Here is a 72,089-nt window from a genome sequence, read left to right as displayed (position 1 = left end):
TCTGTCCGTGCTCAGACATAGAGGAAAAATGGAATAAATTGGTGAATAACCCCGCTTTGGCAAATGTTTCACTCCAGCCGTCTCTCTCTGGCTGTTCATATTGGTAGCTCCACCAATGTGTTTACAGACAGAAAAAGTCTCAGAAGTACAGTTATATTGATCACAGTATGATAGGGGCTCATGGCTACTCAGCGATTCACAGAAGGCAATTTAGGAAATAAAGCATGCGGTGGTGGGGACCTAACAAGACAATGCAGACAATACAGCTTGAAATCGGCTCTTCACAGTGCACATCGGTCAGGGTAAGATCTTTTAAGTGAGGACAATATATTTGATTGTTAGCGATAATGACCATGGAAAATAATAATGATATTTGTTTTTCTGTATTACCGTTCTGACTTAAAAACAGACTCACAAAACATATTTATTGAATTTGTTAGAGAGAGACAAAAGCCTGTCCCATCCATTCTATAAGATAATGACAGGGAAATTAGGTTATAATTAGGGTCATTTCCCACATGTACTTCACTTATAAAACCAAGAGACACTGGCGGTTATGTTTATTATCTTCTTTCATTTCTATTTTCTCACTGACTCGTTGTGGATTCCCCTAGCAGACCCACAGAATATTAAAATCTTAGCGTCGGAAAGAGGCAGGATTCAATCAATTCTAATGGTTCTTTCATTGAAATCAGGCAGCTTGGCCTTGCTTTGGGTTGTCCACCGTTAGATTTTGGTGTGGGAAAGGAAGTTTGAGAGAAAGAGTTGGAACCATCCTTTAGGCCAGAGGTTTATTAATTGTGCTGTGTGTGGGAGGTTTCACGTAAGAAGTATGTAGGGCAGAGCTAAGGGTCTGCCATCAAAGATTTCATGGGGAAAGAGGGTCCTGCATCACAATATTCAACAGAAGTAAGGGAGTGGGGTTTAGACTATGTGACAGGACCACTCTTTCTTGGGTTGGGAAATGGGGCTTAGATGCTAATTGACAGTACTCAAGATTCAATTTCTGGTTGGCATAGGGATAGGACTAAGTATGCCCCACCAATCACTTTGTTGGTCCCATGACTTCATAGGCCAACACCACATGCAGAGGAGTGTATAGGTAGAGTCAAGCAAAACCACTGAGAGCCATTTCTAGTACTGTTTTCCCATGAGTGCACAGCAGAACAGCCCTGTTTGTAATACGTAGCTACCCAGAATTGAAAGCTGTGAATCAATGCCACAGTCAATCGATGGCCACAACATATATATTAACATGTTTATTTATCATTCACTATATATATATATATATACATATATATATAATGTGTGTGCATTAGAAGCATTCCATATACATGTATGTGCAAGAAATCCCATTGCATTTAATTGGTGCATTAGAAGCATTCCATATATATGTGCAATGAATCCTAGGCCGTTCTTGAACTCACAACCATCCTGCTTCAGCCTCCTGAATTCTAGGGTACTGGCAAACACCACCATACCTGGATCTTATATGTGGAGACTTCAGCTGCCACAGACTGAACCAGAAAGCACCTTACCGGTGTGGTATTCCCTGTATGTATATGTGTGTGTGTGTGTGTGTGTGTGTTCATCAGCTTGATAGGCACGCATAGCATTTTATCAGTGTAGTTCCCATACCAGTTAACACCTTTTCACACACTATCATTTTAAATTTTTAAACTTATTTTCTTTTGTGGATCATTTATGCCAATTTCCCATGTTTGTTTTATTACTTGGTAAATTGTAGATGGTCTTTAAAAAAAACCCAAAGGCATTATCTTTTTTTTTCATAAACATTGCAAACAGTTGTTCAGAGTTTCCTTAAATTTTAAAATACTATGTATAATGGCTTTTGATCTATAGATCCACTTCATGGAGCCAAAATTCATATGCATCATGGTGCCAGTAAATATTTGGTTTTAATAAATGTATTAAAATAATTGTCCTTTATATATACAAAAAGCCCCCTCATCTCGTCTTAAGAAGCATTTGTGCATTTCTTGTTCATTCTGGCTGCTGTGCTTGTTGAAATGTCTAGACTGGAGGGTTCTGCTTACAGTTGTCTGTTAGCATGAGCATCACCTGGAAAGTTCTCCATCTGTCTAAGGTTTGGGCGAGAGTCCATATTTTTAGCATGGCCTCCTTCTCTTGTTCTCTGGGATACTCCAAAGCAGTTAACAAGGTGTTGGGAGATCTCTTATTATTCATATTTTAATTTTGATCGTCTTAGTCTAATTTTTATTTTCTTACTTGCTTTATTTATTCCTTTAGTTTTTTTTGCATAGTTTCTGAGGAACTACTGCCTAATGCAAGATTGCAAAGATTCTCTGCTTTCTTCTAAAAGTTTTATAGTTTCAGACACAATGGTTGGGGTATAATTGATCTTAAGTTAATTGGTATGAAGTAGGGGCTTATTTTACTCATGAGCATGTGAAGAGTCAAGGGCTCAGCACTGTTTAAAGAGTTATTCACTACTTCGATGTGGGATTGTCATGTCCCCGCTCCCATACAAAGTCATTTGCTGTCAAACATACAGTTTATTGAGAATCTTACTATGTTCCTCTCTTCTCTGTTCTTTCCCTCCTCCATTCCTCCTCTCCCCATTCTTTTCCATGCCATACCCTTATCTTCCGTTCTTCTGTCTTATACTGTTGATCTTTGTGTCCACCTTTATATCAGCAACAGACAAACTTGATTAGTGTAGAATCGTAAGCAAGTTCCGAAGCGCAGAAATCTGAATGCTTCGACTTTGTCTTTTAGCAAGGTTCTTTGGACTCATTTAAGTTCATATAAATTTTAGGATCAGTCGATCAATTTATAAAAGAACTACTTCTTATCTTCTTTTCCTAACCATTATGAGCAAAGCGTTGTCATTTTTCCCTGGCCACAGGCCTCTTGACACAATTGTATGAATGAAAATTGTTTATAAAGTAGATGGTGATTATTTTTAGTGTGGCTGGGAGATCTTTCAGCTCCACAGTGCTGTGGGAAACCTTTGAGTGAATCTTGTGGGATTTAGGAGAAGGGGTTGGAGCAGGGCAGTAAGTTCAGATGTCAGTGTGATGTGTCCAGCCTGAACTCTGCTACCTGCTCTTTACTAACCCCGTCCACAGTTACCCGATTTGCCCTTTTCCATATGTACTTTTCTTCTCCATATATTTGTGCAAATGTCTTCTGGACCATACCTTCTTTGATCTCTCTCTCTCTCTCTCTCTCTCTCTCTCTCTCTCTCTCTCTCTCTCTCTCTCTCTCTCTCTCCCTTTCTCTCTCTCACCACAATGATACGAGGGAAAACTATCTCAGAAAAACCTCCTTTCTAAGAATTTAGTGTTACTTTTATTCTGGAAGTCATTTGTAACTGTGGGTTCTACTCAGGTTGTCTTAATCTCTTGTTGCTTTAGAGGCATAATAAGCTGGTCTCTGTGAAAATCTCCATTAAGCCAGACTGTGTCTGTGCCTCATAGATTTTAGTCACTTCATGTATCATAAGAGCAGAGAAAGTGTTGAGGGATAATAAACATTTTATTTCCCCAGAATTGCCTGTCAGTTTACATTATTGATAGTTGGTTGTTTCTGAACCACTGTGGCAGACTTAAATATAAATGGGATTCACCAAACTGAGAAGACAGCGAATCCACAACCAGGGATCTGCTTAAAGTCACTCTTACTGGGGTTTGTTCAATCTCGTGAGCATTTCTGAGCACATGATAGAGTTCTGCAACGAAGAAACTAGCCTCCAGATGCTCTGATGATCCTCTGGCTCCTGTCTGGTTACCATTCCCACACGTGTGAGAGAAGGGGTCATAGCAGTCTCCAACTTTGATGTGAACTTCCAAACACTTACTGATAAGTGAATGAGTGATGAATACATTGATTGTATCTTGTATTTGGCAAAGCATGGCACTATGTATTTCCCTGAATCTAAACGTTCTTAGTATTTAATCCACTGGTGGATATCAATACTTTTTAGTTCTCTTTTCTTTCTGTTATTTGAATTGCATAACATACCATGATAGGACATAGAATATGCAAGCCTGAAAAAATGGTGTTTTAAATCAGTGGTTTTTCAAATTTAGTATGGGTATGAACCACTCAAAGTACTTAGAAAATATGTTTATTAGTGTGTACTAATTGTGAAAAACAAAAGGTTTCATTGTGACATTTTCATATATGCACAGAGTATGCCTCAATAAACCAACTTCCTATTCTCCTACTGACTTGACCACTATTCCCTTTCTGGTCTCTCTTCTCTAATAGTTTCCATACTATCCAGGAACTTTTGTTCTGGATTCCAGATATGGGAGAACATCTAGTATCATTGTTCTGAGTCTAACTCATATTCTTTCCCCCCCCTTAGAGACAGGGTTTTTCTATGTATCCCTGGCTGTCCTGGAATTCACTCTGAAGAGTAGACTGGACTGAACTCACAAAAATTCACCTGCTTCTGACTCCCTAGTACTGGCATTAAAGGTGTGTGACACCACCTCCCAACAATTTATATTTTTAACATGTTGATGTCCAGTCTAATTCCTTTTTTTTGTGCACACAATGTGGGTTCATTCTTCTTCATGAAGGAATAAAATGTCGTTGTGTGGCCATAACACTTTTTCTTTATCCATTCTTTTGTTGATGGATATCTAGGCTGGTTCCACGTCTTGGTTGCTGTTACTAGTGCAGCATAAACACAGGTGTGCAGTTATCTCTACAATATGTTCAGATTCTCTCAGCCACATACTCAGGAGCTGTGTAGCTGAATTATCTGTACTTACTGATTTCCATAACCCTTGTGATTCTTTTATTCCTAGTAACGGTGTCTAAGGTTTCCTTAATTCCCAAATTCTCATCAACATTTATTATTTGTTTTTTTATAATCATTCTGGCAGGTGGGATGGAAACTCAATGTGGTTTTGATTTGCAAAAGATGTTAAACATTGGTATTTAATATCGGCTATTTGCACAATTTAACTGAAACTGTGCTGCCCATTTGTTATTTAGATTATTTGTTGTTTTAATGTTTAATATTTTGAGTTTCTTATTTGTTCTGAATATTAATGCTCTGCCAGGTAACTGGCTGGCAAAGAATTTTTCCCACTGTATTACTACTTTGCTAAACAGGATGTCTATTTTTATATAATTTTATTTGCGAATTTATTTTACTGTTTCCTGAGCTGCAGAACCCATTCAGAAAGCTGCCCGTGGCTACATCATGGAGGTTTCCTGTATGCTTCCTTCTAGTGCTTTTAAACATTCAGATCTGACATTAAGGACCAATTAACTTTTGAATTGATTGTTGTGCATAGTGAGAGATAAGCATCTAATTATACACACAAACACACACAGATAACACAACCTTCTGTATATCCAGAACCACCTGAAAAAGAAGTTGCTTTTTTCCAGTGTATGTTTTTGGCACACACAATTACTAAAAAATAATATGGCTGTAGTTGCTTGGGTTTATTTCAGGTCTTCTGTTTTAGTCTACTGTATTTGTCTGCATGTCCGTTTTTGTAAAACTTGTTTGTTACAGTGTCTCTGCAGTATAATTTAAAGTTACTTATAGCAATTCCTAGAATACTGTACTTTGTTCTTAGAATTCCTTTGTCTTGGGTATTTTATACTTCCATAAGAATGTTAGATTTTTATCTTTGTATGGTCCTGTGAACAATGTTATTGGAATTTTGGTGTGTATTACACTGAATATGTAGATCTCATTTGGTAGTATGCGTATCTTAAATATTGAGGTGTACAGTGGCCCTGTTAGGTCCAGTAAGTACTGGTTTACTCTAGGCACTCGCCACCTTTGCCTCTTAAAATCATTCTGTCCCTTCTTTGCAATGATTCCTGAGCTTTGTGGGGAAGGAAGTGATACGTGAATTCCAGTTTGAATAAAAAAAAAAAAAAAGAAAATGAGTTAAGCACCAGCCTCATTTTTCTTTTCTAAACCCTGAATGTAGGTGCAATATGACCAGCCTGATGCTGTGTCTTCCTCACCATGATGGAATGGATCCTTGAACCAAGATGAACCCTTCCTTCCTGATGTTGCTTTTGACAATGTTCTGTCATACGATTAGAAAATCAGCTAACATAGTCATCATTAAATTGAAAAACCAGTGACAAACTTTAGGGCATTAGCCATTCTTCTGAGTTTACATTGTACTCAAAGAAACAGTGCACTGTAAACCAACAAAGTAGAATGTTACAGAGTTCGGATTTCAAAGCTAAGTGCAAAGCTGTTGTTTCAAATACATGGACTAAATTTCATAATATGCCTAGAATATATCCTTGGAGAAAAAAAGAACTCAAAATCTATAGTTGGATAAAAATTATTTTCTTCCATTTTTTTCCTAGCTACAGATAGATGGAGGCTGAACATTTCTATCAGTCTTGGTCACCTTCAGCAGCTACCTAAGAGACTAAGGAGTCCGAAAGCATGAAAATAAAGACTTGATCTTTATAACAGTGTCCTTGACCAGTCTTGGACTTTCTATCTGAGATTCAGCAGGTATTCATCTTTGCTATTAACTTTTTAAATCAGGCTTCCTCATCTGCCCAGAAGAGATAATCACATATCTTCTTGTACTCACTATCATGCACAGCCTTTGTTCCTTAAAAACGTAGAGGCTTTGGAAAAGAAGGGCACAAGGCAGCAAGTAGGTGGAAGCAGCAGATATACCACCTTTAAGCTGATGGATCATATCAGAAGGCAAAACACTAAGGGAGGGACAGTGGGCTATTAGATTGCTGCTGAATGAAACGTTTCAAAGCTCACACCCTCTTGGTTTCCATTTAGTAGAGGTGCTTTGTAACTAGTGTGTCTCCAGACATTGATGCTACAGATTTAAAACTTGTATCTGAATTAAGCACAATGTAAACTCCTAGGGGAAATTGGGATGAGAAGAGTTGCAACAATTGCTGCCTCAGAGAAAGTCAGAGTAAGGAGAACCTTTAGAAATATTTGAGCTTTGTCAGGAGTTCCACTGGATGACTACCAGGACACAGGCAAGTATCAAACGATGTTGCCCATTTGTCAGAGTGGGCATGGTATTCTGCATGATAAGTTAGACAAGATAATGTCTAGTGGAGCCTGACCAACTTATAAGATGCCAACAACAAAAATAAAGATGACTTGGGAATGAATAGATGCAAAATCCTTCTCATGTCTTCCTAAGCAGAGTTGAGAAGTGAGAGAGACTTGTAGCACAGTCATTGAGATGTATTTGAAACATTTTTCAAAGATCAACATGGCCTGGTGGAGGTACTGAAGAAGACTGGATTTGTTGCCCATTCTCAATTTTCCCTTCATTTTGATGAGGTTCTCTGTGAACTGAAGTCACAGGAATGGCCAAGTTTTCAGGGGGCAGGGTTCAAGTTAGAGAAGGACTTTGCTCACCTTCAGACGGTGTTGTTGAATTAAGAAGCAAACTTTCAGTAAAGGCTGAAAAGAAACTTTGAGTAGCCTCTTGTGAATGCTGTTTCCTTTGTTCCTAAGGACAAGATATTCTTTCCTGACTCGCCAAGATCATGGTAGTTGAGTATATACAGATAGAGCTTTCTGAGGAGCACTGGGCTACATGAATCTGGACTTCACAGAAATTTGGGCTAGAGTGTCTCCTGGGGATGGAGTGGAGTTTATAAAAGAGGACCTTGACCCGGGCTGAGAAGAATTACAGAATTAGAAAAGGATGTTTTTGGTACTGTACTGAGAAGAAGAACCTCAAGGGATCTTGAAAAGAGGATTTTGAACACAATCATGGGGTCATGAGATGTTATGACTGCTCAGATATGAGTGTGGGGTTAGCTCAGCTAATTTAATTCTGGAGAAAAGACCATTGCTTGCAGATTGGAGACTGAGGAAGAAGCCACTACTGAATTTCCTGTCTCAAGGTAGTCTTGTAGAAATCCTTCTTCCTCTGAAGACTTGAGTTTTATTTAAAGACCCGCAGATGATTGGATGAGACCAACTCACCTTGTAGACTGTGATCCGCTCTATTCAATGTCTATGGATTGTGAAAACTATTCTAATCATTGGAATACCTTCATACCAATATTCAGGTATATTTGATTGAATATTTATATGGCATTATAAATTAAACCCTTATTTAAGGTTTGTAAGTTAAAGTTGTAAGGGGTCCCAGTCTAAGCGCAGCATTACTGATACCTTGTTAGAAGCCCCATTCAGAACTTGAAAACCAGGAAGGTTGTAACACCTGCTGGAACAGAAGAGAAGACCAAGGCTCCCTGTCAAAACCAGAACAAAGGCTAAGTCAGTGGTTTCTGAGAATTTTTACCCTGTACTTTAAATGTACAGAAATGTACTAACCTTGCCTTTTGGCTTTTGTAGTTCTGCTTGTTGTTAAATGAAGTGGGACAACCAGGATGTGTTTTTCTGTGCATAAGAAACAAAGAGCTTGGGCTTTATGATTTGGACAAATTCTCTGTGCAACCACTGACTAGAAATAGAGATTTTCTCTTTGGGTTTAAGAGCATCCATGCAGTTTTCACTGATATACTTAGCTCACAACATTTTTACAGTCTCCGGTGAGATTCCCAGAGACAGATGCCAGGGTACCAAGGGCATCTTAGAGTTACAGAATGGAAGATGAACAGCTCCTAAGGGTTTTGTACCTTAAGACATTCTAGGACCCCAGGAATCTCTCCCACTTCTGCTTCTGCCAACCCAGAGGCCCCTTCTATTTCCTAATGGAAATTATAGAAAATTGCTTGGATTTTTCCCCTCCAGAGGTGAGTCTGTTTATGGCACCTTCTAAATAGGACAGTTAAAAAAGACTTGATGTGGCCCTAATTCCAGTGTCCAGGATCTGTATGAGAAGTCACCCGATCCCCTGGTTTAAGTCTGTTTGATGGTTACCCTTGGTTGTTTTTACTTTTTGTCTCTCTGGGTATCTCTCCTTCTCTCTTTTTCTGCCAGTTCTTTTGGCCTTCTGGAATGTGGTAAGCACAGGAGACTTTGGCCACCCCAACCAAGTTCCATATATTGGCCAATGACTTTCTCTTGTGCAAGATCTACTCTGGTGGCTTAAGACCTGAGCCCTCTCTCTAGGACCCCTCTTCATCAGGCCCTCATAGGAGGATTGAAGGCAGCTGCTAAACTGCTGGGAGCCGATTGAGTGGGTGCCATTACAAGATGGCGCTTGGCCCCGGCCTAGGGCCAATCCCGTGGCCAGGAGCATCGGCAGGCGCGCATCGGCCAATCCAGGCACGACTCGTTCCCTTACCCCCTATATAAGCAGCTGCCCTTTGGCGCTCGGGGCCCCTCGCTTCTGCTCTCCCTTCAACCAAGAGGCTCCAATAAAGCGTGATTTGGGAAGAATCCTCGTCTGGTGGTCGTCTTTTCCTGCTGGTCGGGGAGTTCGCCGCACTAAACTACCTCCTAATCTATCTAAGATGAGTGAGGTAATGTAAGAGCCCGAAGAACTGCCTGCTGTGTTCCTGTAGTACCTCTCTGAGACTTACTGGGTGTTTGCCCTCATAGACCCAGACACACAAGAAAACCAGTGACACCCAATATTCCTTTAATTATGCAGTCTGCTCCAGATATGAGAAACTTCAGCAGTTAGAAGGGTGTGAGGGTATGAATAAGTCCCAATTATTGGGGATTGCTGAAAACGCTGATAACAACCATGGCTCCATGAAAGGAAAGCAGAATAGAAGATTGACCAGGGCTGTGGTGGAAGTGCCTGGAGACACTGTTAAAAGGGATCCTAGAGGAATGGCCAGAACTACCAGGAAAAAGAAGAGGACAAGAAAGCACCAACATGCTTATTACAAACAAAAAGGACGTTAGAAAACTGGATGCACAAATCAGAAGAGGGAAGAAGTGTGCTCCATCCTTCATCTGGGCGACAGCTTATGAGGCCAGGGATCCATTCCACCGAGCCCTCAGGAGCCTACAGTTGTGTTAAGGGTAGGGGGAAAGTCTGTTAAATTGCTGGTAGACACAGGCACAGTTCATTTGGTCCTGACAACCGTTCAGATCAGCGATGTCTCAATGTATGGCTGTTCAAAGGGCAACTGGACACACTGCACTCTTCCCTGGATGACCTCCCAGACAGTGGACTGGGTACAGCATTCTGGGACCCACTCCTTATTAGTAATGCCAGACGACCACACTGTTCCTAATTAGAAGAGACATATTACAAAAACAATGGGCTACCATGTGCATTATGGAGGTCCCTGCTCATCTTTCTTCGAATTCTACTCATCCATCTCCCTGTGCTCTTTTGACCTGCCTTTTGTAGAAGGGATACCTCTACCAAGTCTAGTACCTGAAAATGGTGCTTAACATTTCTTGATTGGAATATTAGACCACTCCTTATATATGCCAAAGCAAGTCAACAGATATTTCCCTAAAGTCTTAAATGCCTAAATGTCACTCTTCCCCAAATAAAAGCACACATAAACCTTTTCTTAGGTGTGGTTGTTATGCTTTGAGGAGGCAGGACGGACTGATTCTAAGTGTTGAAGACAGTTAACGAGATTAGCTTGTCAGTAACTACCCTGGAATTCAAAGTCAGATATCCTGGCCTCAAATCTTGCTGTATCACATTAATTCTTTAAGTTTTAGTTAAAAAGATGTTAAGTATAAAGTTGATTAATGTCCTCTCAAGATCTGTGAAGAATTTTGATAGGATTTTAATGGGGATTGCATTAAATCTATAAATTGCCCTTGGTAGAATTTTTACTATGTTGATCCTCCCAATTCAAGAGCAAGGGAGATCCTTCCATTTTCTGGTATCCTTCTCAATTTCTTTCTTCAAAGACTTAAAGTTCTTGTCAAATAGATCCTTCACTTCCTTGGTTAGAGTTACCCCAAGATATTTTATGCTATTTGTGGCTATCGTGAAGGGTGATGCTTCTCTGATTTCCCTCTCTGCTTCCTTATCCTTTGTGTATAGGAGGGCAACTGATTTTTTGGAATTGATCTTGTATCCTGCCATGCTACTAAAGGTGTTTATCAGCTGTAGGAGTTCTTTGCTGGAGTTTTTGGGGTCGCTTATGTACACTATCATATCCATATCATCTGTAAATAATGAAAGTTTAACTTCTTCCTTTCCAATTCGAATCCCTTTGATCCCCTTATGCTGTCTAATTGCTATTGCTAGAACTTCAAGCACTATATTGAAGAGGTATGAAGAGAGTGGACAGCCTTGTCGTGTTCCTGATTTTAGTGGGATGGCTTTGAGTTTCTCTCCATTTAATTTGATGTTAGCTGTCAGTTTGCTATAAATAGCTTTTATTATATTTAGTTATGACCCTTGTATCCCTAATCTCTCTAAGACCTTTATCATAAAGGGATGTTGAATTTTGTCAAATGCTTTTTCAGCATCTAATGAAATGATCATATGGTGGCATGGGGCTAAGGGAAATAGGGTGAGAAACGTGAGAAAGGGAGGATGGGGGAGCTTGGGGGAATGGGATGGTTGGGATAAAGGAAGGGTGGATACGGGAGCAGAGAAATATATATTCTAATTAAGGGAGCCATCTTAGGGTTGGCAAGAGACTTGACTCTAGAGGGGCTCGCAGGTGTCCAGGGAGATGTCCTCATCTAGTACCTTGGGCAACTGAGGAGAGGGAACCTGAAATGACCCTATCCTATAGCCATACTGATGAATATCTTGCATATCACCTTAGAACTTGCATCTGGCGATGGATCGAGATAGAGATAGAGACCCAAATTGGAACAACGGACTGAGCTCTTAAGGTCCAAATGGGGAGCAGAAGGAGGGAGAACATGAGCAAGGAAGTCAGGGCCACGAGGGGTGCACCCACCCACTGTGACAGTGGAACTGATCAATTGGGAGCTCACCAAGGCCAGCTGGACTGGGACTGAATAAGCATGGGATGAAACTGGACTCTCTGAACATGGCGGACAATGAAGGCTGATGAGAAGCCAAGGACAATGGCACTAGGTTTCAATCCTAATACATGAACTGGCTTTATGGGAGCTTAGCCTGTTTGGATGCTCACCTTCCTGGACCTAGATAGAAGTGGGAGGACCTTGGACTTCCCGCAGGGCAGGGAATTTGGACTGTTCTTCAGTCTCAAGAGGGAGGGGGAATGGGGTGGGGGGAGGGGGAGAGGCATGGAGAGAGGGGGGAGTGAAGGCGTAAGTCATAAACAATCCCACACCAGTTTGGAATTATGATTAATAGGGTGGTATTTATCTAAAGGGGAAAAAACTTACAGATCACCGTCCCAGACAACAGCCCTCTTCACAATCAGGAAGAAGTCTAGTCACCGGAACCGGAGCAGGAAGTAAAAAGAGTGAGAAGGGAAGTAGCCACTTTTTTAAAGGGAGAGAGACCACGTCCCAATGGGCTGGTATCTCAGCGGCTATTGGCTGGAGGAGCGGAAGGACCTCCCACAACAGGGGAGGGGAGTGGGAGGAGGGAGCGATGTGTGGGAGGAGGGGGAGGGAAATGGGAAACGGTGAGTAGGCGGAATCTTAATTAAAAAATAATAAAATAAAGAGAAAAAAAATTAAAAAAAAAAGAAAGAAAAAAAAAGATGTTAAGTATACCAAACTCACTGATCAAGGGTTTGGGATGTACCGGACTAAAGCAAAGGACAGTTGATTAGCTCCACTCTGATTAAACATACAGACGCCTTTCCTACATTCCAGGGATTGAAAATTCTTAGCTGTGTGGTCTGGGCAGTAATAGTTCTGGGTATTACAATGTGTAGTCTACTTTTAGGAAGAAGAGTTTTATAAAGCTCATAGCTAGGAAAACTAAATATTTTTAAAGGACAGATAACTATTGATACAGGCCGTTTTGTTCTTCCCATGGTGGTTAGTGGTGTTTTAGGAGGGCTGTTGGCATTCCCATCTCTGGACTTGTGGAATTTGCCTCTCAAGTCCATACTTCAGCCCAGTAGTAACTCCTCATCCTTGAAGGAAGCACAGTACAGTAGGGTCTAGCAGCTTCAAAATCAGAACTGGCTAGCCCAAAGAGACAGGCATCATGGTTGTTGTAAGAACATCAAACCACAGATACTTTTCATTTTACAAATTACCTTAAACTTCAGAATCTAAATGATGTGCAAACAGAGGCACCATTTTCTGGATTATTTCTTTAATAGGCTGGAGTCTAATAGGACCTAAATTGCTTTGTGACTGACTCATTAATTGTGCTTAATAGTCAAAATCTAAGTTGCTAACTAATAGACACAAATGAAAATGTGCGATCAACTCTTGCCATTGGATGTTGATGATTCTAGCTAGGGCGCTTCTTCAAGGCACAGGGTATGGTAAAACTGTGTAATAGGTATGAATTGTCTTATACTTGGGCTGTTTTACTTGAGACTGACAGCTGCTGGCAAAAAGAGTTTTGTGTATTTGGTAAATACGGGAATACCAGCTGCATTCCCTTTTCTGGTCCTGTAGGAATTTACTGCCCAACTCAGTGCTACAGTTCTGTAGTAACTCATCTCATCCTGCCAGACTTATCCTAGTAGGTCCAGCTTCTTCGGAATCAGAACTGCTTAGCCCAAAGAGATGTGGAAACTGGTTCTGGTTCCAATGTGAACCCTGGGCCCAAATCTCCCACCATAAGGGCAACATAGAGTAACGAGCAAACATGCCACCAAGTATAGTCATGAAACCAGGCCAGGGTTTCCAATCATCCCAGACTTCTTGGATATAGGGGTGTTAGAGGGCTGGGGTGAAGCCCCCAACTTAATATTACACTTAGTAATAGTTTTTTAATGATCCATTCACAATTGGAGAGTTTGGCTCCCTCTTGTGTTAGGAACTTACAGAGCTGTATAGATGGCTAGATCCTTCAAGATGTGACCAGTGAGTGAGCCTGAAGGTGAGAGCACCAGCTTTCATTTTAAGTCCCCTTTTGTAAAGTAATTACAACTGCTCAAGTCTGGTTCTCTCGGTATTTCCCCCCTTTGTTTTAGATTTAGTTTCTGTACTTAAGGCCTTGCAATCTAAAATCCATTTCTAGGAGAAAAGTTTTTTTTTCCTTGAAAAGAAATAATAACTAAGCTCACAGTGTGACCAAGATTTCTTTTTTTAACTTCTAAAGCTCGGTTTCTTTGCATTAGTATATAGCTTTTTAGAAAGATAGAGTCTTGTATTTCAAATTACTTCCTCTCCTGTATCCATGAGATATGTTTCTTGGAAAACATTCAGTCATCTGCTAAAAGCTGTAGCTTTATTTTTTTTTCCCCTTTGAAGGATTGACAGAAATATTTAAGTAATGTACTGGTTTATCAGCTCCAAAGTTTAATTATGGCAAAACACCATTGGAATTAGGGTAAAAATACTAGGTGGGGTTTGTCCTTTCCATTTTATAGGGAAGAAATTTGCCTTTCCTGGGGGAGCTGCTTGCTAAAGCTTTTTTGAGGAAATGACAAGGAACTTTCTCTTCTGTTTTTAGACTTTCATCTCTCCAGGTCATTTTCATGATCTCATTTCATCTGCATAATAAACTTTAGAACTCATCAGAGCAAAGCCCATAAGATAGATGCCCAGAAGTGGAGCCTGATGCCTAGGTGGTGCTGTCAATGAGGACCCATTTCTTGCCATTGCAAACCCAGCCAAAAGTTGGTGATCCCTGAAAAGACCTCAGCAAGGATGAGACGTTGGAATTTACTTGAATTGTTAAGTCCAGGGACGTTGATGTTACATTGAGACTACTTATCAGTGTTTTTGTTATTCTTTATAGGAACATTTGGAGGATCTTTAAATGAGTGTTTTATAGTTGGAAACTGTGTATCTGTAACTATTTTCTGACCAGGGGCACTTTTTTTTTTAAAGCTAAGTGGGTGTGTCTAAGACCAACCTGTGGCCCTGCCTGTTTGCTTTGCTCAGTCCAACATGACAGAGGTATGTTCACCACCTCTGTCAGCAGTGCTCACTGCCCCAGTTCCATGGATGCAGTGGGTCTTTGTCACCATCAAGCAACTCGTAGCACTCTGCTCATAAACCCCATTTAAGTACAGAACCTCCCAAAAGAGCTAGAGTTACTGCTGCAAGCACAAAGGGGGAAGCAGCCTCTTAAAGAAGCCATGCAGGTTTTGCTGCTAATGCGGAGTCTGGAAACCTCTTAAAGGAGCTGAGCCTTTGCTCAATGCCAACAGAACAAATCTGAAAAAAAAATGCAGCTACCAAGAAGCTCCAATTGACTCCCGTTTTTTGGGGTCTAAAAGCCCATTTTTTTAAAGCTTTTTTTTTTTTAGGTCTTATGTGGATCTATGCCCCAGATGATAGGCACCATTTATAGTTGGAGACTGCTCATTCATTTCCCAGCTTCTTATACCAGAATAAACACACAGATACTATATTAATTATAACACTGTTTGGCCAATGGTGCAAGCGTATTTATAGCTAGCTCTTACATCTTAAATTGATTCTATTATTTTATATTTTACCAAGAGGCTCATGGTTTGTTACCTCCTGCTTCTTGGGTGGTTACATGGCATCTTTTTCCTTCAGCAGCCATGTGGTGTCTTTTTGACTCTGCCTACTCTCTCTTTATCTCTGTTCGCATTACCCTGCTAAGTCATTGGCCCAAACAGCTTTATTTATCAACCAATAAAAGCAACACATATACAGAAGGACATCCCACATCAGTGTTTTTTCCTGATGTTGTGTTGCTGTACTTAAAAACATTCTTTATTGACATACAATGCATAAACTGATGTTCATACATTGTATTTTGATCATAGTCATCCCAGATCATTAGACTTAGCACTTTCATTTTCTTTTATCACTGGCCATCAGTGGAGTGTGGTCAGTTTACCTGGGGTCACACCATTACAAAAAACAAAGTTCTCTTATCTAGGCTTAGAGATCATTTTGGAAAAGGAGGCAGAAAGATTGTAAGAGGCAGAAGTGAGGGATGACTACAGTCAAGCAGTTTTTCTGGACATAACAGGGAAGTTATATATAAGAACATACAATGATTCTATCAGCTTGCAAAAGGCATGCAGAAGACCAAGCCAGAGAAAAATCTCAGAATGTAGGGGCAGATGGACAGTCCTGTCCCTAACTAAGGAGTTATTGGTGAAGATTTATTTTTGTTTTTAACCATGTGAGGGTGAATGTCTCTGTGTTAATGTATGTGATTCATATTTGGGTAGCTATGGAGGCCAGAAGAGGATGTCAATTAAGTTGAAATTAGAAGTGGTTGTGAGTTTTCTGATACTGGAAGCAAATTTGGTTCTTACTTCTTCCCCACTGAGTCATCCCTTACTTGGTTTTCCTTCTGGATTTCTCTTTATATAATACATAATATTATGTATTATATAATCTTCATTTATATCTTGTATTGGTTTCTTTATTTCATTCAGCTGTTTGCGTTAATGAGGATTTAAAAATTCTTTGAACATATTTACAATCATTCCTTTAGTTCCACATCTGGAATGAACCATATTCATATACTCCCAACTTGCATTTTCTCGAATTTCATTTGAACCGTCACACTTTCCAAGTTGTAACATCCCCCATATTCTCGTTGTCTCCCTTGTCCTGTTCCAGTTTTAATTCAAGGTGCATTGAGTTGCTCTGTCCTCATAGGGTGACTTAAAGAGTGTTTTATTCCCCCCTGGTGTATTCCTGTGTTCTGGAAGGAAGAGCTGAGTGACATTCAAAGATTAATATGTGTGTAACTTGGAGTTTGCCCTTAAAATCTCTTAGACCTTGTGCTATCTTAGAGGAAGAATCTTGTCTTTATTTTTCTAAAGACATCATTCATGTTGTTTAAAAGCAACAAATTTATCGTAATTTTTGTTAATCTTTGACAATTGAAAATCTAGTCATTTTTCTAATTGAATATTCTTCTCTTTTGTTCACCTATCAAATTTCGATTTGTTTGTATTAGAGCTATATTTGAAGGAAAATATAATCATGTCTTCTTTATTCCTCTTTAAACCTTTACTACATGAATTACTTTTCTTTTGAGAAACAATAATTTGATTTCTCTTTATAAGTGTGTGTATTAATATCAGTGTCTTTGATTCATTTCTATTCTTCCATCCCTTCATTTTTGTCCCATACCAACCTGTTTTCCTTACTGTAGTTCTATAATACAGCTTAATGTCTGAGATGGTGATGCCTCTGGAAGTTCCTTTGTTGGACATGATTGTTTTGATTATCCTGCACTTTTTGTTTTTTTCATATGAAGTTGAATATTGTTCATTTGGGGTCTTTCTTTTTTCTTTGCCCTATATTTTCTTTGTCCTTGTCTTTTTTGTTGTTGATGGTAATTTGGAAATTATGTACTCTATTCCAAATATATTTAGAGTTATCTGAATTTAACATATATTTAAACACTCAATATTTATTTACAGTTTGACACATTCAGTAACTATATCTTTCTATTGATGAGGCAAGAACTTTATCTTCTCATTCTGCTATCTCACCTGAAAGATCTACCGTGAGATGCTTTGCTACTTTTTGAAAATTAAGAATTCAATTTCATTCACCATAGCACAAAATGACTGAAATATGTAGCAATATGTTTTTCAAAAGAAGTAGAGGGCATGTGTATACAAAGCTCAATATATGGCTAAGAAAAACTAAAGATACATAAATTCCCAAATTGAACATTGGATTCAATTCCTACTTTATCAAGATTGTAGACGTTGATACCACCACTACAACCACATTCTCCTCCTCCCTCTTTCTCTTCTCTCCCACCTTTCTTTCTTTTTTCCTTCCCCATTTTTCTCCTCCTTATTTTCTTCCCCTTTCCCTCATCCGTTTTTTTCCTTTTCTCCTCCTGCTCTTTTTCCCCTTCCCGTTTCTTCTTTCTTCCCTTCTTCGTTCCCATTTTCCTTCTCCTCCCATCTTTCCTCCTTTCTCCTCATCCCTCTCCTTTTTTGTTCTTCCTTCTCATCCCTTTCTTCCTCTCTCCTTCCCCCCCTCCTTTCTCTTTAATCTCTTCTCTTTCTTCTTGTCCTTCTTCTTATTATTCTGTGGGAAGATTGACAAGCATGTGTAAAGATTTGTATGGAAATGTAAAAGATATAGAATATAAATATAATTTTGTAAAGTCATAATAAAGATGAAGTTACTCATTGAAACAGTGTGTTAGTGAAATTCAGATATATAGATCAATATAACTGAAATATGAGATCAGAAATAGAAATGTTCCATTTTATTTTTTGGTGAAGAAGGTATCAATGTAGTTCCTGAAAGATCAAAGAGACTTTGCACCAAGATTTGTTGAGAGAGTTGGACATTCTTATATAGAAAGATTGACTTTTTTTTTTCAAAAACCATTGCCCAATACCATACACTAGAAAAAAATATCTGTTGGAATAAGGGAAAGGTGTCATAGAGAGGTTTTTATAAGTTGTTCATCTGGGTTAGGGAATAACTGCCCTGTTTCTGGAAATTCAGATTAGAGAAATGCCCTGATTTCAAAGGCTTCATTTGGTCAGGATGTTTATTCCCATTTCTACCCAGTGTAGGAGGCTGTATCTTCAGAATGTACTTCATGCAAAAGTTTCCCTCATTCATCCTTATCTGCATACTCTGTGGTAGTGGAATGTAACTGATCCTCATAATCTCATAGGGAATGTTACTGTTAAGATGTGTGTCTTTGTTGGAGTGGGTACGGCCTTGTTGGAGGAAGTGTGTCACTGTGGGAGTGGGCTTTAAGGTTTCCTATGCTCAGGATACTGCCAGTGTCTCAGTCAACTTCCTGTTGCTGCAGGGTATAGGACTCTCAGTGGCTACTGCAGTACCACACCTGTATGCATGCTACCATACTCCCTGCCATGATGATAAAGGACTGAACCTCTGAAACTGTAACCCCAATTAAATGTTTTACTTTATAAGAGCTGTTGTGGTTGTGGTTTCTTTCCATAGCAATAAAAACCCTAACTAAATAGCCTGACCTTCTGTCTTTCTACCCTAGAAGTCTTAGTTCATGAGATGAATGGGTTTAAGTTTGAGACAAAACACACAGCAGGGCCAATTTCTCTCTTCTATTAACTCTACACTAATCTGTGACAGAGACAATGTCACAAGTATAGCAATTTTACATCTTATTGTCTCCCTTATTTTTTTTAAAATCAAACCCTATTCTTTGACTCACAGGGCCAAGAATTTGTGCTATGTATATGCATGTATATGCAGAAATAACTTCCAGTTTTTTAGAACATGGACTGTAATATTTAACTTTAAATTTGATCTGGAAATGACATCAAGGACTAGATGAAACTAAATGCCTCTTAATAACAGAATCTTATGTTTGTGACCAGCAGCTATGTTGACTAAAGTAGAAAATCAGCATTCCTATCATGAAAATTAGGATACTAGATTGGACCTAATCAGAGCCCACAATACTTTCAGATCCACTGTCTACCTCAAGCCTTCAGTTCCTTGTCTACCATCTGATGGGGAGACAGATATGAGAATGCCTTCTATATATTTTCTGGTTGAATTTCAGCAAAACCCCTTCCTTAAGAAAAACACTAGCATCTTAGCATTGCCTTAGAATCTAATACCACTGTATTGGCTTCTAAAAACCATTTCTTTTGTTTTTGAGATTATAATACAGCTATATTAAAATCAACACCATCATTTGGCTTGTCTGCATATTAAGCAGTGAACCTTTCTTGATGTGATGGTTCTTCTCTTTCCAAATTGTGGAATTCAAGTCACCTCTGGAATTTATTTTTTCCTTCCCAACACTGCACACTTACTTGGACAAACAAATTTTCACTTTCCATATGTTCCTCTTTCAGTTTATTATTATAACATTTATTTTATTATAAATTAATTCTTATTAATTTATTAATACACAGACTAATGGCTTCCATTGTGAAATTTCACATATGCATGCAACATGCATGTTAATTCATGAGTCATGCTGCAAGCTCTCCAGGACTTCTCATTCTCTCTGCAAACTTTTAGATGATAGATTTGAGAATCAAGGAGAGGAAAAACAATATGATTGGTTGAAATGGGCAATGTTCTAATGAGATGATCAGTTGACAGTTTCAGACAAAGTCTCACCTTTTTCATCAAGGTTGGCTTTGCTTTGTTTACAGAGGAGCCCATGGCACTGATGCCGCCTTAGTCTAAAGGTCACACAATAAAAAGTTATTTGTCAAAGCTTACATTATTTCATAATTGGTTTGTGGGAGAGGGAAGAGGAGAGGAATGGGGAGAAGGAGAGAAAGAATATGGATAATTTATGATGGCTTTGGCAGACATCACAGTTTTACCTTTTTTGAATTTTTTAAGAAATAACTTTTGGACCCTTCTTCCTTCTGTCCCCTTTCCTCTTTGGGCACATAACACCATCCAGCTCAGTCTGTCTGGCGCTGGGGGCAAACCCTCAGGGCAAGTAGGCAGGCGAGACCTCCTTTGTCTCACTGGCCCGCCTGCACCAACCAAGGTAGGCGCTTTGTTTACGAACTACCCAACCTGCACGGAGATCTGATCTTGGCACCAGGAGAGACAGCAGGGCGGTGAGTTTGTGACCAGTGGCGGCGGAAGCAGCCCTGGACAGGGAACTCTGAAGTTCCTCATCCCCTCCCTATACTCCCCGGGCTCCCTGCAGGGGCTCTACCCCCCCATACTGCCTCTCTCTTCTTGTCCCACCCAGCTTGCATCCAGAACCCTTCTTCCTTCTGTCCCCTTTCCTCTTTGGGCACATAACACCATCCAGCTCAGTCTGTCTGGCGCTGGGGGCAAACCCTCAGGGCAAGTAGGCAGGCGAGACCTCCTTTGTCTCACTGGCCCGCCTGCACCAACCAAGGTAGGCGCTTTGTTTACGAACTACCCAACCTGCACGGAGATCTGATCTCGGCACCAGGAGAGACAGCAGGGCGGTGAGTTTGTGACCAGTGGCGGCGGAAGCAGCCCTGGACAGGGAACTCTGAAGTCCCTCATCCCCCTCCCTATACTCCCCGGGCTCCCTGCAGGGGCTCTACCCCCCCATACTGCCTCTCTCTTCTTGTCCCACCCAGCTTGCATCCAGAACCCTTCTTCCTTCTGTCCCCTTTCCTCTTTGGGCACATAACACCATCCAGCTCAGTCTGTCTGGCGCTGGGGGCAAATCCTCAGGGCAAGTAGGCAGGTGAGACCTCCTTTGTCTCACTGGCCTGCCTGCAACAAGCAAGGAGAGACATCACTATAACACCAGGAGACTAGCACTGCAGAGAGCCATCACTGGGAAGGTACATCAGTAGGCAAGGAGACCTGATCCGGTAAAAGAAGATCCAGAGGGGAGCATTCAGAGAAAGAGATGGGCAGGCGCCAATGCAAGAATTCACCTAACAATCTGAAAAACTATATGAAACCACCAGAACCCAGCGACCTCCCAACAGGTGGACATGAACACCTTAATCATGAAGAAGTAGATAAAATTGACTTTATGAAAGTGATTGACGCCCTTAAACAACATGTAAAAAATGCCCTTATAGAAATGGATGAGAAGTATAACAGAAAGTTTGAAGAATTGAGTAAATCAGTGAATGATACCCTAGGAAACCAAGGAAAAACAATCAAACAGATAATGGAAACAGTTCAAGACTTAAAAACTGAAATGGAGGCAAAGAAGAAAACACAAACAGAAGGTCAGCTGGACAGGGAAAATCTAGGTAAACGAATAGAGACTACAGAAGCAAGCATAACCAACAGAATACAAGAGATAGAAGAAAGAATCTCAGATTCTGAAGATACCATAGAGAAAATAAACACGCTGATCAAAGAAAACAGCAAGGCCAACAAATTCTCATCACAAAACATTCAGGAAATATGGGACACAATAAAAAGACCAAACCTAAGAATAATAGGAATAGAAGAAGGAGAAGAAGCGCAGCTCAACGGTCCAGAAAATATATTTAATAAAATTATAGAAGAAAACTTTCCCAACCTAAAGAAAGATATACCTATGAAGATTCAAGAAGCATACAGAACACCGAATAGGCTGGATCAAAAAAAAACATCCTCTCGCCATATAATAATCAAAACACAAAGCATACAGAATAAAGAAAGAATACTAAGAGCAGCAAAGGAAAAAGGCCAAGTTACTTATAAAGGTAAACCTATCAGACTTACACCTGACTTCTCTATGGAAACCATGAAAGCCAGAAGGTCCTGGATAGATGTACTGCAGAAACTAAGAGACCATGGATGCAAGCCCAGACTACTATACCCAGCCAAGCTTTCGTTCACTATTAATTTTCCAGGATAAAAACAAATTTAAACAATACGTAGCCACAAATCCAGCCTTACAGAAAGTAATAGAAGGAAATTCACTAACCAAGGAGTCCAACAATGACCACAATATCTCAGACAACTAGAGACCCTTCACCAGCGCAACACAAAGAAGGGGAACACACAAAATTTCCAACTTAAAAAATGACCGGAGTTAACAACCACTGGTCATTAATATCACTTAATGTCAATGGACTCAACTCTCCTATAAAAAGGCACAGACTAAGAGATTGGATACGAAAACAGGATCCAACATTCTGCTGTTTACAAGAAACACACCTCAACCACAAAGACAGGCACCTACTCAGAATAAAGGGTTGGGATAAGGCTTATCAAGTAAATGGACCTAAGAAACAAGCAGGGGTGGCCATACTAATTTCTAACAAAGTTGACTTCAAACTTAAATCAATCAGGAGAGATGGAGAGGGACATTTTCTACTCATAACAGGAACAATTCATCAGGATGAAGTCTCAATCCTGAATATCTATGCCCCTAATATAAAAGCACCCACGTACGTAAAAGAAACATTGTTAAAACTCAAGGCAGCCATCAAACCGCACACATTAATAGTAGGAGACTTTAATACTCCTCTCTCACCAATGGACAGGTCAAGTAGACAGAAACCTAACAGAGAAATAAGAGAATTAATGGAGGTAATGAATCAAATGGACTTAACAGACATCTATAGAATATTCCACCCAAATAGGAAAGAATATACCTTCTTCTCTGCAGCTCATGGAACCTTCTCAAAAATCGACCACATACTCGGTAACAAAGCAAACATCCACAGTTACAAAAAAATATTAATAACCACCTGTATCTTATCAGATCACCATGGATTAAAGCTAGAATTCTGCAACAATGCTACCCCCAGAAAGCCTACAAACTCATGGAAACTGAATAGTCAACTACTGAACCATTCCTGGATTAAGGAAGAAATAAAGAAAGAAATTAAACTCTTCCTTGAAGACAATGAAAATAAAGAAACAACATACTCAAACCTATGGGACACTATGAAAGCAGTTCTGAGAGGAAAGTTCATAGCACTAACTGCCCACTTAAAGAAAACAGAGAAAGCACACATTGGAGACTTAACAGCCCACCTGAAAGCTCTAGAAAAAAAAGAAGCAGACTCACCTAGAAGGGGTAGAAGACTGGAAATAATCAAACTGAGGGCTGAAATCAACAAAATAGAGACACAGAAAACAATTGAAAGAATCAATGAATCAAAAAGCTGGTTCCTGGAGAAAATCAACAAGATTGATAAACCCCTATCCAAACTAATCAAACGGCAGAGAGAGAATTTGCAAATTAATAAGATCAGAAATGAAAAGGGAGACATAACCACAGACACAGAGGAAATTCAGAGAATCATTAGATCTTACTACAAAGGCCTGTATGCCACAAAACTGGAAAATGTAAAAGAAATGGACGCTTTTTTAGATAAATACCATTTACCAAAGTTAAACCAGGACCAGGTGAACAACCTAAATAGACCGGTTAGTCGTGAAGAATTAGAAGCTGTTATCAAAAACCTCCCTTCCAAAAAAAGTCCAGGACCAGATGGTTTCAATGCAGAATTCTACCAGAACTTCCAAGAAGACCTAATACCTATTCTCCTTAATGTATTTCACAATATAGAAACAGAAGAGTCATTGCCAAATTCCTTTTATGAAGCTACAGTAACTCTGATACCAAAACCACACAAAGACACAACCAAGAAAGAGAATTACAGGCCAATCTCACTCATGAACATCGACGCAAAAATCCTCAACAAAATTCTGGCAAACCGAATCCAAGAACACATTAGAAAAATTATCCATTATGATCAAGTAGGCTTCATACCAGAGATGCAGGGCTGGTTTAACATACGCAAATCTATCAATGTAATCCATCATATAAATAAACTGAAAGAAAAAAACCATATGATCGTTTCATTAGATGCTGAAAAAGCATTTGACAAAATTCAACATCCCTTTATGATAAAAGTCTTGGAGAGATTAGGGATACAAGGGTCATACCTAAATATAATTAAAGCTATATACAGCAAGCCGACAGCTAATATCAAATTAAATGGAGAGAAACTTAAAGCCATCCCACTAAAATCAGGAACACGCCAAGGCTGTCCACTCTCTCCATACCTCTTCAATATAGTTCTCGAAGTTTTAGCAATAGCAATAAGACAACATAAGGGGATAAAGGGGATTCAAATTGGAAAGGAAGAAGTTAAACTTGCATTATTTGCAGATGATATGATAGTGTACATGAGCGACCCCAAAAACTCCTCCAAAGAACTCCTACAGCTGATAAACGCCTTTAGTAATGTGGCAGGATACAAGATCAACTCCAAAAAATCAGTCGCCCTCTTATACACAAAGGATCTGGAAGCAGAGAGAGAAATAAGAGAATCATCACCTTTCACGATAGCCACAAACAGCATAAAATATCTTGGGGTAACTCTAACCAAGGAAGTGAAAGATCTATTTGACAAAAACTTTAAGGCATTGAAGAAAGAAATTGAAGAGGATACCAGAAAATGGAAGGATCTCCCTTGCTCTTGGATTGGGAGAATCAACATAGTAAAAATGGCAATTCTACCAAGGGCAATTTATAGATTCAATGCAATCCCCATTAAAATCCCATCAAAATTCTTCACAGATCTTGAAAGGACAATAATCAACTTTATATGGAGAAACAAAAAACCCAGGATAGCCAAAACAATCTTATACAATAAAGGAACTTCTGGAGGCATTACCATCCCTGACTTCAAACTCTATTACAGAGCTACAGTAATGAAAACAGCGTGGTACTGGCATAAAAACAGAGAAGTCGACCAATGGAATCGTATAGAAGACCCGGATTTTAACCCACAAACCTATGAACAACTGATTTTTGATAAAGGAGCTAAAAGTATACAATGGAAGAAAGAAAGCATCTTCAACAAATGGTGCTGGCACAATTGGATGTCAACCTGTAGAAGAATGAAAATAGACCCATATCTATCACCATGCACAAAACTCAAGTCCAAATGGATCAAAGACCTCAATATCAATCTGAACACACTGAACCTGATAGAAGAGAAAATGGGAAGTACCCTACAACATATGGGCACTGGAGATCGCTTCCTCTGTATAACCCCAGCAGCACAGACATTAAGGACAACATTGAATAAATGGGACCTCCTGAAACTGAGAAGCTTCTGTAAAGCAAAGGACACTGTCATTAAGACAAAAAGGCAGCCTACTGACTGGGAGAAGATCTTCACCAACCCCGCAACAGACAAAGGTCTGATCTCCAAAATATATAAAGAACTCAAGAAACTAGACTTTAAAAGGATAATTAACCCAATTAAAAAATGGGGCACTGAACTGAACAGAGAATTCTCAACAGAAGAAGTTAAAATGGCCAACAGATACTTAAGGTCATGCTCAACCTCCTTAGCGATCAGAGAAATGCAAATCAAAACAACTTTGAGATATCATCTTACACCTGTCAGAATGGCTAAAATCAAAAACACCAAGGATAGCCTTTGCTGGAGAGGTTGTGGAGAAAGGGGTACCCTCATCCATTGCTGGTGGGACTGCAAACTTGTGCAACCACTTTGGAAATCAGTGTGGCGGTTTCCCAGAAAAATTGGGATCAACCTACCCCTGGACCCAGCAATACCACTCTTGGGAATATACCCAAGAGATGCCCTATCATATGACAAAAGCATTTGTCCAACTATGTTCATAGCAGCATTATTTGTAATAGCCAGAACCTGGAAGCAACCTAGATGCCCTTCAATGGAAGAATGGATGAAGAAAGTGTGGAATATATACACATTAGAGTACTACTCTGCGGTAAAAAACAATGACTTCTCGAATTTTGCATGCAAATGGATGGAAATAGAAAATACGATCCTTAGTGAGGTAACCCAGACCCAAAAAGAAGAACATGGGATGTACTCACTCATAATTGGTTTCTAGCCATGGATAGGGGCCACTGAGTCTATAATTTGTGATCCTAAAGAAGCTAAACAAGAGGGTAAACCCAAGGGAAAACATATAGATATCCTCCCAGCTATGGGAAATAGTCATGACTGATGGGCAAAAAATTGGAACCTTGGGGGTGGGGTGGGATGGGGATGAGGGGTGATGGGGAGAGAAAAGTGTGAAGGAGAGGATGAGGGGAACTGGGGGAATCGGGGTGAATGGGGATAAAGAAAGGTTGGATAGGGGAGCAGGGAAACTCATACCTTAGGTAAGGGAGCCACCTAAGGGGTGACAAGAGACTTGAACTTGGAATGGCTACCAGATGCCCAGGGCAATGTCCCCAGTTAGTTCATTGGGGCACCTGAGGATAGGGAACCTGAAATGAACCTATCCTATAATCTTACTGATGAATATCTTGCATATCGCCATAGAACCTTCATCTAGCGATGGATGGAGATAGAGCCAGAGACCCACACTGGAGCACCGGACTGAGCTCCCAAGGTTATAATGAGGAGCAGAAGGAGAGAGAACATGAACAAGGAAGTCAGGACCATGAGGGGTGCACCCAACCACTGAGACAGTGGGGCCGATCTATTGGGAGCTCACCAAGGTCAGCTGGACTGCTACTGAAAAAAACATGGGATAAAACCGGACTCTCGGAATGTGGCGGACAATGAGAGCTGACGAGAGGCCAAGGAGAATGGCACAGGAACTTTCATCTGGCGATGGATCGAGAGAGAGACAGAGACCCAATTTGGATCAACCGTCTGAGCTCTTAAGGTCCAAATGAAGAGCAGAAGGAGGGAGAACATGAGCAAGGAAATCAGGACCACGAGGCGTGCACCCACCCACAGTGACAGTGGAACTGATCTATTGGGAGCTCTCCAAGGCCAGCTGGACTGGGACTGAATAAGCATGGGTTGAAACTGGACTCTCTGAACATGGCGGACAATGAAGGCTGATGAGAAGCCAAGGACAATGGCACTAGGTTTCGATCCTAATACATGAACTGGCTTTGTGGGAGCTTAGCCTGTTTTGATGCTCACCTTCCTGGGCCTGGATGGAAGTGGGAGGACCTTGGTCTTCCTGTAGGGCAGGGAATTTGGACTGCTCTTCAGTAGCGAGAGGGAGGGGGAATGGACTGGGGGGAGGAGAAGAGGAGTGGGGTTAGGGGAGGGGAGAGGGGGGAGGGGGCAATGTGTGGGAGGAGGGGAGGGAAATGGGAAACGGGGAGCAGTTGGAAATTTTAATTAAAAAAGAATAAAAATTTTTTTAAAAAAAAATAAAAAAAAAAACAAAAATAAAAAAAAATAACTTTTGTTTATTCATGAGAATTTTGTGCATGTACATAAGGAAATATGATCATATCTACTCCATTCCCCATCCATGCTCTCTGTTACCTTCTGACATCCCCCTCCTATGTCATGCTTGTACCTTTTTTTGATAACCCACTAAGTCCAATTAGTGCTGCTCACATGTGCACAGGTGTGGGTATCCAGTAGAGAATGGAGACCTATCAGTGACCATACCCTCAATAAGGAGAGATTCTCCATCACTGAGCAGCTACTTAGTAAGAGAGGAGTCCCAGAGATCACTTCCACCATCTATCGTGGTGAGGACTGAGTCTGACCTAGGGCAAATCCTACAGGATTATGGGGAGTCCTTCAACTCCCAGAAGTCAGCAAGGCAAGTCTGAAACACATGGTGACCTGTTTAATGTTTCTTTTCTTTTATCATTTCCTGTGTTACTTTAAGACAATTTAGAGAGGCCAATATCTCATCACAGGCCTTCAGTAAGCATGGGGAAAATTTGTCCTTATATTTAGATCTAAAAGAAACTCAAGTCTGAGAGGCACTTGTACTTCACATTGTTACACAGAACAATAACGTGCTAATCACCTCTAATAATTGACTCTAATGTACACACTTCACTTGGTAGCAAATTCAAAGGTGGCATTTATCTTTTTAACCTTTTTAAATACACAGGGATAAGAAAACACAGAATTTGCATGAGGGCCCAGAGAAGGTAGAGACATTATCTTTAAAAAATATTGCAAATTTTTGAATTTTGATTTTGAATGATTGCTGTTGATGGTACATCGGTGTCTCTTCCAAATTCATACTTAGAAATTTTAACTTGGAAGGTGCTGATGATAAAAGGTGGGGCCTCTTGGAGTTGATAAGTGTTGTTATAAAAGAGATCCCACGTAGCTGCCTTCTCATGTTTACCACATTGGGACATAATGGGAGTATGCCATCTCTGAGGCAAATGATGTATCTGCTGGTAATGCCATGTCATCTTGCATTTTCAGCCCCCAGGACTTTGAGGGACAAAATCCTGTGGATTACACTAGACCTGGATTATAGCATTGTGTTACAGCATCCAGCTAAAGAAGGAGAGTGATAGGTTTTATCCTTCACTGAGATGTATAGAATTATCCTTGGAGTTGGCTAAATAGTAGGTGTAGTTGAAACTCTGAGTCTTTGTTGTTAAAACAGCCAGGGTTTCCCAGAATCCCATAAGTGGTAGGCACCTTCCCTGTAGACAAAAATCTCTGTCTTGGACTGCCTCCCATTCCCAGCACTGTCTGTCTAGCTGTAAATCCTGCCTCATGAACTTGTTTGTGATTTTGGATTGTCCTTGGACTTGGCATGGACTTCCTTTCATGATCTCTGTCTCAGACCATGTTCTCTTTCCTTTTAGATTATAATGTATACCTAAGGAAGCATTTGTGCCCATCTCTTCCTTATTTGCCTTATAAGAGGGCATTAATTCAGACAATACTCACACAGAGGATACCTGAATATATCCTAAAGGACACTACAGAGAATTTGAAGCACACTGGGATGGAACATATTGAGGAGTGGACAAAAGCAGGGCTGGGTGGAACAGAGGAAGTATTTTACTGTTAGCAAAGCCATCAGCACGTAGATGGCTGTCTCTATTTTCTACTGTCAGAATGAAAGCTTCTGGCATAAATATTACACATTACAAATGTATCATTAACCCCTAAACAAGCTTCCTTCTGAGAAACCCTATAAATGTAGAAAAGTCTGCAATGACCCTGAAGGACTGTAGAGGGAGCCACCATGAGCCAGAAATTCTAATAAAGTTTTGCTGTTAACATCCAGAGCCACTAAACTGAGTGACAATGGCGCCATTGTGACTGCCCTTTTGCAACAGCAAAGCATTGCCGCAGGAAATCACACCAGGCTGGACTGCAGAGTCTTATTCTTTCGCTGATTCAGTCCATTTGGGGATGAGACTACCTTTATGATATGGGGAATAATCTATCCAAATCTTTTTTGACCTTTCAGAATCAGCTATTTGGTAAAATCTTGGTAAACCACATAAGTAGTACCAATGCCCAGAATTTTAAGAACTCTTCTGTGGATGAAAGGCAGGAAGTAGACAAATGTTTCCTGATATGGTCCAGGAGTGTATCTCAGAGGAAGTCAGGAAAAACAAAAAGTAGAGTAGGGCAGTTCTACCCTTCTCAGACTGTGTAAGCTGAATCTGAGTAGGAAATGGTGATTCATGAGAAGCCAGTTACAGTACTTTGTATGAAATAAAGTTCTGTGATAAATTATTTTATTTTTGCACTTGAGATGAATAACAATAAATTAAAAGTCACTGTAGGTGCATTTCCTTCATAATAGATTATATCCCCAGGGAGATGGAAAATCAACCTGTTATCTCAATTGGAGACCAAGTATTGCTCGAAAAAAATTCCACATCAAAAGTAATATAATAGTACAGCTATTTTAAAAAATGGGTGCAAAATTATATCTTAAGCGATTTCATATCCATCCTGAAAGTATGAATCAAAAGCCTTTAAGTGTGCTTGCTTTTGTCTCAACATTTTCATTTCTGAAATTCAGCTAAGGAATAATTCAAAGGGTGAGCACACTATTTCCTTTCTAGACTAATTATCTCTCATTTCAAAAGCTGAGCAGGATTCACATTTGACTCACAATTTGGACCTTGACAGGGCAACCACACGCACCTGTACAAGACAACTGCATTGCTGTTGGTCTGTGGTGATCCCACTGTAGAAGAGGTGTTGGAAAATATTTTCCATGTGGGACAAAGTAGCAAGTAGGCTTGGGGGGCTTGAGGTCTCAACAGCAATGCTTGAACTTTACTCCTGTGCTAGGGGACATCTGTACTCCTAGGTAAGAGTAGGTATTTATTATAACCAGACCTCGAATACAAATTTTATAAAATTTTCTTGCACCATAAAATAGTATTCTTAGCCGGGCGGTGGTGGTGCACTTGGGAGGCAGAGGCAGGTGGATCTCTGTGAGTTCGAGACCAGCTTGGTCTACAAGAGCTAGTTCCAGGACAGGCTCCAAAACCACAGAGAAACCCTGTCTCAAAAAACCAAAAAAAAAAAAAAAAAAAAAAAAAAAGTATTCTTTTAAAACCCCCCCACCCCAGGGATTTAAAACTTAAAAATTCTCAGCTCAGAAGTTACATGGAAACATTCAGTAAGTCCCTGCTATAGAGTAAAGCGTTACAATAGAAAATCCAAAGATTCTGTATGACTAAGAATGGGAATAAGTTATGAAACAATGTATTCCCCAAAATTGTAGATGCTGCTCAAGGGTGCAGGTTGGATATAAAAGCAAGTTAGCACAGAGCTACGGACAGCAGCACAACCTGGAAACCTGCAATTTAGTGAAAACTGGGATTAGCAAAGGTACTTGCATGTGTTTCCTCTTTCCTTTTAAGATCCTCTGCCATAACATGATGCCCAGCCTAGCCTACTACAGGGATGTGAGACATAAGAGAGCCAGGCTGCTGAAGCTAAGGCTCTCCTAGATCAACTGTGTACTGGTTAGTGAGTGACCTTTGCTAAGATCATCAGTAAGAAGCGGGGGTTGTTTTGTAACATGAAATTTTTTGGGTGGCTTATTGTACAGCAGTGTTGAGTCATACAGTTTTGAGTGATGTTATCTACATTAGTAGGTGATTCAATGGATCTAAGAGATGCAGGGAGACCAAGGTTAGAGGGCATGGGTTAAGTACAAGAGAAACTCCAGCTCAGGGTAGAGGGTTATACTTACTCCACACTTAGGGTAAAGAGAGGGCCCAGTCTTTGTATCTGATTCCCAAGGCTACCTGCCATTGTGTTTATCACCTTTTCAATGACCAGAAAGCAAAATGTTCTCATAAATAGGTTTTATAAGGGGTAGCCTGTACTTTCTCCTAACTCCCTTTGCTGAAGCCTTTCTGTTCATGGGAGCAGCCTAGGAGTTGTGGTTGTCATCTCCAGTACTCATTTCTGGGTGGTAATTTAGAATTTGAGTCCCAAGTCTCCAATGATTTTAGATAATTTTTCTGCAGAAGAATTAGGTATTCTTATTAAATAACAATTCCTGGACTTCTTACAAATACCTCCAAATACCAAAATGGAGATTCTTAGACAATCTCTCTCCCTAGGCTATAATGAGTGGTAGGCAATAATGGTGCCTTTTGTTATTTGGATTCCAAAGAAGGGTCTCAGGTCAGACAAAGCTGCAAAGTATATATACTTTGCATATATAATGCAACAACTTGAGATTGCTTTGGTAAGTATGAAACTTTTTCCTTTTTTTGTGAATTCCTTTCCCTGTAGAGTCCACATGCAATTAAAGATCTCTTAGTCTTCTGAGCAGAAGCAACATTAAGCCCTTCACTTTTGCAAAGCACCCTATGAAGCCCCTTCATATAGAGTGCCCCACCTGCTTCCATGATAACCCAAGGCATGCACTAGTATTCACATATTAAACAAGAAAAGAGCCTAGAAGCAACAGAGAGTGACTTATTTTGGGTTCAAGCTCATTGAGTAGAAGAAATTGTACATGATACCCATGTCTTTGATTTAAAGGCCATGCTCCTCTTTAGGACAGCACAGCTTTCTCTCTGAGCACTGCTTCTTGGGTTAGCTATTTATGATTGATTTGGCCAATTTTCTCTCTCTGAAGCTGAGAAACTGGTTCCTTCAGAGCACTGCCTGCTGTTTCCAGGAAACTAGCTGCAGAGTGAAGTGGAAGATTGCTGCCTGTTAGGCAGTCATTGGGACCATTTGTAAAACCCCTCAGCTATGCATTGTATTCAGTACAGTAGCATGGTGCAGACCAATCACTACAGAGTCCTAAATTGGTGTTTTGTTGAATGTGCCCTCACTAAATTACAGAATGGTGCTAGGTCCTTCTCTCTTCTGTTACCTTTTATGTTCTATGCTTCTTTTTAGGTAGCTATCACTCTTTGAATTCCCAAGGACTTTGTCCCCTTTTCTTGTCTCACTCTTAGATTTGAATGCTGGCATATACCAGATGTCAAACTTGGTGAGTTATCTCATTGTAACATCATCATTCTGATTCTTGCTTGCACTCTTTCACATACTGCATTCAGTGATCAATTGCCTAGAATTTTGTTTTCTTTCTCATTTCCATTCTCCCTTCTCACTGGATACCACTGTAGTAGGAGGCTGCTTGTTTATTCCTGGTTACTCGGCCCAGAAATAACCACACAGAAACTGTATTAATTAAATCAATGACTTAGCTTCTTATTGGCTAACTCTTACATCTTAATTTAACCCATTTCTATTAATCTGTGTGTCACCATGTGGTTGTGGCTTACCAGCAAGGTTCCGGCTCTACTGTCCCCAGTGGAGGCTGCATGGTGTCTTGCGACTCTGCCTTCTTTCTCTCAGCATTCAGTTTATTTTCCCCATCTAGCTCTACTCTGCCCTATCACAGGCCAAGTCAGATTCTTTCATTAACCAATAAAAGCAACACATATACAGAAGGACTTTCCACACCACACTACACCTTGGGCTAAGTTTTGAACTTGGACATAGGTCACTTCCATATCTATCTTCAGAAAAATCACCAAAGCGATCAGTTTATTAGTCAGCCTTTCTGTTCCAGGCTGGCATAAATAACTTCTGGAGTGTTATTTTTAATCACCCCCTCAGGGATTTTTGTCTGTAATCTTTGACTCTAGTGATTATGAGCCTTTAGTGAGGCAACAACATGGTGATTGGAACATGGCAGGTGCTACTAATTTGATGGATGACATGGCAAGGAGAGGAGAGGGGGAGGGGACGGGAGAGAGAGCACTTGTGTAGGTAGGACCATCACCCATATTTGGCAGGTTCCTCTTGGGGGGACTTCACTGATGCTTTAGTGCCACCCTCACAGTTTAATTTCTTGTTTTCCAGGAGTTGCCCGTAGGGTTTCTGACCCTGCCACTCATTTCTTGGCCTCCCAGGACTTCCTTTGAGATCTTGGTAAAAATCTACATGAACCTGCAGCTGTTGCATTTTGTATGCTCACAAAACCAGCACAGTGTGGATGACAGGAAGTTTTACCACTTTGAGTAGCAGCCAAGTCTCCTCGAACCATTAGCTATAATATCCTCTGTGTGACTGGATGGCTGATACAGGGAAACTCTTAGGCTGCCATGGGTGGGCAGAGAGCCCTGGAGTTGTCTTCTTAAAGTGAAATCTTTCAAATGGGCTTAAACTGTTATGCCCTAGAGTCCGTGATGGGGCTGAATCTAGCCAGCTCTTAAAACACACCCAAGTCATCTATCTTTCCTATCGTCCTGATACAAAACACTCATCCTCTTTTAAATGACTCCGATCTCTTCAACAGCCAAACTTTTCTGGACTCCAACTTTGTACACTCTCTTCTTCTGGGCAAATTGCAAGTTTTCCAAACCTTGCTACTTGGTTTTTTTTTTCTCACAAATTTTACTAAATTTTATAAAAAGCAGCCAGCACTATCCATCTGACAGCCTAAATGTTGGATGAACATAAGTTTCCTCCACCAGTTTAATTAGTCCATCAACTTTAAAGCTAGCTTCCCACAAAGTCTTCAACAGGAACAAAACATAGAAAACATTTTAAACAGAATATAGTATTAATGGCCTCTAGCCCAGTTCCTCCACATAGTTCTCTTCTCAACTGGATTTATGAGTGTAGTCTTTACTGTCTGTGTTCCCAGTGGCATTCTGACTTTCAAAACACTCTTCAGAATCCATTAAGCTGAACTTATCTATCCAACAACTTCAAACTTTGTTAGTGTCCTCCTGCAAACCAGTTGCAGGCTTATGAATGCAAGATCATGGCATTCATCTACTAAAGTTCTGGACATCATAAATTCTTTCCTAGTTCTGTTTTGTTCATCTAGGAGTTTTGTAAATTTCATTAAAGGAATTTGTTTGTTTGGTTAATGCTATCATGGTTGAGTCTGTTTTTTAAAATCTTCCTTTGTGTTCACAAACCTTATTTTGTGCTTTTTGTAAAATGTTCTTATTTCTTTGTCATTTTTAAAAGATAGCATTGCTGGATATAGCAATTTTGGTTGACAAGTATTTACTTTAAGGATCTGCTATTTCTTCCTCAATGCTTTTCTAGCTGAGGTTAACTGATGAGGAATTAATTACATATTATTCTAATATACATAGAATATTTATATTATATTCTAATAATATATAATATATATATATGTGTGTGTGTCTTTGAAATTGAGTTTTTCCCCTTGTAATTTTAATATTGTCTTTGTTTTGTAATTTTGAAATGTTAGATATGACATGTTATAGAGTTTTCTCTAATAATGCTTATTATTATTTTTAATCTCTATAATTTCCTGCAAATGTGTCCATTTTTTTGGACCTTTATGGTTCCCAGGAGAGCGGTGAATGAGCCCCATATGCTAGTTTGATTACGTAGACATGCTGTAATAAAAAGGTCAGATACTCCTATTTGGAGGCTTGTCTGTCTTTTTATTTTATTTTATTTCATTTTTATCTTTTATTAAAAATTAGCCTTCTTGACATAGACTATGCTTTGATCATATACTTACCCTTCACCCACTCTCATACTCATTTGAGATTCTAAATGAATGTCTATTTCTTTTTCCAGATTTGGGGTTTTCTGCTAAAGCTCCATTGGATAGGTCCCTTATCTTCTAGCTGTATGTTAGCTCCTTCATATAGTCTATGAATTCTTAGGTTTGGCTCCTGATTCTATCCCAGAGTTCCTGGACATTTTGATTTATATTTTTCTCTCATAGAATTCTGCTATACTATTTCTTCTACATTGTTCTATATCCCGGTTTTCTCTCTTTTCCTTGGTTAAGTCTATTGGTGATTCTTTTTACTTTATTTTTATTTTTATTCACTGAGTTATTGACTTCCAAATTTTCTATTTTCATTTTTAAAGTCTCAATATCCTTGCCGAATTTTTTTTCTGTGATTGATTTTCTCATCCATGTTTTCTTCTACCCTTTCCTTTGTCTTGTCTTTCTCTCTAGCTCTTAGGTGGAATTTTTTTTTCTTTGTGGTATTCCTTTTTAAGTCACTGATGTCTTTTTAATAATAAGCTTTGAAACATATATCCAACAATTTATCAGTTCCAGGATCTTATATCCTGGATCTAGTTGATGAGTTACAATATTTTATAGGAATCTTGTTGTTCTGATTTTTTGGATTTATGTATGTGTCTCCATTTGGTTTCTCTGCCATTAAAAAAATTATTTTATTGTGTATACAGTATTCTGCCTGCAAACCAATAGAGGACACCAGGTCTCATTACAAATGGTTGTGAGCCACCGTGTGATTGTGGGAATTGAACTCAGGACCTCTGGAATAGCAGTCAGTGGTCTTAACCACTTAGTCATCTCTCCAGCACCTCTCTGCCTATTTTAAATTTAGGTATTCCCTTATTTGAAAGCCTCTTCAAGGGTTCTATCTCCAGTGACACTCAGAGAGGAGTAAACAAGCTTCTCCAACAACAACATCAATGCGTACAATATGTAGAAACATACTAACAATAACTTTAAGCCTCATGATTGCTACCATGAGTGAGCATAAAATGGCAAGGTGCAAAACCAATGCAAATGTATTCGGAACTTAAAGACCATTTAGGGTGTATATGAAAATGTGAATGAGATAAAGGAAGGAGGTATGGAAAAGGAAAATGGAAGAGAAAGCAAGAAAAAAGGAAGAAAAGTAGTTGAGAATAATTTTATGGAGGGGAAGAGAAAATGCAAGGGACTAGAAAAATAAAAAGTTCAAAAGCAAAATTACATAAATATAAGAAAGGGAATGGTGAAAATGAGTTACAAATAGGATAAGGTCAAAATTCTATTAGAGATATTATACAGAGACAAAAAGGGAATTGCTGGGTTTCCTCACTGACTTCTTCAATGACTTAATTAGTTACTTTTCTCTTAGCATATAAAATTCCCTGACTAAAACAACATAAGGGAGAAAGGGTTTATTACGGCTCAGAGTTCCAGATGGGATACAGTCCATCACAGTGGGGAAGTCACAACAGTTAGGCAGTGTGAAGCCAGCCCAACAGTCAGTAAGCAGAACACACAACAGTAAGTGGGGCCAGGCACAAACCATCAAAATCTGTCTACAGTGACATGCTTCCTCCACCAGGCCCTGCCTCCTAAAGGCTCTGTAACATTCTCAAGTAGCTCTACCCGCTGGTCACAAAGGGTTTAAGCACGTGGACTTTATTCAAACTGCAACAAATGACCCACTTGTTCATTTAAGAGTTTTGTTCATTCTCTAAACATTTCTATAGTGCTACTGACTTCTAATTTTTATTTAATTGTGATCTGAGAGGAAACAAGGAAATATTCTTCTTCTTATTTTTTTTTAAATACTCTTTTTTTTTTTTTTTTTTTTTTTGGTTTGGCCTAAAAGGTCAATTTAACTAAATTCCAAGGGCTGCTGAGAACAGGATATTTTTCACTTGTTGGAAGGACCATTCTGTGGCTCTGGTCCACATCTCTTTGGTCTATAGTAAGGTTTAACCTTGAACATTTCTTTGCTGAGTTTGATATGACTGGCATAGTGAATTTGTGCTTTTAATTGTATCTGGATCTGTCTTCTCATGCCCAGTGGTGTCTGTTTTATGAAATTGGGTCCAGTAATGTATTTATGACTTTATATCTTCCTGATGAATTGTCCTCTTTAGTAAGGTGCTGTGATTTTCCTTACTCCTTTTTACTAATTTTGGCTTGTAGTCTGCATCAACAAATGTAAGTATAGGTGTCCTCTCTTCTTTGGGGCTTCTGCTTGTTTGCTGTGTTGATCCCACCGTTTGTTTCTAAACATGTGTTTCTTTGACAGATGTAATGAATACTTAGATCTCTCTTTCTCTCTTAAATGTAGTAAGTCTCCTGGATTATTGCTTATTCTTTTCTTTCTCCTCATTTGTATTTGAGGTTTTCTAGTTTATTGATCTAGAAATGATCAATTCTATCATTAGTGTTAATTGTCAACATGACGGACTCTAGAATCTGGGTTAGGCACCTCTGGCTATGCCCTTGGGTATATTTTGATAACATTAATTGGAAGGGGAAGATCCATGCACTCTAGGCAGAGACTTTCCCTGGCCGGGGTCATGGACTCTGTTGAGTAGCAACATGCATTCATTTCTCTTTGTTGCTAACTATTGATGTGATGTAACCAGCTGCTTCGTGCTCCTGTAGCCTGTCATTTTGGATCACAGCCTTGCCCTTCAAGTTAGATTCAACTCTTCTTCACCTAAATCCTTTTATCAGAGTGTTGTTAGCACAGTACCAGGAAAATAAACTCGTGAGACATCTTCCTAGTCTTCCTTGTTCATCTGTTCCTTTTATGAAATTTATTCTTTACTATGCTTATCTGATTGAGCCTATCATTCTTCCTTCCTCTCTGTGTTTAGGATTCCTTTAAGTGTTTTCTGAAATTGTGGCTTAGTACTCATAACTCGCTTTTGTTTGCACTTAACTTGAAATTTGTTTATTTCTCCATCTGTTTTACAAGCTAACTTTGCTAGATGTAGCTATCTTGGCTGGCACTTACTTAATTTCAGCAATGAAATATATCATATCATGGTTTCCTGGCTTTAGGGTTTATATTGTGCTTCATGTTCCTTTGTGTTTGAGTGAGTGTTTTTTTTTTTTTTTTTCCTAGAAGACTTCAATACTGCTTCTTTTATTGTTTTGAGATTTTTTTCACTATAACATATCATGGCGTGGTTTTTCTCTGGTCCTGTCTATTTGGGACTTTAAATGCCTCTTGTATTTGGATATCCATCTATTTCCCTAGATTTAAGAAAATAATCTGCTATGATTTCATAAATGGATTTCTTACACCTTTAGTTTTAATTTTAACTTTTTCTTTGACACCACTGACCCTTAGCTTGGTCTCTTGCAAGATTTTTGAATGTTTTAGTTTTATATTTTGTTTCTTTCTTGGTATCTGAATATACAGTTTTTCCACAACCATGTTTTCCATCCCTAGCATTCTTTCTTCTCCTTGATCTAGTCTAGAGAGAGAGTGGTACAGTGAGTTTTTTTAGTTATAGTATTAATATAATATTACATTTTCAATGTCATTATCAAATTTTTGGGAGTCACAATTTTCTTGTTGAATTTCTCATCTCTGTTGCTGACATTCACCTTGACATTCATAGTGTTTCCTTCTACATTCTGAATTGATGTCCTTACTTCATTCATCTGTTTCTTTCTTCTTTCAAGCCATTGGCTATTTTTAAAAGTATATTTTTTAATTCCTTGTCTAATATTTTAACCTTTCAATATCTTTAAATTCTGTAATTTTATTCAGACTTATTTTATTTATTTACTTATTTATTTGTTTCTTTCTTTATTCTCTTTGATGTATAACATCCTGATGGCAGTTTTTCCTCCCTCCTTTTCTCTCAGCCCCCCTCCTCCATCTCTGCTATCCTCAAGATGCCCTTCTCCTTCATTTCCCTTCAAAAAAGAGTGGGCCTCTCAGGGATATCAATAAAACAAGGCATAGCCAGTTACAGTAAGTCTAGGCACGTAATTAAGATTGGATAAGGCAATCCAGTAGGAGAAAAGGGGTTCCAAAAGCAGGCAATAGAGTCACAGACAGCTCCAGTTTTCACTGTGGGAGTCCCACAAGAACACCAGACATCATAACCATAATGTATTGCAAAGGGCTAGATCAGAGTCATGCAGGCTTCCTGATTTTTGGTTAAGTCTTTGTGAAGTCCTATGAGCCCTGCTTAGTTGAGCATGTAGGCCATGATCTCCTGGTGTTCTGATTCCTTGAATCCCTCCAATCCTTCCTCCCCTTCTTCCTTGGGATTTCCTGAGCTGGACTTAATGTTTGGCTTGCAGGTCTCTGCATCTGCTCCTATCAGTTTCTTTTCTGAAGCCTTTCTGAGGATGATTATCCTAGGCTCTGGTCTTTGAGTATAGCAGAATATCATTAGGAATCATTTCATTGACTTTTTTTTTCCTGTTGTGTTTGGTTCTATTCTAGGTCTCTGGCCTATCCAGGCTCTGGTTCTGGTCCTGCAGGTAATGTAAGGCATGTTCCTGTGTTGCTTCCTGGTAGGCTGGGAAACTTTGAAGTGAGGAATTTACTTCTGATCTTCATTTTCCCTGGTAGTCACGGATCCTAAAAGCTTAGTATTAACATGAAACAGAAATTGTTTTTTTTTGGTTTTTCAAGACAGGGTTTCTCTGTGGTTTTGGAGCCTGTCCTGGAACTATCTCTGTAGACCAGGCTGGTCTCGAACTCACAGAGATCCGCCTGCCTCTGCCTCCCAAGTGCTGGGATTAAAGGCGTGCGCCACCACCGCCCGGCGAAACAGAAATTGTTAAGTTATACAGGAAAACTTGAAAATATTCATCTCTCTTTTGCTGTGAGGGGTCCAATTTTCTCTTAAACTTCCTGACCAGAGTCACCGACTCCCTCTATCAAATGTACTATTCTCAAACATGCCCACTAGTCCTTTGTATTATTATCTTGATTTTACATCTTTGGTTTGGCTTTGTTTTTGAATATCAGGCAATATTTACTTATTTAGATAATTTTACTATGTATTCAAGGCTGGCCAGAGTGAAAATCTTCCTGCCCCAGCTTCCCCTTCTGGGATTAGGTTTGCCAACATGGCCGGCAAGTCAGATAATTTTGAACCCACCAAGAGAGGATGGAGGGGCTGAGCAGATGGCTCAATGGATAAGGTGTTTTCCCAGCAATATTAGGACCTGACTTTGCATTCTCAGAATCCATGTAAAAAAATAAACATGTGGCTGTGAGCCCAATGCCCATACCCTGAGTGGGAGGCAGAGATGATAATTCCCAGATGCTTATGGGTTAGCATCAGTGAAGAGCATTGAGACCCCACTTGACTTGTCCCAAACAAGGTAGAAAGATCTGAATGACTGACACTTGGGTTATCCTCTGATCTACATACACACACTTAGGCATGTGCAAGCCTACCAACAAAGACACACACACACACACACACATACAACATGCACAGACACATGCACAGACACACACAGACACAGACAGACAGACAGACAGACACACACATACACAAACACACCCGGGGGTGGTGGTGTTGATTTAAGAAAGAAGACAGAAGGCTGAGCAGTTTGGATATTTAAAGCACAGGACCACAGGCTTTTGTATTACAATCAGGACGAATTGGGGAGAAGGCATTCCATGATGCTCACATCTCCCTAGATGAGCTGGAAACCTGTGGTTTTACTATATCTCACGGTTAATTGTGATGAGTTGATTTAGTTCTAGTTAGCATTAAGTGTGACCTCTGTGGGTCACCTTGGGACCCAGAAAAGTGCATGGCTGCTGAGAACAAGAAGTCTTGCTTTATTTTTTTCTTCAGTTTTTTGAGACAGTGTTTCTCTCTTTGAAGCCTGTCCTAAAACTCGTTCTGTAGATCAGTCTGGCCTTGAACTCACAGAGATCCACCTGCCCCTTCTTCCCAAGTACTGGGATTAAATATATGCATCACCACAGCTCGGCTAGAAGTCTTGCTTTTATTTTTTTTTATTGAATTTTGTTGAGTGCTACATTTTTCTCTGCTTCTCTTCCTGCCTCTCCCCTCCCCTTCAACCTTCTCCCAAGGTTCCCATGCTCCCAATTTACTCAGGAGTTCTTGTTTTTCTCTACTACCCATGTAGATTAGATCTATGTATGTCTCTCTTAGGGTCCCCATTTTTGTCTAGGTTCTCTGGGATTGTGATTTGTGGGCTTGTTTTCTTTGCTTAATGTTTAAAAACCACTTATGAGTGAGTACATATGATAATTGTATTTGTGGGTCTGGGTTAACTCACTCAGAATGATGTTTTCTAGCTCCATCCATTTACCTGCAAAATTTGAGATGCCGTTATTTTTTTCTGCTGTGTAGTACTCTTTTGTGTAAATGTACCACATTTTCCTTATCCATTCTTTGGTCAAAGGGCATTTAGGTTGTTTTCAGGTTCTGGCTATGACAAACAATGCTGCTATGAACATAATTGAGCCCATATCTTTGTGGCACGATTGAGCATCCTTTGGATACATACCCCACATCAGACAGAGGGTTGATCTCCAAAATATACAAAGAACTCAAGAAATTGGTCATCAAATGAACAAATAATCCAATAAAAATGGAGTACAGACCTAAACAGAGAACTCTCAACAGAGGAATCTAAAATGGCTGAAAGACACTTAAGGAAATGTTCCACATCCTTAGTCATCAGAGAAATGCAAATCAAAACAACTCTGAGATTCCATCTTACACCTGTAAGAATGGCCAAGATCAAAAACACTGATGACAACTTATGCTGAAGAGGTTGCGGGGTAAAGGGAACACTCTTGTATTGCTGGTGGGAGTGCAAGCTGGTACAGTCCCTTTGGATGTCAGTATGGCCTTTTCTCAGAAAATTAGGAAACAACCTTCCTGAAGTCTTGTTTTTGTAAGAGTGCATAAGGAGGCCTGCCAAAGCAGAGGGTGTGGTGACTCCACGCTCAGAGAATGCAGGCTGCTTCAGTTCTGCATAATTCACTGGGTTCTTCATTTTAAAATATTTTTTTTCCTTGAGAATCCAGCTATTAAGTCCCCACTGGTTTAGATAGATATGAAACATTGAACATCCATTTGCTTTTGAGCCTTCAATGAATAGCCAAAAGGATGTTACTTTAGAAAATATATATTTTATTCTGTCCATTGCATCTAAATGAATCAGTGGCAAAGCTGTGTTTATACACATCCATATGCAAATATTGACTTATGCCTTGCATTGAAGTAAGCTTCATAGGTTTTGGAAGAAAAACATAACTCAGATAAACATTTATAAGCAATTCAAATATTAAAGAACTTGAACATTTCTAAAAGCATTCCTATATGAGGTCTTTTTCTTTCTAGGATGTCATTATGGTTCTATAGTTATTTGCAAAATATAGTTACTGAGCTCCCTAGCTTTTATATATGAAAGTATGTGTTTATTTCTGACAGCAATAAAGCCAATCTATTAGGTATTCATACCATCCCTGATAATAGTCCTTTGGGAGAGATACACAGCTCACAATTCCCTTTTTAGGTGATGCCTTAGTGAAATGGGACAGTAAATTTCAAAAACTGTCACAGGTGCAGCTAACTATTTCTGATAATCATAGCTGCAGAGTATTTTAAATGCTGATTCTGATGTTAAGAGGCAATAACTTTGCAGCAAAATATGTCCTTTTAGCTCTTTTGCATCTAGCATTTTCCCTCTAATATGACTTTTATTAAAATGCTATAGAACCTGATTAGTGTACATGCTACCATGGTATTCTGTCTCCTTTTTCTTTTTTACATCCAGTTATATTAAAATGTCATTTCAACTTGCTCTAAGTCCTAAAAACATACCCCACACTGGCAAATTAAAGATGAAAGCTGGAGATGTAAGAAATGTGGCGAAGACCCGTTACTATCCTCCATTACCTTCTGTCTCCCACTAGGCAAGCCCTCTATAATATGTCTTATAAAACAACATAGAGCACATTTATGAATGGTTAATCTCATAAGTCAAAAATGCAGACATTACTTCATTTGAAAGTCTAAAATCATCTCTTCTTTTGAATAAGGAAAACATGGTACTAAAAGAAATGACATTTGAGGAAGATTGTATTATCTTTTTATAAGAAAAACAAGCAGCAAGTAGGTGACCATGGCGTCTACAAATTAGAAAACAGGTTTCAGTTTAACTGACAATACTTATAATGAAGTTATTTTTGAAAGGCATTGGCTAAATTCTGTGAGACAGATGGAACTTTTGAGAAAATTGTGGACTTCAGGTTGTGTTATGACATGCTTGTGCATATCTGCAGGGCACAGAATAAAGTGTTTCTGATGTGTGGGAAGCATGCGTAAGAACTGTGGAGCCAGGAAGAGCAGGACTTGGTGACAATTAGGTCATTCATTCTGGACCCCAGAGAAAGGTTTGCAAAAGGAAATAGCACAGAATAAACTAGGGAATGGGAGTGTAGAATCTCTATTTTTTTTCTATGAAAAATTTTTTCAGTTTGGTACAATAAGAATTTATTAAGTGACTTGCCTGCAGCTAATACCATGTCAGAGAATGGGTTACACAGCAATGAGGGTAGATAGGGTGGTGCATGAGGGCTGAAGCAGAACAGAATAATCCAATGGTTAAAGGAGTCATTGCAATCACAAAGGATGACATCTTGTTTTGATATCCTCTGTTTTGTTCTTTGGATCCACATGTTGCCAGCTCCTCCTTGTTCTCTGCTGTACCTTTTGAGAAATTTATGAAGAGTTTCCTTTGCCTGGGAGGAAAAAGGGTAAGAATGAGAGATTTCTTACACTGTCCTTCTTACCACAGGCTCCCTTTACTAAAGTTCTTGTTGGGGAGCCTCTTTAAATTAGAGAGGCTAGCTGCTCCTTTCTCTTGCTGTCTCAAAGTGGGAGTAGAAATAAATTACCACAAACCCCACATTCTAACAGTTCCATTACTTCACTCTTTGTCTTGTCTGTTGCTGGATGGTTCCTTGATTGGTACAGCTTTGATAACATATTAGTTTTCTGTGACTGTGTCTTAGTTTGTCAACTTGACATAGCCCAGAATTACCTGAGAAGGGAGGCTCAACTGAGGCATTGCCCAGTGGGCATCTCTGTAGGAGACTGGCTTAAATATTGACTGATGTAGGAGGGCCTGGCCCACTGTGGGCAGCACCATTACCTATATAGGTATGGTGTGGGAGGTCCTTCTGTCTATGTGTTGCATTTATTGGTTAATGAATAAAGAACTACTTTGAGCCTGTGGCAGGGAAGAAGAGGACTAGGTGGGGGAAAGCTAGGCTGTATGCTGGGAGAAAGAAGGGAAGAGTCAGAGAGAAGCCACATAGCTCCACCTGAGACAGACGCTGAAACTTTAGCCAGTACGCCCAGCCACGTGGCAATAGACGGATTAATAGAAATAGGTTAAATTAATATGTAAAAGTTAGTCAATTAGAAGCTAGAGCTAATGGGCCAAGCAGTGATTTAATTAATACAGTTTCTGTGTGATTATTTTGGGGCCAAGCAGCCAGGAACTAACAACTGGCTCTTTCCTCCTACATAGGTAGTCTTGGGCTATGTAAGAAAGCTAGTTAAGTATGAGTCTATGAGCAGGATAACACTTGACATTCCTCCGTGGTTTCTTCTTGATTCCCCTTAATGATTGTCTGCGATTTGGAAGTGTAAGCTAAATAAGAGTGTTTTTTTTTTTTTTTCAGCCATAAGAAGGATGTTACAAAACCAAAACAGGATGTTAGAAAAATTTGATGTGAAATCAATGGCTGAAACTATGTATTTATTCTATTTCTGAATACGGTAAGTATGGCAGGAGCATGTGGGTGTAAGTGTGGGTGCCCCAGGAACTACATCCCTTTGGGGAATAGCAGGGGAGAATCTGCTGACTTTCCAGTCTCTTGGTTGTTACAGTCTTTGACTTGTTCCCAGATTCTTTCTTCATGGAAAACTATTTCTCTATGAGTGTCATCCCCTTCTATTTTTATGTGACATAGCCTTATGCCTTTTTCACTGAGATATATGACTAAATATAAGGATCACGTCAGAATCCATAGTTATATATATGTCTACTCTTGCACTTTATACAGAGAAATTTATAGGTTCTATAAGACCAGACTCCAGTATTTTTGAAATATATAACTTTTTATTAATTCTTGGAGAATTTCATGTATGCCTACAATTCTGATCCCATTACCATCCACTCACCCAACTCCTCCCAGATCTACCTCATATCCAAAATTAGATAATTGTAGTTACCCTCCTCATGATTTAGCTAAACTTAATTTCAATACATTATTTAGACTCCTTGAAATAGAATGCTTAGTAAAACTTTTGTTACGTGTTTCTTGCTTAATATTGTTTATTGCTTGTAATTTTGTATTTGGTATCTGTTCCTATTGTATATAGTTGTATTGGGTTTGGTTCGTTCTTGTTTAGACAAAATGGGGAGATGATGGGAAAGCTCAGCAAATCGCATCTGGCTTGGGTATGGCCACCTGGAGCCAAGTAGATAAACAGGGGTAGATAGGTGCCGCACTCTCTGTGCACAGTGCTTGCCTGAACCTTTTGGACTTCGGACCTTCTCCGGTAGCGTGAGTTTCCCGTTTTTTCAATTATTAAATTATATCTGTTGTTTTGAGCTGGTCTGGTTATTTTAGCATACCGATCAAATACACCTTCACTTACCCACCCTCCTTGCAACTTCATACATTTCTTTTTATAACTCATAGAGTCCAATTTGTGCTGTCCATATAATCATGGGTATGGACCATCCATAGGACCATCGTTGATGTGCTGGGGGCCACACCCTTACAGAAATTTATTTCTTCCCTAGCGTTCATAAACTGTCACTGGCTCTTCAGCCAGGGATGAGGCTTGTGACACTTTGCTATCATACTGAAATGTTGTCTGGTTTGATCTTGTACAGGTCTCATGTAGGCAATCACAAATGCTGTGAGTTTATCTATGCATGGGTTCCTTCAGGTTTTCAAGACACTGTTTTGTCCTGGCTTCCCTTCAACCTTTGGCTCTTATAATCTTTCTTCTCTTTCTTCTGTGGATGGTCTCTGAACATTAGAGTGTGTGCTATACAGATGTCCTATTTGCGGCTGAGCACCCACTGACACCTATTCTCTGTGTTTGGTGAGCTGTGAGTTTCTGCATTGGCTTTCAGGGCTTCAGATAGATGAGTTCAATATGGAGACAGGCTACTTAGAGCATGGAAAGCCTGGAGGCTGGAAATCATTTCTTAATAAAATTCAAATCTTTCTAGAGCTGACTATTCAGTAGACATCTGAGAGTTCTGGACTCCTAGTAGGGTGTGTTCCATGTTATAAATCACCAATGAATCCAAGCTTGCAGCATATATCATGTTGAGATAATGCTTAGCTAAGGTAGAGGGAATACAAGCCTGCTAGATGGTCTAGCACACAGATAGTATGCAGTTTAGTTGCTTTGACTTCTTTCCTGAAATGATTATTTCTTATTTACTATTTAGGAAATATGATATCTACTTCTTATCATGACCATCTTGTCAGACCCATTACTGATTCAAGAAAGAAATGTTACGTCTGAAATTTAATTCTAGGGGTCAAAGGCAAGGACAAAAACATTCTAGATCCAGGAAACTACTTACAATAAAATTTTAATGGCTTTCACTAGAAAAACACTGCCCAGAAGCCTGAGATTTTTGAGATGTGCCAAGAATAATGCAGAAAACAAATGCATCACAAGTATTTTCTGTAATTACAGAAATACGATTTCAGTGGCTGGCATTTCTTGTGTGCTGTGTTAATGGATAAATGCAAGAGAATCCCTGCTGTAGGCTGATTCGGTGAAATGTGAACAGATCTCTTGCTATTGTTACCTTTCCACTGTGAAAACATACTCAGAAATAGAATACACAGATTAACAAAGTTTTGTTTAATATGAAGAGAATTTAACTCTCAAGATGTCTCAATTCTCTTCCTACCCCAAACATATCATATTCTTGATGTTTATCTTAAGGGGGTTTCCCCATCCCAATATTCCATCACCTGTCGTTCATTTGGGAAATTTCTTGATTTGACAAGATGAGTGCCTATCAGACAGCAGCTAGCATTTAACTTCTGCCCTCTCATCAAAGAAATTGTCTGTGCATTTGTTCTATGTGTGTGATATGAAATTATATTTACTTTTTGAAATTAGAACTCTATGAAATGTTCATGGAGAATGAGCAAGAAGAAAGCCCCCAAGTGTGCCTGTGGACAGAGTTCAGAAGCAGAATTCATCTGAGATATCACGCTTGTCACAGCGTCAGAGAAGAGAAAGGTGCAAGCATTAGAGAGGGGTCAGAATTTTTTCTTAAATGTTTGATTTTCTACAGTTTCTTTAGGACATACAATGTGCTGTGGTTCTATTCACCCACATCACTCTCTATTATTACCTTTCCTTTACCTCTGAACCCTTTTTCTCCCCAATGCCGCTGGCAGATTTACTATTAAAGCAAATGACACTCCCTCCTTCAGCAACCATTAGCAGCTAACACCTCGCTAGCAAGGGATGGAACCTGGTGAGCTCCTTCTCCATTCATGGCAGAATGCTAAAGGGTCCAGTCTTGTTCTGGTATGTTCAGGTTGCAACGCCCAACATTATATCTGATGAGATTAGATGCATTCAGGGTGGAGTGGCTCTAGACTACATTACACCTGAATGGCAAAATTTCATGGTACTTCTCTCCATTGACTCTGTGACTGATAAATCCTTTCTATACCCTGTTCTAGAATGTTTCCTGGCCCTCAGATGGGTGGTAGAGGAGATGTAGATGTCCAATGCTCACCAGTCACTTATTCTCAGCCCTTTGACCAGACAAGAAACTCTACATTCATTGTTGCCCTCTGACAAAAAAAAAAAAAAAAAAAAAAAAAAATTGTCTGCCCAATGATGTCTATGGGCATAACAAAAATAGGAAGTTTTACAATATGCCCACATAGGGCAGGAAGAGAAGTCCCTGCTTGGGCCTTAGGCTTTAACACTGGACGTGATCCTACAACTTGACTCCAAAATAAATCCACTGTATACTCATGGAAAGAACTCATTTATATCAAAGAACTTTAAAAAGGAGAATCAGAATACATTCAATTCAGATAGAAAACAATTAACAAACAAAGTCAGTTCATTCTGTGAACAGATGTAGAGAGGGGCTGAAGGGATTGACTGTGGCTCGTTCCTGGGAAATTGCAGTAGTTTATATCCATGGAAGGTAAGTTAAGGTGAAACTCCATTTTTAGGAGAGGCTTCACCACCATCTCACCCAACGAGCACATTAAGGCTTATTTAAGAGGATTCTCTCAGTCTCTTCACAGAGCTGCTTGGCCTAAGTGTGGGATACAGCTGTGGATTCTCCTCACCTGGGGAGTGGCACAGCAGCACCTACGCTTGATTTGGTTTCTTTTCCAAGTGCTGCCTCTGTCATTTTTTACTGCTTTCCCCTGTTCTCTCACCATCTCTGGGAAATCTTGAAGTCCATCCTCCTTCTTTCAAACAGTCTGTTCTCTCTTATGCTGACTCTTCTTATCTGACCCACTGCACAGAAGCAACTTGTGACTGGTGTCTCCTGACGTGAGCCCTGGTCAGTTTTCACTTGGCTCAGTTTTATTACAGAAGTGGTGGGTGCTGAGCCAAAATGATCTCAGGGCCATTACCTCGAGGCCTAGAGGACAGGAAAAAGCCTGGCTCACATTCAGGGCCTATACTGAAGACCTGTAGGACAGAGAAAAACTTGGCTTGAGTTTGAGTAAGGATGAGACAGCAAAAACTAGGTGGACGCCCCTCCAGCCAGAGGGAGAGTTTGGCTGCTTCTCATTGGCTGGAGGTACTCCCACATCACAGGATGTCACATAACATATATAAGCTGCCACTCCCAGAAATAAACAGAGTTCCTGCTTTGACTTGACTCCCTATTGTGTCTGATTGTCCTGCATCGTGGGGCTGTGGAAAGGACAGATAGCATACTCACTGTTCCCTGAGGAATAAGGAGGCTCAGGAAGCCTAGCAGTAGGCAGATGAGACTCTTCAATGAGTTCATTCTGGGACATCTGTTAGTCTATATTTTATTAGAATTTCCAAAGATTAAGTAAAAGTTCTACTGTCTTGTCCATTTAGACTTCTAAAGAGGCATGAATACACAAAAGTGTTGGGTCATGGGGCATGATGGCATGGGCCTGTGGTCCCAGATACTCAGGGGCTGAGGCAGGAGATTCCATTGAACCTGAGAGTTGTATGCCTGCAAAATCATTCTCTCATTGTGTATACAACACTTGTCAAGGGCCAACACATCCTCTTGGTTGGCTTGGAGAATGTTGACTGCTGACTGCTATATATGCTTCTTTCCTTCTGTAATCTCAATCTTACCTTGTTCATGATTTTTCCAAGGAGACAGCTTCAACTCTCACGAAAGCAGAAAAAATCTTGTGTGAACTCCAGATAACAAATTTGTGGCCTTGAAATTCTTACAATGCCAGTCATCTGGCTATGGCTGAGAAATTGATTAAAGAGGAAATGTGTATCTATCCAACAGGACCCGGAGCCAGCAAAAGGTGCTGCTTTTCTCCCTAAGTATCTCGGCTGACCCCATTAGGGAGTCTGACTTTTCACAGGTGTTAATGATGAGCTATGGTGCCATTGAAACAGCCTCGTCTTGGAAATGAATGGATCACAAATGGCTTGAAAATGAAGGCGCTACGATTAACTGAATTAGTGTCTCATATTTTAACCTTTCGTCATTAACTTACCTCAGCTTGCCACATTATCTTGGATGTCAGCTCCAATAATCTGGGGAAGCAGACAGGATTTCTACCCACAAGCCTCAGTGCTCCTGTTTCTGAGCTGCCTGTCCTTGAGACTCATACAGAGGAGTCTCGGGATGAAACACACATTATTTCTTGCTAAGATAGGTAATGTCTAACCTGACAAACTCTATTGGTTCCTTTGTCGTCTTTGGCTTAAGGTACAACTTGATTGCATGCATTTCTCATAGGTTTTATTAGATGATTAGCCTTTCAGGGGAGAGAAGGGGTGGCTTCTTTCCAGTTATAAGAAAGGTCTACATCCAGACGACTTCCCCTTGAAGACAGATCTGTGTGATATTAGGAAGCAATGCCTTCTTTACCTATTGTATGCTCTGTGTGGAAAACGGCTAAACCTGTCCGTTTACAAGCTGCAGCTTCCAAAAGCAGCACCGCAGCTTGACTAGTTTTTGTTTAATGTATTTCTTTAGTTCGTTTATTCAACAGTTATCTATTGGCCATCCCCAGTATTTCAGGGCAGATGTCACACAAAGACAGAAGCAAGCGTGATTATAAATTGGGTTGTGTTTTTGAAAGAGAAGGAAAGCTTGTGACTTTGTGATTAAGAAGTGGGACAGGATTCAGGGAGGAGCAGATTCTGGCTTGGACGTGACTGATGAGCTTATGTTAGGTGAACAAAGAGTAGCAGGGAGTTAGGTTGCCTTGTAAACAGGATGGTGTTGACAAAGGATTTGGAGCTAGACCCTTCTTAGAAAGGGCTACAGTTTGAGAGATGCAGAGATTAAAGTAGATGGTTGTAAATGGAGCTGGCATTTAGTTATGAAAATGGAGCCATCTGTAACTCATTTGGGCCATGCCAACACACTGAAATATTTTGGGAAAACTCTACTACCTCAGGCCCCAGTTGTGGGAGCCTACCTTAGGAGGCCCTGTCAGTGACTGTGTTCCACCACGTCAGTCCTCTCTGCTTCGTTGAGCATATATGTCCTCCCATCTTCGGGACACTTTTATTGCTATTACCTTCATGGCAAATTCCTTTCTTCCCTCTTGGCTGTTGGAGACTCACTAGGAGGAAGGGCAGCACAGGGCTTGCCATATTTGACTAGAAGCCACTAAATGTGTTTTGAATTTGTTTTGTTTTCCTCATTCCCATCTCCACCACCATTGATGTAGGCAAAAGACATTTTTCACTGCTGAATTAATCTTCTTATACCGATTTCTTTCCTTTTCCATTCATTATCTTTTGGAAGATAAAGAAATTTATTTGTAAAAACACATTTGATCATACTACATCTCTACTTAAAACTCCAGCATTACTCAATACCATTTAACTCTTTGATTACTTTACTTACTACCAAGTAATATTTAGATCCTGGGAGGAGTCACATTCTTAGGCCTTTTCACTACTTTGATTCTTAAGATATGGTATGATCCTCATTTTGTGGCCCAGAAAGAACTTTGACCAAATGACGCGCCAGATGAAATTTGAAAGGTTTTTGTGTGTGTGTTTTTAAAAAGTATTTATTTTGTGACTTTAGATGTAGGTGTTTCTGTCTGTGTGAGTGAAGGCCAAATACGTGAGAATGCTCGCAGAGCTCAGAAGAAGGTGTTGGAACTCTTGCAGCTAGAATTATAGGTGATTGTGAGCTGCCTGACGGGGTAGCTAGGAGCTGAGCTCAATCTTCAGGAAGAGCAGCATGTCCTCTAAACCTCCGAGTCTTCTCTTCACCCCAGATTAGTCGGAGTTTAGGCAATAGAAGAATCAATCCTTATGATTGCACAAGGAGTTAATGTCTTGACAACATAGTAACACTTCCCTAAGAAGTGTCTGGAGTTGTCAGTCAAGAAGATAAATACCAAATCTTCAGCAGACTGAATATTCACCAATTTTAAAGGCTTGGAAGAAAAAAAAATCCACCCTCAGCTGGTTGAGAAAAAAAAAAAAAGGCCTTGTTTTAACTGGCCTTCACCTGGTACACAGGCTATTTACTGACTAATTAGTTCCTGTCAAGAAATAACTCCTTGTGGCTTGGAACGCTTAATTGATAGCCATGGATCAGTTTACTTATCGCTTGTGTCTCCATGTTCCATGTGTGAGTTTCAGTAATGACAGGCGTCTGATAACTATGGGAAATGATTTAGAATTCCCCGTGTTAGCAATTTAACACTGTCACTAATGAATATGACTGTAGAAAGAAGAGCCCAAAGCAGGCGTCTGTGCCAAATGAAAGGTTCTAGGGTTTTCCTTTGTAAGCCCCCTTCTCCCATGGCATGTCTAACTGGCAGGTATTCCTTAGTGACACATACTCTGGCGCACATTTAAAGCACTTTAGAGTACATTTTACAACTAGCTCTCTGCAGATTCCCTCCAGATCCACGAGATCATAATCCCTGGAGGTGAGTTCCAAACCCCAGGATATTGAAAGTTTCCACGGGATTCATATATACAGCTAATATTGAAAAATGAGGGGTGCTTGGAAGCCTCCTCATGAATAAGTAATAAACTTTGATAGGCTCAGATCAATTCGTCCAAGAATAGGCCTTAACTCAATAAGCCCTGCAGTGATGTATGGCATGATGAGAAATGAATGTGAAATTGTGTTAGACAGTGACTGACAACTTGTTACTAAGTCTGAGTGTGGTCTTAATTAAAACTTGTTGAAGCCACCTACGTATCTGGGTGTTCTTATCATTAATAGCCACAGGTCAATTCTTTTATAACTTTTTTCTCTTCATATAGCTTATTCCTCTTGATGGTCATTATGAGATGATGACTCTTATCTATGACTTAATGACCATCACACATACACGTTTGTACGCATTTATATGATATATATCTGCTATGGTGTGGTTTCAGTGTGAAATGTCCCCAATAGGCTTTAAACATTGAATATTTGGTCCCTGAATGTTGGCACTGTTTGGGGAGATTGTGGACTTTAGGAGGTGGAACCTAGTCCCATCATGACAGGATGCAAGTCTTGAGGTTTAGAGTCTGACCCCACTTCCTGTCACAAGCTCTCCTTCCTGAGTATGGATGCAGTGTGACCTGCTGGCTTCTTGATCCTGACACTATGCCTTCTCTGCCATGATTTACTTCACAACCCATCCAGGAACTGTAAGCCAGAATGAAGCAGAGGGGGATAGATCTCTGTGAGTTTGAGGCCAGCCTGGTCTACAGAGCTAGTTCCAGGACAGGCTTCAAAGTAATACAAAGAAACCCTATCTCGAACCCCCCCCCCCAAAAAAAAGCCCAACAAAAACAGAATGAAGCACTTCTTCCCTTTCTCAGTTTTTTTTTTTTAATTTTTTAAAAAAATGTTTGTCCACATGTATGTCTATGTACTGTGTGCACGCAATGCCTGAGGAGGCCAGGAGAGGGTGGTACATCCCCTGGGACTGGAGTTACAGGCATTTGTTAGCTGCCTTTGGATGCTGGGAAGCAAACCCTGATTCTCTGGAAGAGTGGGTGGTGCTCTTAATCACTGAGTCATTCCTTCAGCATGAGGGCAGTTTGCTTTGCAACAGGGAAAGAAACTAGGACCAAAAAAGTGGTGCTAGGAGCAGGGATGCTGCTGTGGTAAACCTGCCGATGTGATTCATTTCAGAGTTTGGAACTTTGGCTAGAAAAGCCTCCAATATTGTAAAAGCAGAAATTTACAGGTCATTCTCGTGAGAGTTAGAAAGACAAGAAGGCTGAGAAACCGTAGACACTAGAGAGGCCCAGGAGGTTTCATAGGGAAATGTAGAGTCTATTAGGAACTGTCACAATGGATACAAGCAGCTGAGGGTGGATTTTTTTCTCTAAGCCTTAAAAATTGCTGACTATTCAGTCTGCTGAAGATTCAACATTTGGAAAAAGACTTCCTTCCTTAGAGAGTTTGTAGTCAACCGATATACAGTTTATACATGTAAGAAGTATTTCATTATTCTACTGAGAGCCTTATTTGCTTCCACAGTGTTAAATCTAATGGACAACTGGATAGGGGCCAGCTTAAAACTACCAGTGCAGTGAAACAGGTTGTATTACAGAGAGTCAGGATTCACCCCCTTCAAGCTGATACTACCCTCCTGACACAAGCACCATCATCTTTCACTTGTGTTTCCACAACTGTTTCCAGACTTGCTGTTCGATCTCCACCATTTGCCTACTTCAGTATACCCTAAACACAATGACCAGGGCAATCTCTTGTTTGAACTGAATCCCATCTGTTTTCTCAGGACCCCACATCTTCTTGTAGCCTCATCCCCAAGACTAACACCGCAGTATCAGAGGAGGTGGTGGGTCCTTTGTATACCTCATTGCCTTTTCTTCCATGCTGGTTGTTTCCTCCAGTCAAGCCCTGGGCATCTCATCTCCTGTTATTAGAGCACTAGACTTCCATGAGGATTCATCTGTGTAGCAGTCGTCTGTGACTGCCTGGCCATGACCATCCAGGTGATAACTTCCTATCACTGGCATTTGATTCAATTACAGTTGAGTGGCCAAATGCACATAAGCATCATTATAATCCATGGAATATTGGTGACCTCAATTTCTTATTTAACAATCTTGTCCTAATTATGATCTCACTCACTTTTATAAAAATCTCTTTTATCTTCAAATTGGATCTTCTTACAAATTTAAGCTCTCATACAGCTTTCTCAACTATATTTCTTGGTCAATTCCTTTGCTATTAGTAATATTTAATTGTCATATGTTCATTGGTAGTGACTTCACAAGGACATTTAAATACAAATATAAAGTACTTTAGATCATTTTCTGCTGTGTACCTTATTCTTTTCCTTCTCCCTCCCACCAGTACCATTTTTCCCTGAATTAGTCACTTTTGCATCTCTTTTTGTGCATACAATTATATACACCAATTATATATTTCTTGTATATGAATATATAAATCAATATAAAACCTAGGAACCACAGATGAGAGAGAAAATTTATGGTATCTTTTTTTAATACTTGCTATGATTATCTGAAGTTGCATTTTTCTGCAAAGGACATAATTTCCTTCTTTAAGGACAAGAAGATTCTACTGTGTATATATCCCACGGTTTGTTTATTTGGGTGTTGGGTAGTAAGGTTCTTTTTGTAACTTAGATATTTTGGATAGTGAGTGCTGCAACAAATGGTGATATGCAAGTATCTCTGACATATAATAACACACAGTTTTTTTAGGTAAATACCCAGAAGTGTTACAACTGGAACATTTGGTGGGTCAAATTTTAGTTTTCATTTTTCCCATTGCAGTTTATTACTATGAAATTAGTACTTTTCAGAGTGGCCATACTGTTTTGTTAACTCATGTATTCTTTTTATATTTCTTTGTTGTGTATATGGAGTCATTTTACTGTTTTATTTTAAATAATAGATTTTATTTTATATTTTATGGGTGTGCATATGTGTATTCTGAGGCTGCTCATTTGTTCCTGTGTACCCAGACCTGAAAAAAAAATCACACAGAAACGATATTATTTGCAATACTGTTTGGTAAATAGTTTAAGCATATTTCTAGCTAGTTCTTACATCTTAAATTAACTCATTTCTATTATTTTATATTTTATCGCGAAGTTTGTGGTTTACTGGCAAGGTCCCGGTGCATCTGTCTCATGCAGCATCTCACTGACTCCATTTACTTTCTCTCTCTACATCTATCTGCTTGGAATTTCTGCCTTGCCCTATTCTGCGCTACAGTAGGCCCAAAGCAGCTTCTGTAATAACCAATGATATTCATAGCATACAGGGGGGATTCCCACATCGCATATGTAGCAAAGTATTTATATGTGCATTGTGGACATGCAGATGCCTGCAGAGACCAGAAGAGGGCATCAGATCTTCTGGAACTGGAGATGCAGATGGTTATGTGCCACCACGTGGGTGCTGGGGACCAAACCTGGGTCCTTTGCAAGAGCAATGAGTGTTCTTAACAGCTGAGCTGTCGCTCTGACTCTGATGTTTTCATCTTTCATCACTTTTCACAGTTTTCTCTTCTTGTGACCTAAACTTTAATTTTCTGGTCATTTAATCTCTGCTTGCAGACACCCTCAGTGCTGGTCTGCTTCTACTTCTGGGGGAACCACACTAACATTTAGCTTAGAGCCAAAGCTGAGAACATGCATGATAAAACACAACTGTGTTAACTTTTTCCCTTGTATTCTAATGATCAATCTTCTCAAGGACATTTTTTTAACCTCACCAAATACCTGAGGTTCATTTTCAGCTCCTTGGTCTAAGGTAGGTATTCTTTTCTTTCCCTTCTACCACTAAACCTCTCGTGGTTTCTCTTGATCTTCACCTACTCACAACTTAAGTAAATAAACCAGAGAGCTCCCACCAGCTCCCATCACCACTTCTAACTTCCACCTGCTTCAGTGTCTATATATTCTACATGTTACATTTCTTATTGCTGTTTTGAAACTGTCTATGTTCCCAGTCCTTCTCTCCTCAATATGACTAAGGTGTAGTTAGTCATATTGCATTTAGGTTCATAAACTTACCACTCAGTTTCCCTGTATTTTAAAAGAAATGGGAAGCCAGAAATTGGTAAAGCAAAAATGGATTTTTTTTTTTACACCTTAGTCATATTGAGGAGAGAAGGACTCCTGGGTTTTCAGTGCCTTTCCAGTAGATGTGCTGTATACAGTTTTATGCGAAACATGCAACAAATAATAGGGATTATACACATGCTAATTGGACTGTGATATAAGCTGTTCAAACTCCATGAAATCCCTTCCTGCCATGCAAGTTTTTTTATTTGGTACCAGGATTTTAGCCTTTCCTCCCCCAGCATTTAATTCTTTGAGGTTCATCATTTTATGGAGCCTGTTTTATAGTCTGTTAGCCTAAAGCTCACATTTAGGACACCATCTCATTGTTTGGGTTTCATTGTCAGGCCACACTCACTAAACCACATGCTCTTTTTATATTGGGTCTTTATTCCCCAGTATTCTTTCAATAATTTAATTTCTCCCTTTTTTTTCCACATAGTTTCTCCCTTTCTTCTTGATCATGCCCATAAATTAAGTAACGTGTCTTTCTTTTTGATAAAGAACAAACACAAGCTTCCTTGCCATTATCAATTTCTTTCTTTTCTTATTTGCAGAAAAACTCCGGCTGGAATTGTGGATTTCTATGAAACTCTGTCCTGCCCTCACACCAGGAGCTTTCTACTTCAACCCTTCATGGCTGGTATCTGTGCAAGGATCATTAATAACTACTATTTCCTGCAGTCAGGCACCTTCTCTTTCTACCTGACTAATTTCCAAAGACAAATCCCTTAGAAGAGTCTCTTTTCCCCATGAACACGCCACTCTTCTCTTTTTCTTTTGTTTTACAGGCTATTCTTTTTCAGTTTAGCTATTTCTTCTTTTCTCTGAATTATAAATGCCATCCTTTGGGGCCACCTTTAAGACTTAGCCTCATTATTGTTTATTATGTTAAGTCTCTAGTTGATTCTACGTGTCTTATAGTTTGGTATATTAAAGACTGGTGCCACCAAAAATTTTATCATCTGTCCTTATAATCCCTGCTCTCTGGAACTATAGACTCAGTCCATTGCTGGCCATCTCAATTGGGATGATTGACAGGCAGCTCACAGTGATTGGTTTCAAATGTAACTCTTAGTATCCTTACCCAAACCTATTTCTTGTGAAAAACATGTTTTGAAAAAGATCTTGAATCTTATATGATAGAGTGTAAAAGAAAAGCAGCATATTATTCAGGTGGCAATACCATGCTGCTCACCCCAGAGAGAGAATAGTTTTCTGTACATTAATTAGTACTGTGGGTGGATTTATTTATTTGGAGTTATAGCAATTCTGTCAAACATTGTAATTTTGAACTATATTAAGAAAGGAGAGCTTGCTGTCTGTCTTAATTACTTTTCTTTTGCTGTGACAAAACACTGTCAACAAGGCAACTTATAAAAGAAAATGTTTCATTTGGGACTTATGGTTGCAGAAGGTTAGTGTTCATGACCATAATGGTGGGGAGCATGGCAGCTGACAGAGAGGCACAGTGCAGTAGCAGAAGTGGAGAACTTATATCCATATCTGCAAGCAGGATGCAGAGAAGACCAACTGGAATGGCATGGGCTTCAGAAACCCCAAAGCTCAGCCCTGATGATACATCTCCTCAAATAAGGCCACGCTTCCTAATTCTTCTGAAATATTTCCACCAACTGGTGCCCAGGTATTCAAATGTATAATCCTAAGGGGGGCATTCTTGTTCACTCTCTTTACTCTATTAACTTTCTGTGCTGTACAATTTGATTAGCAAGATGGAAAATATCGTCCGTGAGCCATTTCCTCTTAGATTTTATGCTCTTTCTCATGTATTACAAGCAGTGAGACCATTTCTCTACTTTCCCAACTAAAAATGAGCAACACAACAGGGAAGACAGACATAAAGTATTTGAGAGAGTCAGTTGTTATGGATACTTCAATATGGAGAGACAGGTAACATCTTTTCCTGAGTTAAAAGTCCTGCAGAAAAAATTAATGGAATGGAAATAGTTTCTTCAAATAGTTTAAGTAATTGTAACAAGCTATGATAAAAGTACAGTTCTAGCCTCATAGGGAAGGAGATACTGGTAATTCTGAAGCCAAATGTGGATCACTATGGCCTGAAAACATGGTTTACTTAGCAATGTGTTTCAGTTATTTTCTATTCAATACTAGTCAACTTTTATCCTAATCAGGTTTGTTTATTTTTATATAATGTGCTATAGCATTTCCACCTTAACTGGAAATCAAAATTCACAGCATCCCTTCCAGTGTCTATCCCATGTCTTTGCTTATTTATATATAAAAATCTCTTAAAGGTATTTGGTGTGGGAAGTTCTTCTATCTATGTGTTGCTTTTATTGGTTAAAGAATCTGCTTTTAGTCAATGGCTTATCAGAACATAGCCAGGCTGGAATATCTATATCTATATCTATATCTATATCTATATCTATATCTATATCTATATCTATATCTATATCTATATCTTCAGCCCCATGTTACAGAAGAACTTTGAGTGGTTGTCCAGGCAGCAAGATATCTTTGTCAATTCTAGAGTTTTGAAAGTTGCCAACAATGTATTTCCTGTTTATTTAGGTAATATTATATCCTTCTGGAGTCTTTGATGTAGTTGAAGAATAAATAGTTATAGTTTTCCTTAGTTACGATAAAAAATAAAGTAGATATAAATACTGGAATTGTAATTCTTGATTGATACCTGTTTGGTTGTTTGTAATTTTACTATGTTAAAGTTAAAACTTTCCTTTTTACTTAAATAGAAAAGGGGAAATGATGTGAGAAGTTCTCTGTCTATGTGTTGCTTTTATTGGTTAATGAATAAAGAAGCTGCTTTCAGCCAATGGCTTAACAGAATATAGCCAGGCTGGAAGAGATATATATAGAGTAAACAGAGTCAGCAAGATGCTATGCAGCCACCGCTGGGGACAGACAAGTGGGAACCTTGCTGGTAAGCCACAGCCATGTGGTGATACACAGATTAATAGAAATGGGCTAAATTAAGATGTAAGAGCTAGCCAATAAGAAGCTAGAGCTAACAGGCCAAGTGGTGATTTAATTAATACAGATTTCTGTGTGATTATTTCAGGTCTGAGCTACTGGTAATGAACTAGCAGCCTCCCACAACAGGTATTGGTATTGTTCATACACTTCCTGTTTTTACCTAAACTCATTCTTATTTGTTTGTTCATATTTCAAATAATAGAACAGATGTACAGTAAAAGGTAGAGGCTATTTAGTTCTTTATCCTATAAAATTACATCAACTTCACCCTAGCTGGTTCTGCCATGATGATTCCATGTACATGCACATGGAACCATCTTAGTTCTGTGCTTCTATGTTATGTGGTCTATAAGGCTGCGGGTACTCCAGCCATCATGGCCAGGTTTTAGTGTAAAGATGGCCAAGGTGTGGGTAGACTTTACTGTTCATGAATTATTCTCACTTCTATTCCTCTCACCCCCAGTATTGGTTTTAAATGGATAGGAAGCATCAACAATAATCATCTTCATAGATATTTTGGCTGAGACATGAAAATTCTTTGGTCAATCAGTTGCCAAAGTTGTTGCTGCAAAACACAATTCTCACATGAAAGTGCATAAGTGATAGTTTATTCTGAAGTTATATAGGAGGGACCATAGCCTTGGAACACAGATTCAGGTCACCCAAAATTCCATGTTTCCATATGGGTTCATGAAGTTTTATAGCAACAGAGCAGAGAAAGTCAAAAATTAAGGCATTTTAAACTAACACTGGTGGAAACATTAAATAGGCATTTACAGCAAGGCAGGCAGGGGAAATTTAGAAACTAGCTGACAAACTTTTTTACTACATTCTAAAAGGTTTCACCAGTTAGTCACAAGGTTATTAGGCCAGACACAGAGGAGAATAAGGAATGGCTTCTATGAGCCCTAGTCTAATAAAAATTGTAGCTAGTGTATGGACCCACAACACTGCACCTTCTCCACAATGATTGAATTTTCGACAAGTAATTAGCTTTACCCTAAAGTAGGGTTCTTTCTTGGAACTTTTGCTCCTAAAGTAAGCATTCAGTTTCTGAGTTGAAGGGTTAGGATATGGGAGAGTGGACACAGGTACCTTGCAGCTTGCAGTCCTACCATGAGAACAGCACATTCTTTTCCAACTATGGCTCTGACCATCTTCTATTTCCTTCTTACACAGTCATTACTCATTACTGGGTGAAGGAAAGATTAGAAAAGGAGCTAGGTACTCTGGACCCCAGATAAAACAACTGGTACTGCCTGGGGGAATTCCTCCAATTGCTCAGTGGCTGCCTAAGGGAAGAAAAGTACTGAGTGGGAGGGGGATGGTCTGTAGTCAAGGGCTTTAGTGATGCTTTCAGGTTGGTGATCGATGTGCTATGGAAATGAACTTCATGCAATGAAGTGCCTAGGTGAGCATATGCATGTTTTTATCACCCTCAGATGCTTATTCGTTAATAAAGGGAATTGCACACATTATCACTATGCAATTTAGAGCACACATATACTTTTATTGCACAACCAACTGAAACATTCATTAAGCGTTTTTAATGATGTGAGAAAGTGCCCACTATAAAGTGCTGAGAACAAAAGGAAAAATGAAAACACAGTTCAAATTGGTAACTTGCCCAGGTCTCTAAAACAGGCACGATATCCCATCGAGGACTTTGTGCCAGGGCAGTCATCTCACTTGCTTACTGTAATTTTGTATTTAAATATATTTTCTGTGTAATCTTAATAAACTTTTTGTTGTTGTTTTGTTTGTTTCTGTCTTTCAAAAGAGAAGAGCAAGAACATACCTGCTTGAGTAGAAGGCTCCTTATAACTCTGGTTTAAAATAGGTGAACAAAGACTTATGTCCAGGGCTGTGGCTGGCTAACAGTTCAGGCAGACTTTTGCATTCCAGACAACCAGAAATACTGGGTATAAACAGTTTCAAATCCTGAAATTGCCTAATTGCCACACAATGGTAAAGACCTGTCAGACCAAAGTGGGAATGGTGCACTTAGGACCTGAAAGTTCTTGACTGCTTTATGATTATGTTGCCAAATTTGCAGCTTGAGGGAGTGATGGAGAAGGAGTTGAAGAAGAGAATGTTCTCTAGAAAAATCAGCATTCTGGAGTCTCAAGCCTCAGGTAAAGGTGAGTCAGAAAGAGACTAGCCCTTCTCAAAAGGGATCATACACAGCTGTTGTGCTTCCAACAGGAAAAGGTTAAACTACACACACTGATTTCATCCAGATATTGGAGGGATGTGTGATATAGTTGAGATAATTTGAAGTGGCATGTTTCTTCGTGACAAAATACAGAAACAGAAACTGATTAAGTACTCTCATTTTGAAGAGAAAATTGATCCCAACAAGATTACAGATTAAAGCAATAAAACAATAATAACAATGATGGGGCCAGAGAGATGGTTCTTCAGCAGTTAAGAGTTTATACTGAGTTTGATTTCCAACACCTAAAAAGGGCAACCCTCAAGTGCCTATCACTCTAGCTTCACCTCCTTTGGTCTTCATGGGACTTGGACTTGAGCATAACCCCACACAGGCAAACACATAAACTCATAATTACAAATAAACCTTAAAAATAAGTATGTTTATTCATTTGTATGTACGTGTGTGGGGTATATGTGTGCCTTGGTGTGCATTTAGAGGTTAGGAACAATTAAGAGGAATTGATTCTGTCTTATCGTGGGTTGCAGTGATCAATCTCAGGACATCAGACATAGCAGGAAACACTGCTAAGTGTTTTATGTACCAAGCCATCTCACTGGATGTTGTGTGACAAAGGTTTTCATGGGGAGATGCTACACATACCTCTTCTCCCTCTAGATAGGGAGCCCACGACAGACCAAATACAGAAACCACCAAGTTAGGTTGGAGAACCAGAGTTTTACTGTGGTTATTTACAGGAGCAAAAATAACTCACGACAACTAAGCTGCATCATCAGAGAGAATGTTAGAGCTGGTGGGCTATCCAGTTTACAAAGCTGCGAACTTGTATCACACTGCACATTCTGCAGGAAACTCAAGAGTTTGAAGAATGTATTTTCTACAGGCCTCAGTTGGTCTAAACCTTTTCAAGGGAACTCAGTTGCTTTCTGTTCCTTCCAGGCAACCTGTCTGGTCTCAGAATCTTCTTTGCAGTTTTGCTTGTCTGAGAGTTTTTACAGTTTTTATTGCTTACTCTGGTAGAAAGGGAGTCTAGTGAATCTTCTCAGTTTTAGGGACTTCCTGAAGCTGTTTTGAGTGGTTTACCACCCGGTTTAAAGAGTTTCCTTGCATGATAAAATGTTTCCATCTCAGAGGAAACTGTTACAGAATATTGGCCTAAATTCTAAATTTAAAAATCTTAAAAAAAATCAGAAACATTACAGAATTCAGAAAAATAGTGTTCCCCCCTTAAAAGGCAAGAACCCTTACTTCCTTGTCCTGTTTTTTGTGTATGTTTTGATAGTCTCTCTATAGGGTGATGGTTTCTGCAAAGTAGCTTTTCTGTGTGGAGAATATAAAGAAAATTTGGTGTGTAGAGTGGGTAATAGAATTCTTTTATTATTAGTGTCTTAGAAGAAAACAGTCTGAAGATTAACACAGGTAGTGCCATGCACGTTTTGAGTATTGTTATCAAGTTTGGGAAATAGTGTTCTAAATCTCTGTCAGCTATAAACTATGAAATTGCACATTGTTTAAAGTTTTCCTTGGCAGTGAGTCATCTTAAACACTCTCTGAATTAATATCCTCTGTTTACCAGTTTATTGTTGAGGTTCAGGTAGCACTGGGGTATATTTGTGTTTATATTGCTTCCATTGGTATTTCATGTGCAATTGGCAGAAAACTTAAAATTTATTAATTTGTGCAGATAATTCAATAGCTTATTAGTTACATTTTGAAGCTGACCAAGACTCCATTCTCACTTTAATCCTAAGTGTTGGAGTTTCTCTTAATTACATGCTGTTTTCAGCATAGTTATAAAGCTTTTGGGGGGGTTGTTGTTTTTACTATTATTTGCTTTTCTTGATATTGGGGTAATTTTTACCTGATGCTGTTGTTCATTAAATGTTTGTCACTTTTTTAGATACTCGACTAATTGTTTATGAAGATCTCCTCTCCTATTAACTAACAAATTTAAAGATGACAAGATTTACATGTTACATGGATCTGATTCAGGATGCTACTGTTTATCACCAGTATTACTGAAATGCTCAAGAAACTGTTCTTTTAAGCTGAAAAATTTTCTTAAAATGTCACTCTCTTCTTGTTGCAAGAAGAAACAGTTTTAATTTGGGCAAGGCATTCCATTGCACGTGTTAGATTATTGAAAAAATTCTACATTTGCATGTGTGTTTAAAATATTCCAAAAAGATCCTGATTTAAATAGAAAATGTGTAACTGTGGTGAGATTCACAAGAATTCAGGGATTTGGGGGAGGTTGGAGGCAGCTTTAGTCAGAGAATCCAAAGAATCCTTGACAAAACGGTAAGGGGCTTCAGTTGGCATGTGATTTTAACATGTATATCTGTCATGATTGTGTAACAGCTATGACACTTTGTAGAACTTCTCTCATATCATTGAATTAACAGAGAAGCTTTTTGGTTGATGAAAAAGAACTCGTGTTTAGATTTTTCTCTGTACCGTATGTGCAGAGGTAAAGATTGACTATTTCTTGCTGATTCATGTTAGTACCATACACTGACACACCTACATTATCGTAATAGTGCCCATGATCTGATTTTCTTATCTGTTTAACCTTTTATTTCATTTATTTTTACTGAATACCCACAGTCTACTTGAAATGTATTATATTTGTGTTTGCATTTGAAATTTTATGTGTGCATGTTAAGAAGGATATTAAATTTAGTAGGTAGTAGGTTATGTTTTTCTTTATCAAATGTGAAGTACTTCATCATTGAACTTTCTTGGGAGTTTCCTGTCCAGTTTGCCTCACAGAGAATGGGGAAGATGCGCCTATACCATCAATGTAGCAACTGAGCAAGCCTCTCCATGACTACCAGTATTGAGAGAATCAGAGGATAATTCTAACCACCGTCAGAAAAGAATAAGCCATGTAGGACATGCTTTACACCTCTTTAAACTCACTTTGTCTCTGAGGTTTGCAAATACACTTTTGTTTTATTTTTTTGTGTATAAAGTGAAGCTATGTCAGACTAGGTTACAATCCCCTTCTTTTTTTTTTTTTTTCACTGATCTACATTTATTTGTAGAATGAATTTCTCAAAATAGAAAGACTGTATCTTTTGAATTTTGAAAACTGTGGTAAACTTCATAGGGATTACCAGGGCTTCTTCCCTGGCCAGCGGTACTAGGGATACCTGGTTCTCCACACCTTGCCTGACTTTGGGCAGTTAGATAGCCGGAACACACAACAGCAGTTTAAGTGTTCGATTCTGTTGTTGGGCTGGCGCCTTTTCATATGGTACAATCCCCTTCTAATGCAGTCCTCACTCCCAAAAAACTCTTGCTACTTCTCAGGAAACCATAGTTGCTAGTATGCCCTCCCCTTTCCCAGGTTGGTTTTAAGGCATTTCTTTTCACAAATGGCTTTAGGAAATGTACAGTGATGTTGTTTCTGTATATTTAACACTAATTTGATTATATCTGAGCTCTGTTCTCCTACTGTACCATTTGGAATATCAGCGTTCTCAAAAGGTAGAAACCATTAGACCTACAGCAAAACCCTGTCTTCTGGACTAGTTAGCTATTAATGATAATGAACTTGGAGATGGGAGAGGCTAATAATCACAGAAACTCAGGAGCAAGAAAACTAGACATGGCTGAAATGGTAGTGGGCATTGTATGTCAGATAAAAGAAAATCAGCCAGCACACAAATCCTTCCATCTTTGCCAAGGCTCCTAACACCTCAGCAACAAAGTGTACAGGAGAGGGTCTGGTTGGCACCCAATGACCATTACAGTTTCCTTTCTTTTTTTTTTTTTTTTTTTTTTTTCAAGGTTTTATTTTTTTTTTTATTTTTTATTCTTTTTTAATTAAAATTTCCACCTGCTCCCCGTTTCCCATTTCCCTCCCCTCCTCCCAAATATTGCCCCCTCCCCCCACTCCCCTCCCCCTATCCCCACTCCTCTTCTCCTCCCCCCACACCATTCCCCCTCCCTCTCGATACTGAAGAGCAGTCCAAATTCTCTGCCCTGCGGGAAGACGAAGGTCTTCTATCTACGTCCAGGAAGGTGAGCTTCTAAACAGGCTAAGCTCCCACAAAGCCAGTTCATGTATTAGGATTGAAACCTAGTGCCATTGTCCTTGGCTTCTCATCAGTCTTCGTTGACCGCCATGCTCAGAGAGTCCGGAATCAACCCATGCTTATTCAGTCCCAGACCAGCTGGCCTTGGTGGGCTCCTAATAAATCAGTTCCACTGTCACAGTGGGTGGGTGCATCCCTCGTGGTCCTGATTTTTTGCTCTTGTTCTCCCTCCTTCTGCTCCTCATTTGGACCTTAAGAGCTCAGACCGTTGCTCCAAATTGAGACTCTGTCTCTACCTTGATCCATCGCCAGATGAAGGTTCTAAGGTGATATGCAAGATATTCATCAGTATAGGATAGGGTCATTTCAGGTTCCCTCTCCTTAGTTGCCCAAGGTACCAGCTGGGGACATATTCCTGGACACCTGCGAACCCCTCTAGAGTCAAGTCTCTTGCCAACCCTAAGATGGCTCCCTTAGATAGGATATATACTTCGCTGCTCCCGTATCCATCCTTCCTATATCCCAACCATCCCAATCCCCCGAGCTCCTCCCATCCTCCCCTTCTCATATTTCTCATCCCATTTCCCCTTTGCCCCATGCCACCTCACCCGCAAGTTCCCATTTTTTGCCCTGCAATCTTGTCTACTTCCCCCTCTCCATGCGGATGACTATATGATTTTCTTTGGGTTCACTTTCTTATTTAACTTCTATAGGATCGCACATTATATGCTTAATGTCTTTTACTTATGGCTAGAAACCGATTATGAGTGAGTACATCCCATGTTCCTCTTTTTGGGTCTGGGATACCTCACTCAGGATAGTGTTTTCTATTTCCATCCATTTGCACGCAAAATTCGAGAAGTCATTGTTTTTTACTGCTGAGTAGTACTCTAATATGTATATATTCCACACTTTCTTCATCCATTCCTCCATTGAAGGGCATCTAGGTTGTTTCCAGGTTTTGGCTATTACAAACAATGCTGCTATGAACATAGTTGAACAGATACTTTTGTCATTTGATGTGGCATCTCTTGGGTATATTCCCAATAGTGGTATTACTGGATCTTGGGGTAGGTTGATCCCTAATTTCCTGAGAAATCGCCACACTGATTTCCAAAGTGGTTGCACAAGTTTGCATTCCCACCAGCAATGAATGAGTGTGCCTCTTTCTCCACAACCTCTCCAGCAAAGGCTATCATTGGTGTTTTTGATTTTAGCCATTCTGACAGGTGTAAGATGGTATCTCAAAGTTGTTTTAATTTGCATTTCCCTTATCGCTAAGGAGGTTGAGCATGACCTTAGGTGTCTTTTGGCCATTTGAATTTCTTCTGTTGAGAATTCTCTGTTCAGATCAGTGCCCCATTTTTTTATTGGGTTCATTAGCATTTTAAAGTTTAGTTTCTTGAGTTCTTTATATATTTTGGTGATCAGACCTTTGTCTGTTGCAGGGTTGGTGAAGATCTTCTCCCAGTCAGTGGGTTGCCTTTTTGTCTTAGTGACAGTGTCCTTTGCTTTACAGAAGCTACTCAGTTTCAGGAGGTCCCATTTATTCAATGTTGCCCTTAATGTCTGTGCTGCTGGGGATAAACGTAGGAAGTGATCTCCTGTACCCATATGTTGTAGAGTACTTCCAACTTTTTCTTCTATCAGGTTCAGTGTGTTCAGACTAATATTGAGGTCTTTAATCCATTTGGACTTGAGTTTTGTGCATGGTGATAGATATGGATCTATTTTCATTCTTCTACACGTTGACAACCAGTTCTGCCAGCACCATTTGTTGAAGATGCTCTCTTTTTTCCATTGAATACTTTTAGCTCCTTTATCAAAAATTAGGTGTTCATAAGTTTGTGGGTTAAAATCAGGGTCTTCTACTCGGTTCCATTGATCGACTTCTCTGTTTTTATGCCAATACCAAGCTGTTTTCAATACTGAGGCTCTGTAATAGAGTTTGAGGTCAGGGATGGTAATGCCTCCAGACGATCCTTTATTATATAAGATTGTTTTGGCTATCCTGGGTTTTTTGTTTCTCCATATAAAGTTGATTATTGTCCTCTCAAGATCTGTGAAGAATTTTGATGGGATTTTAATGGGGATTGCATTGAATCTATAAATTGCCCTTGGTAGAATTGACATTTTTACTATGTTGATCCTCCCTATCCAAGAGCAAGGGAGATCCTTCCATTTTCTGGTATCCTCCTCAATTTCTTTCTTCATTGACTTAAAGTTCTTGTCAAATAGATCCTTTACTTCCTTGGTTAGGGTTACCCCAAGATATTTTATGCCATTTGTGGCTATCGTGAAGGGTGATGCTTCTCTGATTTCCATCTCTGCTTCCTTATCCTTTGTGTATAGGAGGGCAACTGATTTTTTGGAATTGATCTTGTATCCTGCAACGCTACTAAAGGTGTTTATCAGCTGAAGGAGTTCTTTGCTGGAGTTTTTGGGGTCGCTTATGTACACTATCATATCGTCTGCAAATAATGAAAGTTTAACTTCTTCCTTTCCGATTTGAATCCCTTTGATCCCCTTATGTTGTCTTATTGCTATTGCTAGAATTTCAAGCACTATATTAAAGAGGTATGGAGAGAGTGGACAACCTTGTCGTGTTCCTGATTTTAGTGGAATAGCTTTGAGTTTCTCTCCATTTAATTTGATGTTAGCTGACGGCTTGCTATAAATAGCTTTTATTATATTTAGGAACGACCCTTGTATTCCTAATCTCTCTAAGACCTTTATCATAAAGGGATGTTGAATTTTGTCAAATGCTTTTTCCGCATCTAATGAAATGATCATATGGTTTTTTTCTTTCAGATTATTTATATGATGGATTACATTGATAGATTTTCGTATGTTGAACCAGCCCTGCATCTCTGGGATGAAGCCTACTTGATCATAATGGATAATTTTTCTAATGTGTTCTTGGATTCGGTTTGCCAGTATTTTATTGAGTATTTTTGCGTCGATGTTCATGAGTGAGATTGGCCTGTAGTTCTCTTTCTTGGTTGTGTCTTTGTGTGGTTTTGGTATCAGAGTAACTTCAGCTTCATAAAAGGAATTTGGCAATGACTTCTCTGTTTCAATATTGTGTAATACATTAAGGAGTATAGGTATTAGGTCTTCTTGGAAGTTCTGGTAGAATTCTGCATTAAAGCCGTCTGGACCTGGGCTTTTTTTGGTGGGAAGGTTTTTTATAACAACTTCTAATTCTTCGCGACTAACGGGTCTATTTAGATTGTTCACCTGGTCCTGGTTTAACTTTGGTATATGGTACTTATCTAAAAAAGTGTCCATTTCTTTTACATTTTCCAATTTTGTGGCATACAGGTTTTTGTAGTAAGATCTAATGATTCTCTGAATTTCGTCTGTGTCTGTGGTTATGTCTCCCTTTTCGTTTCTGATTTTGTTAATTTGCGTATTCTCTCTCCGCCGTTTGATTAGTTTGGATAGGGGTTTATCAATCTTATTGATTTTCTCCAAGAACCAGCTTTTTGTTTCATTGATTCTTTGGATTGTTTTCTGTGTTTCTATTTTGTTGATTTCAGCCCTCAATTTGATTATTTCCAGTCTTCTACTTCTCCTAGGTGAGTCTGCTTCTTTTCTTTCTAAAGCTTTAAGGTGGGCTATTAGGTCTCCAATGTGTGCTTTCTCCGTTTTCTTTATGTGGGCACTTAATGCTATGAACTTTCCTCTTAGCACTGCTTTCATAGTGTCCCATAGGTTTGAGTATGATGAGTCTTCGTTTTCATTGAATTCAAGAAAGACTTTAATTTCTTTCTTTATTTCTTCCTTGATCCAGGTGTGGTTCAGTAGTTGACTGTCCAATTTCCATGAGTTCATAGGCTTTCTGGGGATAGCATTGTTGTTGAATTCTAACTTTAATCCATGGTGATCTGATAAGACACAGGTGGTTACCGATATTTTTTTGTAACTGTGTAAGTTTGCTTTGTTACCGAGTATGTGGTCTATTTTCGAGAAGGTTCCATGAGCTGCAGAGAAGAAGGTATATTCTTTCTTATTTGAGTGGAATGTTCTATAGATGTCTGTTAAGTCCATTTGATTCATTACCTCCCTTAATCCTCTTATTTCTCTGTTAGGTTTCTGTCTGATTGACCTGTCCATTGGTGAGAGAGGAGTGTTGAAATCTCCTACTATTAGTGTGTGTGGTTTGATGACTGCCTTGAGTTTTAGTAACGTTTCTTTTACATAAGTGGGTGCTTTTATATTAGGGGCATAGATATTCAGGATTGAGACTTCATCCTGGTGAATTGTTCCTGTTATGAGTAAAAAATGTCCATCTCCATCTCTTTTGATTGATTTTAGTTTGAAGTCAACTTTCTTAGAAATTAGTATGGCCACACCTGCTTGTTTCTTAGGTCCGTTTGCTTGATAAACCTTTTCCCAGCCCTTTACTCTGAGTAGATGTCTGTCTTTGTGGTTGAGGTGTGTTTCTTGTAAGCAGCAGAATGTTGGATCCTGTTTTCGTATCCAATCTCTTAGCCTGTGCCTCTTTATAGGTGAGTTGAGTCCATTGATATTAAGTGATATTAATGACCAGTGGTTGTTAACTCCAGTCATTTTTCCTTTCTTTCCTTCTTTCCTTTGGTAGTAGAGTTTGTGTGTTTCCCTTCTTCAAGTTGTGCTGGTGAAGGGTCATTAGATGTCTGAGTTATTGTGGGCATTGTTGGACTCCTTGGTTTGTGATTTTCCTTCAATTACTTTCTGAAGGGCTGGATTTGTGGCTACGTATTGTTTAAATTTGTTTTTATCCTGGAAAATTTTGTTTTCTCCATTTATAGTGAACGAAAGCTTGGCTGGGTATAGAAGTCTGGGCTTGCATCCATGGTCTCGTAGTTTCTGCAGTATATCTATCCAGGACCTTCTGGCTTTCATGGTTTCCATAGAGAAATCAGGTGTAAGTCTGATAGGTTTACCTTTATAGGTAACTTGACCTTTTTCCTTTGCAGCTCTTAATATTCTTTCTTTATTCTGTATGTTTTGTGTTTTGATTATTATATGACGAGGAGATGTTTTTTTTTGATCCAGTCGATTTGGTGTTCTGTATGCTTCTTGGACCTTCAAAGGAATATCTTTCTTAAGGTTGGGAAAGTTTTCTTCTATAATTTTATTAAATATATTTTCTGGACCATTGAGCTGTAGATCTTCTCCTTCTTCTATCCCTATTATTCTTAGGTTTGGTCTTTTTATTGTGTCCCAGATTTCCTGAATGTTTTGTGATGAGAATTTGTTGGTTATGCTGTTTTCTTTGATGAGAGTGTTTATTTTCTCTATGGTATCTTCAGTGTCTGAGATTCTTTCTTCTATCTCTTGTAATCTGTTGGTGGTACTTGTCTCTGTAGTTCCTGTTCGTTTATTCAAATTTTCCATCTCCATCCTTCCCTCGGTTTGTGTTTTCTTTATTACTTCCACTTCATTCTTCAAGTTTTGAACCGTTTCCCTTACCTGTTTGATTACTTTTTCTTGTTTCTCTTGGTTTTCTTGGGTATCTTTGAGAGATTTATTCATTTCCTCTACCTTTTTGTTTGTAATCTCTAATTGGTTGTGGCAGTTTTTCACCTCCTGTTTAAGGTCCTCTATTATTTTCATAAAATTCACTTTTGAGTCGAATTCTTCTAATTCTTCTGGATTAGGGTGTACACTTCTCATTTCGGGATTCCTGGATCCTGGTGATGTCACGTTGCCTTTCAAGTTGTTGGGGGAATTCTTGCATTGGCGCCTGCCCATCTTTTCCTTCAAATGGAGCCAGGAGAGGCCTGATGTCTTGGACCAGTCTTTGCTGTGACTAACTCTCTAGGTGTATCTCCTCAGTGTAGGGGCAGGAACCGTTCCCTTCCAGGTGAACTCCTCAACACCAAAACATGGATGCGTGGTATTCCAATGACCCGCGTAAAGAAGGCCGAATGCAAGGGGTCGGGCGGGGTCAAGTAGAACACAGGCGACACTGCAGTACAAGCTGGAGGTGCCTGCGCTCCCTTTCGGGGGTTGCTGAGGCCTGCCCGCTAGGCAGGCACTCACTGCTCTGGTTGGGTATCCTTAGTGTAGGGGCGTTTGTGCTCTCTACCGGGACCGTCCGCCCCAGGATAGTACACACTCACCCGTCCCGATGAAACTTCTGGCACCTACACAGGAACTCCTGGATGCCCCAATGAGCCAGGGACTAAGGGAAGTAGGGCGCAGGCAGAGCAGGTCCAGGAGATCACAGCAGAGACTGCAGCCCCAGCAGCAGGGGCCCGCTTTCCCTGGCGGGGACCTTGAGGCCTGCCCTCTAGTCAGGCACTCACTGGTCTGGGCTGGTAGCCTTAGTGAAAGGGCAGGAAACTGTTCCACAGCTAAGGACCTTGCAGACAAGGCAGGCTTGGGGGTGGGGGTGGGGGCGGGTGTGTAGGAGAGAAAGCTTTGCAGCAGGAGCTGGGGGAGGGGTGTTTGTGCTCTCTACCGGGACCGTCTGCCCCAGGATAGCACACACTCACCCGTCCCGATGAAACTTCTCGGCACCTACACAGGAACTCC

This window comes from Chionomys nivalis, chromosome 5 (genome assembly GCF_950005125.1).
Source record: "Chionomys nivalis chromosome 5, mChiNiv1.1, whole genome shotgun sequence".
Lineage (NCBI taxonomy): Eukaryota > Metazoa > Chordata > Mammalia > Rodentia > Cricetidae > Chionomys > Chionomys nivalis.
The sequence above is the reverse complement of the archived record's forward strand: the minus strand, read 5'-3'. Positions refer to the sequence as shown.